At 42.0% G+C, this 71,908-nt stretch overlaps 2 protein-coding genes and 1 long non-coding RNA gene across 12 annotated transcripts in view; 1 reads left to right on the top strand and 2 right to left on the bottom strand.

Moving 5' to 3' along the window:
* Positions 1–9,573, bottom strand: part of ADCYAP1 (adenylate cyclase activating polypeptide 1) — a 15,134-nt gene extending 5,561 nt beyond the window's left edge. Inside the window, exons 1-6 of one of the 8 annotated variants that reach the window (XM_081919166.1) lie at positions 8,685–9,573; positions 8,336–8,443; positions 3,270–3,407; positions 2,502–2,597; positions 616–750; positions 1–32 (exon numbers count right to left, since the gene is read on the bottom strand). The exon at positions 1–32 is cut by the window's left edge and continues 83 nt beyond it. In XM_081919166.1, the coding sequence (XP_081775292.1) occupies positions 1–32; positions 616–750; positions 2,502–2,597; positions 3,270–3,407; positions 8,336–8,436 (502 nt within the window). In that variant the 5' untranslated portion in view covers positions 8,437–8,443; positions 8,685–9,573. Of the gene's footprint in view, positions 751–2,501; positions 2,598–3,269; positions 3,408–3,693; positions 4,036–5,270; positions 5,371–8,335; positions 8,444–8,684 lie in introns of those variants that run through there. The other 7 variants (XM_081919165.1, XM_081919168.1, XM_081919164.1 and 4 more) reach the window with 7 other exon arrangements.
* Positions 9,574–39,244: 29,671 nt separating this feature from the next.
* Positions 39,245–71,668, top strand: YES1 (YES proto-oncogene 1, Src family tyrosine kinase). 3 transcript variants are annotated; one of them, XM_081918103.1, is made up of 13 exons: positions 39,245–39,905; positions 51,115–51,387; positions 54,070–54,153; positions 56,051–56,150; positions 59,966–60,064; positions 62,592–62,695; positions 62,795–62,944; positions 63,128–63,283; positions 63,674–63,853; positions 65,533–65,609; positions 65,959–66,112; positions 66,671–66,802; positions 67,843–71,668. In XM_081918103.1, exons 2-13 carry the CDS (start codon positions 51,123–51,125, stop codon positions 68,049–68,051), a joined length of 1,710 nt encoding a protein of 569 aa, XP_081774229.1. In that variant the 5' UTR covers positions 39,245–39,905; positions 51,115–51,122; the 3' UTR covers positions 68,052–71,668. The 3 variants fall into 3 exon arrangements, with proteins under 3 accessions (XP_081774229.1, XP_081774227.1, XP_081774228.1); XM_081918101.1 differs by lacking the exon at positions 54,070–54,153 and having other exon boundaries at positions 39,250–39,905; XM_081918102.1 differs by lacking the exons at positions 39,245–39,905; positions 51,115–51,387 and having other exon boundaries at positions 53,898–54,153.
* Positions 45,995–48,616, bottom strand: LOC309374422. Its single transcript, XR_014170579.1, has 2 exons — positions 48,153–48,616; positions 45,995–46,184 (listed from the first exon to the last, which is right to left on the bottom strand). It is a non-coding gene; the product is annotated as an uncharacterized lncRNA (long non-coding RNA).
* Positions 71,669–71,908: the final 240 nt, after the last annotated feature.

Genomic DNA, 71,908 nt, shown 5'->3' with positions numbered 1-71,908 from the left:
GTAGCAAATGGAGAATAGTAATTTCTTCAACCCTGTCATGGATAAAAATACTCTCCTTTTAATTTCCATTACAAAAATAGGAGCAATATTCAAAACAATGATTGTCTTCTCCATTTTTTTCTCTTCTTTTTTTAAATATAAAAACATAAAACAGCTCAGGCGAATGTCCTCGGTCTCTTGTGCGAATGCTAACCACTGTAGCATCAGTTGGTCCTCTCTAATTCCCTAGTCTATCGAGCTAGCTCTAGCAGGTCTATAGATTCTAGTCTTAACATTTAGTTAGTTAGTTTAAGGATTGGTCCACAAAGTAGATCTGTGCGTTTTCTCTAGTGCTTATTTTTAAATATTATTTTGGTACAAAAGAAAAACAATATTATTATCAAAATATTCATTTAATGGCTTTACTTCATACATAAATACATGTTTGGATAACACAGGAGCGGTGATTGACCAGTCAGTTTGGAAATGACTTTTTAGGGACGGGGGCGGGTTGGGGGGGGGTCCTCTCTCGGATTTTTTTTTCCCCGGGGCTTTTGTATACACAGGAGCGATTGGGAAACTCATCGCTACAAATAGGCTACTCGGCGTCCTTTGTTTCTAACTCTTTGTTTATACCTTTTCCCCAGGACTGCTGCCAAGTATTTCTTGACAGCCATTTGTTTTCGGTAGCGGCTGTAGCTGTCTGTGAATATGCCGTCCGAGTGCCTTTTGGAAAGCGGTTCCGAGTCATCCTCCAGGCCGCTCGCTCCGCTGCAAGGAGTAGGGGAAAGAGAGCAGGAGAGAAAAAGAAGAAGGCAAAGCGAAACGTGGTTGCAAAATCGGAAACCGCGAACCCTGCCGCAGGAGCTACGTCTTTCGGAAGCAGAAAAGGGAAAGGGGTCGGGAAATTGCGCCCAGAAAGGCCACCTTAACGCCCAGAAGGCTGGTCAGTTTCACTGCCAATGGGCGTTTGCTGGGTGGACTGAGTGTAGACTCTTATTGCGCACCATCTTGTTCATAAACAAGAGGAAGCAGTCACTTTCTATTCTTCTTTATCTTCCATTGTATTGCTGTCTGCTGTGTGTGTGTGTGTGTGTGTTGGGGGGGGGTGTCCCAGCTTTCCCTTTTCTTTCCTACCCAGGCTTGCTCCACAGGCCAATGCCCCCCATGCCAAACAATAAGCCCCTCGCGATCTGCCCCGATTAATCTTCATCCTTTTAACAATTCGAAGCTTTCTGTGTGTGTTTTCCCCTTTATAGCATCCTCATTATCACCATCCTTTTTATCACAGAGTTATCCAAAAACATTTGGTCTAGGGAAGGATCTGGCGGTGGAGTGTGCAGGGACGGGGGTTTTGTTTTGTTTTGTTCCTTGAAAGATGGGGGTTGCTCCTTTCAAGCAGCGCGAGCAACACGTAGAGCAGGGGCCGGAGTAATAAAGGGCAGGTTCTTTCCCCGGCGCCAAGAAACAAAGGCTTTCTCTAACCACGCCGCGGAAGTTGAAGTGTGATCATAATACAAGTCGACAGTCCGGAGACAATCTCTTCCTGGCATGAATTATTCATCCTGAAATGGTGTAATCCATTTCCCCCTGGGCTTTATTAAAATGTTGCCTTCTGCCGATACACGCGCGGGCTGGCATCCGGCTAGGAGGGTTGATTTCAAAGCAGAGGTCGGGGACGGGGAGGGAGAAGGAGGGAGGGGCTGCTTTGTTTTTATTTCCCATTTTATTTCTTTTCCGCACGTTCTGTGGTCAGTCTGCGCCTGGATCTATGGAAATGACGCCCTCTTCCTCCCAAAGGAGCCTCGAGTATTTATTTAATCATCCCCAGCGGGTTGAAGGGGGGTCGGTCAGACTCCGCAGAGGAGCGAACTGTGCAACTGACAAGGTCTTTATCAGCTGAGCTTGTCGCCGCACCTTTTCATCCTGTCAGGCTGAATGGGGCGGGGAGGGAGGCCGGTTGTGTCACATTCGAGGGAGCGCGGAGGATTAGCAACCCTATTTAACAATATAGCCCAGTCCTCTGAAGGTTGTAAACCGGGAAAGCCCACCTCTCCGGGAGTTCAGCCCAGTTCTGTTTAATAATATTCTTCTCTAGACGACATTCCACCCGTGGTTTGATCAACAGCCCAACTTAACGGCGATGACCCGCTTGGCACCCACATTCCCTAAACGCGCTGACTTAGAGACAGACTTGAAATTCCCTTATTCTGAATAGGATTCCTCGCAAGAAAAGGGAAAGGTTGACAGCTATGCTTGTTGGTCTTCCACGCACCCTGGGACAGTTTGATCCAGAACCTGTGCATCGAACTGTGATCCAGGTTTGCATGCATTTCTATCGTTTGTGCAGAGATGACAGATCCGCTGAGCTCTACAAAATAACATGCCCAGTGCCATTTAATCCATTCTAACCCCATGGGATGGTCCATTAAGATTTGTTCCTTAGATTCTGCCCGCCCCCCCCTTGCACACCCACACTCCCTCCCCACCCCACCCCACCCAAACAAGGAAGACCGTCTTACCCCACCCGCTTGGCCATCAGAGAATGAAGGTACTTCCTCGCCGATAACTGGCCCAAGACTTTCCTGTAGGCTTTATTAAAGATCCCATCCGCATGCCTAGAAAGAAGAAACGAAGGGAGGAGGGAAGCGGTGGAGAGAGGGAGGGAGGAGGAGGAGGGAGACACAGAGATCAAAATAAAACAGGCAACAAGCCACGACCAGCAAGCTGATGGAGGAACCTAGTACTGTACTACCCAGAGCTCGTCCTGCAGGGAAACCTTAGCAAGAGGGGGGGATCTGGGGGTCGGCCTCTGCTTGGGTACCCCAGGGACCTCGGGCCCCGCCTGCCTGGGCTGTGGAGTCTCGAGCGCGCGCGCTCCCCCCCTCTCCCCCCCCCCCAGCTGGCAGCTGTCGGGGCAACTCCGGTCATTTTCTAGGACGGGGCGCGCGGCGCGCTGCTCAGAAACTGGCTTTTTTTTCCCGGAGAGAGGTAAGTCGGATTGCTCGCCTCCTTCTTCCCCACCCCGTCTGTTCTCGGTCTGACGCGGAAAGCTTGCAGAGGACGATCCTCGGCTTGAGAGGGGTGCTTCTCCTCCTCACCCTCTTCCAAAGACAAAGCGGAGGAAGGCTGGGAAACCACCTCTCTTCCCACCCCACCCCCACTGGCCCGCCACACCCACCGCGCGGTCCATTGCGCAGCTGCTCCGGCGCAAGGGGCGCGTCCAGTCCAGGTCAGGATGCCCAGGATGGCAGCCTGCACTGAACTCTATCTATCTATGGCTTAATCACCTCTTTTCCGGTGGGTAATACAAGGTGTACACGTCGTCCAGCATGGAGGAAGGGTCGGCTATCCCGAGGGGCTCGCTGTCGAAGGCGTAGTCGGGCAGGGTGTTGCCGTCTTCGTCGTACGCTTCATCTTCCAGCCTGCTGTAGAGGGAGACAGGCGCCGCGCCTTGAGTGCGGGATCGCGGCGGGAGCGGGGTGGGTGGGCACGTCGAGGGGGCGGCGGTGGGAGGAGGGGGAGGCAGCACTGGCTGGGACCATGAGGCACCCTCACCCCCACTCAGAAGCACCCATGGCGCCCGAGGCTCGCTCTCCCCCCCCCCCACTTCGCTTCCCCTACGCTTGGTCTGCCCCCTTAGCCGCGAGGAAGAAGACTGCCAGCCAGCTAAGGGAGCCCCCCCCCCAAAAAAAGGGAAAGAAAGAGCCCCACAGGCTGCCAAAACGAGAGGAGGGAGGAGGCAGACATCTCTGCAGCAATTCCTCCTACTCTCCAGCCGCCTGTTTTGTCCTTCTATTACACCTTCAATTCAGGGGTCCAAGTCCAGTTCTCCGTTCCCAGGTAGCGTTCAAAGGACTTCGCCCATCTTTTCTCATTCAAGCCAAAGGCTTTTCGCGCTCCCAGTTGACCCAGTGGGACAAAGGGGGAGGGAATTTTGAACTCAAGACCTTCTCCACCCCGGAATCCTTTCTGCCTTTCTGCAAATCGGTTTCGTTTCGATTTTATTTCGGTGTCTCGGACAGTTCAGAGGCAGTGGAAGTGGAGTGGATCAGAGCATGCATGGAGACTGGGAGATTGGGTTGAAATCCTCGCTTGGCCATGTCACTTGTTGGGAGGAGACCTTGGGCACGTAGGGACGAATTAAACATTACATTGATAGGGTTCATGCCAGTGATGGGAACCTGTGGATGTTAGCGGACTGTATCAACCCCAGTTAAGCTGGATGTTGAGACAACAACCGGAGAGTCTCCTGGGTTAGGCCATCTGTTTCCCAGTTAAGCTCAATGGGCGACCTCGGACCCACCACTTTCTCGTAGCCTTGTCTTCCTCACAGGGTTGTTGTGAAATGAGAATCTATGTATGTAGGCATGAACTACATCACTCGTGACTTTGCCACAGCTATAGGGTAGAAGAGGGATTTCCCTTTAAAGAAACCAGTGTTCCGATATTTATCTATTTCTTTTCTTATTTTAATACATATTAATTTAAGACAATTCGTTTGATGAATTAATGCTTCTCTCCCTCGTTAACATAAAGTTCCTTCCTATTAGCCTGAGATCCCTTGTACCCTTAATCCAGGCCTGTGGGCAACGCAGAATCTAACCAGGGAACGGTGTAAAAACGATTGGGAGATGAAATGATCTTTATACACCCAACACACGCCATTCACACGCAGTGTCTGGGAAGCAGGCCAGAATCAGCGTGTGAAAAATAAGCAATAGGGTTTTTATTATGGCTATATTTTTAATGCCCAGATATTTTCTTCACATATTTGAAAGGGCTCTGGTACAACACACTTTTACAATGCATAAGATTTAACCCCTCGCATCTCCTGGTAGGACTGGAAAAGCCTCTGTCTGAAACCCAGTATCGACCAGTTCTCCTCAACCTTGGGTCCCAGATCTTTCTGGATTACAACACCCGTCATTCCTGACCATTGGCTAAACTGGCCGGGGCATGATGGGAGTTGTATATGGAGCTCCAAGACTGAAGAACATTGGAAATCCTAAACTGACTGCAATGCTGTGGCTCGGTTTAAGGCAGCTTCCTGTGGGCTGGCTTTTCTTCCCACCTTCTCCCAAGTCCTCAGGGTGTCCCTACTCCTGAGAAGTAGGAGGAGACCCCCTGGGGAGGAGACGTCTCTAAAAACGCAGGAATGGAGCGGCTCTGGACTCGGGGCATGACTTTGCGTTTCTCCCCTTCCTTACTTCCTCTGCGCAAGCAGACACACGCTCTCCACTCTCTTTTCTGCGCCTTACAACGGTTCCCCACCCCTCCCCGCTTCCCACCCAGCCTGATCTCCGTCGTGGTCTCCCTGCTGCCGGATTTAGGTCACTGCGCGTCTCTCCGGCAGCTATTTTCGTCTGCGGAGCTCTGGCAGGAGCTATCAATAATGGATGCTCCTCAAGTGTTTCGCGGCTGCTAATTCAGGCGCTTGAATGGAGCCAAGAGCCGCCCCCGCTACATCCACTGGGGGGGGAGGGTCCCCCTCCCCGGGACTGACAGCTGCTCCCACACCCCGCCACCCAGCCCCACCAACTCCCAGGTCTCGGTTGGCAAAGAGGGCTGAAAGACCTGGGGGAACCTTGGACAACAATCTTCCAAGAGGGTGGGAGAGGCTGGTTCGTCTCAGGACAACCTCAGAGCCTGGGCAGGAGCGTCCCGGCGCGTTGGGCACTCTGTCGCCAGGACTGAGCCGCTTTCATTCTCAGTGCCTCCTCCCCGGGGGCAGGGAAAGCCTCGTGCTTCCCCAAGATTGGTGGCAGATCACAAGAATCCGCCCCTCCTCCTCCCAATTCTTCTGATCTAGAAACCAATAGGGGTCAGTAGCGTTCTTGGCTTCTGTCCCTCTTAAAGAGGAGGTGGGAAAGGAACGCAGGGGGAAAGCACCCTGTTGGTCTGGGCGCAGCAGCCTTCCCGGACTCAGCACCCTGACGGAAGTCCTCAGCACCGCTCCGCAAGCGGTCTCCGCTGGGCCACCTGCGAGGGATTTTCGACAAAGCGCAATATTTGTCTTGCTGGCTCAAAAATCCCATCTTGCTCTGCCTTCTGTCCTCTAGAGTGGTTTGCCCTAAGCGTTTGGGAAGTTCACAAGCAGCCGTTCGTTACAGATCGGCTGCTCCTGATCAAGGAGGATCCACTTTTAATAAGAGGAAATTTGGAACAAAGGGGTATAAAGTCGATACAACCAACTTAGGTTATGCGGAAGGAGCCTTGTGCCGTATTAAAGGTTATAGACTCCTGGTCGACTCAGGCTCCCTTTTGGGTAATTTTGGGAGCAACAAGGCAGCCAATCTCTACTACTCTATCTCTACTACCAACCGTCTGTCGATACTGCTAATGATAACAGGGAAATGCTCCCGGGTGGTGTTACAGGCTTGTCCTGCCATCCTAAAAGTAAAGTTGCTATCATCAATCCATAGTCTATACTCTACTATAAATCACTGTGGAGCTTATTGCCAAAGAAACGTGCTCAGGTTCCTGGTATGAGACAGTTGACTGAGGGATGCAGTTTAAACAGCCTAGATTAAAAAAACACATTTCATTGGAATTTAACTTCCTGGGGCATGCATTTGGGTTTGCAACCTTAAGGTACAGGCCTGCTCGTTAGATTCAGTATGGTTATTCCAGAAGCAAACCTTTTGGTAAGAATCCCAATTGAATGGCATTTGGTGGAGCGATCTTAGCAGTCCATCCACATTTTCCTTTCAATAAAAGTTATACTTGCGGGAAATCAATTTAGTAAGGCTCAATCCTACAGTGTTTCCATTTAGAAGACCCGCACCATCGAAGCTTCAAAAACTTACAGAGAAATCTGAAGATCGAAATGACAAACTGCGCCAGCCAATAGAATTTCACGGATGGGGCCAACCCTACACACTTCACGCGTATACATTAATGGTAGCTTCAGTCTGGGCCACGGCGATTCACTTTAACCTGCCTTCCCTAGATGCGCACCTTCCTTCTAAGCACGGCTGCTTAAGCAGCAGGCGCCATTGAAATTAGCGGGGCCTCCGCCAGGTACATGCTGCATTAGTCCTACCGAGTTCAACGATTCCAAGTACTGTAGGATGTGATCGTATCAATGCATCATGTGTGGATTGAGTCGCCCATTTTACATACCGTAACACTTCTGCTGTAATATATTACTCACTAGATGTAATTTCCTACCTGTGATCCGTACTGCTAGAAACGTAGCAGACACCGCAGAGTCCTTAGCTATAACCCAAAGCCTTTCTCTAATAATTTGCCTACAGGTTCAGTACCTGCCAGGCAAACGCAGCAGGTAATAGGCAGCCAAATTCGGGATTAGAAGTCTACATGTATACAGGTATACCTATGTCCTAGATAGAAACATACTTTCGTTGTGAGCCCAGGGATGCTCCTATGCACACAATCTAAAATCATAAAAGGGTTTGTTCCAGAATATATGTGCATAGAATTGGGCTACAGGTACATTTATTTCGGAGTCAACGTTTTAGATATCAGAATGGCTGGTCTATCGTAATCTGCCTGTATTTCTCAATGTTTGGCACTCTGATTATCTGGAAAGAAACTCCACATATCTCACAACTGTTGCAGATAAACACACATAAGCTTCACACACCCACACCCTGCTTCTAAACGCATAACTTGGAGTTAATAGCCCAAGGAAGATTTAGGATAGCAGCCTGGCATGTTAATGAGTGGCTTTATATTTCGGTTTATGCTTCAAACCCAACCCCATGGATTGGTGGTATAGAATTCATACCACAGAACAGAAAGCGAATGGGAACCCCAAGATAAGCATTGCTTATATTGGAGAAAGCGGAGGAGGGTGAAATGAAATTGTATACATTCCGGAGACGAATATATTGTAGGATATCCCGATTTCCTACGAGCATTTAATTAAGTAATTTTCAGGCGCGCGCACTAGCACGCACGCGCACTCTCTTTCACACACACAGAGAGAGAGAGACACACCAAACGCAACTTGCACAGTTGCTCGGTAGTCAATTTCACTGCTGCGCTAAGGACAGCAGCCTGTGTTTCTAACCTGGAGGGTTTCTTAGAGCATCAGTTATCAATGTCTCTAAGCAAGTGACCTAACCCGGACTTGGAACCTTGAGCTGTGTGGGTTCCCCAAGGTTAGAGAACGCGGGAATTCTTGGGGAGTTTTCCTTCTTGGCAAGGAAAGGGCCAATTTGTCTCTAGCTGGAGGCTAGAAGGCTGAATCTGAGCTGGACAGCTCCCAGCGAAGCGTCTGGACCCGGTTAGCAGTGGCGAGAGAAGGGTGGGGGAAAGAAATCCCATGCAGTATAATAAGCCAAGCCCTGGCTCCCAGTCGGGTGGGGAGAGCCGGGCATTCACTCACCTCAGCGCGGGGTATTGGAGTCCAGCAGCAGGCGAGCAGTAGACGCTGCAGTGCATGATTATCCCATAGACCAGCAGGGCGAGAAGCGCTTTGTTACACATTGCCACTCTAGGAGGGTGGGAAAGAGAAACCGCGGTCACAAGGGGCTCCTAGGGGGCTCCCTGTCCCCTTCCCCAGCTTTGTCCAGTAAAGAATCAGCTCTTGTCACCTTGAAGCTATCAGATGCTGAGGAACCCGCCTGTGGGACTTTTCACCAACCCAGGCACAACCTCTCCCACCCGCCCCCCTCCTCCCCTCCCGGCACTGCCATGCCCCTCTCCCCCGCCCCGATTCCGCTCATTCGCCTTACCATTCAACTCTGGAAACCAGGCGCAAGACAGGATCTGAATCAAGGAGGATTTCTCCCTTGTTGTTGTTGTTGTTGTTGTTGTTGTTCTCCTCCTTCTCTCGCTCTCTTCCTTCCAGGAAGTTTTGGTGGGGATAGTTAATCCTCCTGAAGCATCGCCTCTCTCTCGGTTTCCCTCTGTGTGTCTCTTGCTTTCTTCCTCTGATGGGCAAAGAGGGAAACCGCAGAAAGGGAGGGGGCGTGGGACAGACAAGCAGATCGACTTGTTAGCTGCCTAGCTTGGGGGGGGGGGTTGCTCAGCTCAAATTTTTTAAAAGTTGCAGGTGTAAAGTGGAGTCTGCCAGGCAGGCAAGAGACAAGGGGAGAGAGAGAGGGTGAGGCGAAGAAGAAGGGGAAATCCTTGCAGGAAGGAAGAGGGAAACAGAAAGGGAGAAAGTGGGAACTGGCTGCGTTATAGCAAATGCTACAGAGCGGTTCTTTCCCCCTTCCCTGAACAGCTCCTGGCTTCAGCGTCGATTTGTCTCCTTTTGCTTCACTACCTCTTCCTTTCTTCTCCTTTCTCCCCCCTTCTGTGCCTTCCAAGCTGACCAGCTTTGGCTGCCGGATGCTGACAGCCCCGGCTCCCACCTTAGCTACCAGATCTTTTGCACCCTCTTTGCTTTCTGCTCCCAGCTCTCTGTTGTAAACAGGGGGTCTCTCCCTCTCTTTCTCTCAATCTCTCTGCCTTGTTGCCTTGCCGGGTGTCTGGCTTGTTTTGTTTCTCTGTTGATGTGGCGTTCGGATTTTTATTTGCCAATGACTTTTTTTTATTGTTGTTGTTGCAGTCACGTAATAATCGGTATCAGAAAAGACGTCACCACCCCAATTCCTCAAGGAACAGAACAATCCCAACTTCAAGATGATGCGAGCAGGAGTCATAAGCTTCTCATAAGCACTTTAACTTACACGTCCCCCCCCCCCGCCCCTGCCCAACCAAAACTCTCACTGAGGTGGCTAATTTTCAAATTTCACATTTCCCCTATATTTCAGAGACGGGTCATTCGATTGCATGTCTCTTGCAGAAAGTCTGTCCTTCACGTATACTTTTTTCTCCTCTTCCTAAACGCCTTGCTTGGAAATAATCCCCACTGATTTCAATGGAAATTGCTTCCAAGTAAATGGACACCGGTCATTTTTCAAACAGAAGACTTGCTATTTGTTTACGAAGCCAAGAAATCTTGGGCATGTGCTTCTTTAACCAGTGCAATTAAATATTTCAATCTCTGTTTTTGTTGCCGTCGTCATTACATTACTATTAATTTCCCCTCCAAAGCTGTTTGAAGTCTTAGAGGATTCTCTATAATTTTCTAATTAGAGATGGCAATTGACAGTCGGGTGGATTGATTACCCGCTGGGCGAACAGTTGCTTTCCCACCGGAGCTGTCCAAACACTGTGGTGCTGAATGGCTTTGGCAACTGCACAAAGAACTTGGAAGAATGTTGCCCCCAAGATTGCTCCATATTTACAGAGCTCCCATGCTGGCAGGGCAAAATTAGAAATGTCATCGTTTTATTCATACGGTGATGGTGGCTTGTTGTCATACCATATTCACTGTGATTTATTTGCCCATTTTGAAAGTGTAATGAACATACGCATATTTATTCTCTGAATGTGGAAAGGGGTTGTATGCTTTTTTTAAAAAAAAATTGTGGACAGATCTCGGTTTTAGACGCCACCTGAGAATTTCAACAACAAATAACACAAACGCCCAGGCAATGAGACGCAAGGAAATGATTAGAAATTGATAATTCTGGGAAAGTTATGTTTGTATCTTCTTCCTCCCATCTCCCCCTTTCCCCCCTGTAAACCCAAGCAGCTTGGACTTGGCAGGGAAGCACACGCAGGCGGGGAGGGTTTCCATTAAAACTTCATATGCAAGGGAATTCTTAAGGGAATCCCTCCTTGGGAATTCACAATCCATAAGCATTACTTTCCTGAAAATGATGTAGAGGAAGAGGGGCAATGGGGAAAAGATCACGTCTGGTCTCCGTTTCAAGTAATTTGGTATTACTGGCTTCTTGTTTCCTTCTTGAAGGTAGAAGTCCAGATCCATTTCAGAAAATTGTCTCAAGAAATGCAGACTGATGGAGCCACTGCCGTGCATCTTAATTATTAAGCTGATGAGCAAAAAAAGCAGGAAGAAGCGGAACCACAATGATTTTTTTTAACTTCCTGATTCAGTTATTTGGCTTGAACATGCACGCAGGAGCGTTTTGAAACATCGAGTTCTCAAAACTCAAAAATGTTTATATAATTTAACAGAAAATAAGCTCCACTGCTTTCAGCAGCTGAAGGACACACAATGTTTACGATAGTTTTAATCAGATTTTGTCGATTAATTTTAATTGTGTTTTAGCTTTTTATATACAGGTAGAAATATTAGACTTTCTCCTTGAGCATGTAGCAAGAAAATAATATTTATTGGGTAAATAATGTTTGTTTTTCTGATAGGAATCAGTTGCCATCGAGGAACACTATTCGCTTGTGCTTTTTTAACTATATAATTCGTGTGAGCCGATACAAATAAAGTTTATTTTCTCCCTTCTTCAAATAACTAATTTATGGACTTACAAAAAAATCATTGAAACCTTCTGATGCGTTTCACTACAGAAAACCTGTTGCAAGCAGCGTTCGCCACCTTGTGGAAAGTTTAAAAGGTGCGTGACTCAAACTCGCGTTCAGAGCTATCTTCTGTACAGGGACTTGGGAATGAAGTATCACAAGACGAAAGCTTCACAGCCCTGCATTTTACTCTACTTTTACTGTAGCTGAAGGCGTTGGGGAATCAAATCAGCCCATCTGAAATGCTTTCTCTCGTGTCTGGGTTTGTTGTTGTTTTCTAAATAGTTGCTTTCCCTCCATGACTAAAAGAGAAAGAAAAGCACAGAATTAAAAGCCTGTGATGGTTGGACAGTGTTCTCGAAGCTATCAGCATGAGTTTGACCAAACTGCGGGAGGCAGTGGAAGACAGGAGTGCCTGGCGTGCTCTGGTCCATGGGGTCTTGAAGAGTCGGACACGACTAAACGACTGTATGACTAAACAACAACAACAAAAGCCTGTGATATTAGGAGTCTATGATTCCAACATCTTGATCCCAAATCTATTACTTGGACACAAGTCTGAAAGCAGCACACTCATTGGTCTACTCAGTGGTAGACAAACACTCATGGTATATTTCTATGCTCCGAATAGTGTACAAGTGGAAAAAAGCAGAATGTCACTGGGAAAGGTAGGGCACTTTCCCTTAAATAACCTCTTTTCCAATCTTGCATTGTTAACTGCACTCCAGGCCCCCTGCTCACACAATGATTAATGTGCAAGGAACCCTCTGTCATGTATTCTGCAGGTCGTGCTGAATCTTTATAACACAGAGGTGCTGGGGCTCAACGATCCCCAGGGGCACATCCTCCTACCTAGAAGTGCTTTTTCATAATTCCAGATGTGCAGCGTCTGGTCTAGTAGCTCTCTAGTGTTTGTTGTCTATATTTCCTTCTTTCTGTTTTGACCAGTGGCGTTCAGGAGAAGAAATACAGTTTTTAAAATAAAATAAAAATCCTATAAAGAACTTTATTCTTGGAGATGACATGCAAATAAACTCAGGAACTAACAGATGGTTTCTAGCATAAGCTTTTGTGGACCAGAGTCCACTTTGCTGGATGCATGAAGTGTTATCCTCAGCTGCCAAATGTATATTTGTGCCAAGCGGCAATGAAATGCAAAAAAAAAATTATAGTCTATGGAAATGCTATGTGAAGTATCTGTTATGCAAAGTGACCATTCATGACAGCAGAAATTGGTGATAACACTATTATCCTTTGTGTCGTTATGCTAATTAACATGGTGGGGCAGGAAACTGTTGTCTACCCAAGGAAATAATTGACACATATCTCATCATGTGTTTATACATGTGCCTATTACCCTCAGACGTCCAGTGCACTTACACTACATGTATGAGGCATATGATGCAGAATAGACACTATGTGCAATCATCACAAGAAATGTCAAATACTGTATAGTATTTCCTACCCAGAAATAGTACCATCCCCACATAGGAAATTAGAAAGACGTTGGGTCTTGAGTATGTGTAAATCAATGTCAACCAGATTCTTGACCTGCATTATTCATAATTCATTTTATGAATCTTTTGCTGTTCTACTGACCAGAATAAAAAGTAACTCATGATTTAATCATTCAGAAGTGGCTAGGTGTTTCCAGACATGGCTACCCACCTCTATCCCCATCAATGGTGTTTAGACAGAGCTTTAGCCTGTAAGATTATTTTTTGTGTGTTCTCATTATTATTTACATTGTTCATATTTTATTTGTTTATATTTCATCTGTTCTTCATTATGTTTTGATTGGCTAATGCTTTTGAATTTGCTATTTTGCCTGTCATAGCTTTTATCTCTTGCTGTTAGCTGTCCATGAAAAGGTGGGATATAAATATCTTTAATGAAACAAATAAAATAAAGTATCCATAGTGATAGTTAGAAAAAAAGCAAAATGGGATAGTCGAGATCTGTATGAACTGTATTATACAAAAAATTCAATAGAATATAACAATGAATGGCAGAATAGGATGAAGGCCAAAATCCTAAATGCACTTACTTGGGAGTAAGCCAAAGTGAATACAATGGGACTTACTATTGAGTAAGCATGAACGGTGCTGTTAAGATGAAACATAAAGGCTTGTGCACAGCCAGTGAGAATTTAAAGTCTGGTAATTTTGTTACCTTGAAAAGCAGAAACACTTCTATCTGTTTCAAAATAGTTTGTCATGTATGGTGGAGTTCACAAAAGCAGGGAGCTTTATAAGTTTCACAAATCCAGAGCGTCCTTGGACACACAGAACTAGCTTCACAGTTTTTCGGATTCAGGCAAAAGACTTCAGCCTGACCTCACAATAAAAGTTTGTTTCCAGCTTAGGTGCCAATTAAAGCAGCGTCCATGCCTGGTATGATGCAAAATGCTCCATGTCTTCTACGCAGGTGCCTTTTAGGTAGGATGACTCAGATATACACATAAAGAATGACCCAAGTAGAGCCATTTTTGGTAAGCTATTTTTCTACTGCTGTGTCCACATATGGAATGAAATGAAAAAGCTCGTCCATCAGAACAGACACTCTTAATTTCTGTTTCAGCCTTGCATATCCACTGACCGTAACATGACGAATTATAATCTCTGTTTTATAAATGAGAGGTAACATGCTGAAAGACATGTGGGAGGGGGCATATCAAATCACCCCTCAAAAGGGGAAATGACACGGAGCGATGTACACATAGTGATTAGTGGTTCTGTAGCCTAATCTCATCCCTAGTCCCTTCCCTTCATTTTTCTCTTCTTTTCATGCATAGTATCTCATCCCATATCATGTAATCATTCCATTTCTCTCCATTCTTTCCTGCCTTAAAAGAACCATCCATGGTTTCCCTGCTACTTGGTATCCTCATAACAATCCTGTGAGCCAAGTTAGACTAGGAGACTGTGAATGACTCAAGGTCACCCAGCTGTCTTCATTTGAACTTGGGTCCCCCTTATCTTAGTCCAGAACTTGAACCATTACACCATACTGGCTTTTTACAACATTTCCTACTACCTGAGGCTGGAATCCAGTTCAAACTTACCTGAGAGGAAGTCCCATTGAACTCAGCGTGACTTACTTCTGAGTAGACATGCAGACGGCTGTGCTGGCCATTCTTCTCCAACTCACTGGCACCTCCAGTCTCAAGAATTCCCATGGCAACCACCACATATTCCTGTGGTCTGCATGTTGATCGATGCAAGCATATACAGGGGGCATTTTCCCATGAGGAGAGCAAACTGGGGAGTGGTGTTTTTTGCTTTTTTAATGTTAGCCAGTTTTCAGGTTCAGCACATGAGGAGCAAGTAGGCACACAAGTGACTGTTGCTAATCCCAAAAACAACACAAGAGTGTTTGTCTCATTGGGTTAAAAAGAAAGGTGAAAGACTTTTTTTTTAGCTTCTCTGATTTATATATATCCCCCAAAATGATCTTCCCATATAAGATTCTGTATAATGTCATGCAAACTAATGGGAATGTTATCTGTGCCAACAGAACATTGGATTTATAATTAAGTGACATTTTATGTGATTGTGGGGGTTTTGATGCACCTCTTTAAAAGAGATATTTGTATTTCTGAGGTATAACTTAGTGGAATACATAATGTCAAACATAAGCACAGAGAAGCAAATAGGCCAAATTCTTAATAATTAATCAAAAGGCCATTTCATCTCACCAGAGGAGAGAAGATAAGTGAATAAAAGACATCCCTGGTTTCTTGCTCCAAAATGCATTACGCATCATTAGCAGGATAACCATTTACTCTGTTTTTCTTGTGGTATCACTTAAAGAGATGTCGAATGGTCAAAGTGTCCTTGTTTTGACTGCAGAAATTTTTGTCGCACTGCATTGATTTTAGATGGGATTGATAAAAACCCCCGTAGTAAAATCCTTGACTTTTTGCTAAGGATTTTTTGTCAGATGGGTTTAACAGACTTCTAGAACGACTGGGTTGAGGTTAATGCAAAGCAGGGCTGCATTCAGTCTTGCTTGGTTTATTGTGGTGCTTTTTAAAACTATAATCCTCTTGGTTTAAAGGTGTGGTTTGAAATTATACAACAAGATGCAAGAACAAGATGCAAAATCAGGATCTTTTCATGTGTGTTAAGTGATCCTGACTATACAATATTGCTTAAGAACGTAAACGCATCTTTCGGGATCAGGTCCACCTGGTCCAACAAACTCTGCAAGAATACCAGCAATCAGCCAGACCACAAAAAGCTCTATGGTCCACCAATGAACCACAATTTACCTTCTGGTTTCCCCACTCACTACCACCACTCACTACTGGAATAAAGAAATAAAGGTATCTCCAGCTGGAGGTATGCAGAAGAACTGAGAAGTACACCTGAAAGATCCCCAAAATTAACATGATCTTAAGAGCACATGCACACACAAACACACACACATATATAACTGGATATTTGAAACTTACCTAGGAGATGCCACTCCAAAATATTATAGAAAACTGGGAAGGCAAAAATTCCATAGCCTCTCTATGCAATTTAAATTAGGACTAGAGTTTTCAGGACAAGGTTCATAACAGTAAGAACAGTGCCAAGGGGAAACTGTGTGATAGTCTCTCTTACAAGTTTTGAATAAAATTTTAGATAGATGCTTAAGATAAAACTACCTTGTTTTAAAGTCAGAAGAGGGATGTTTGAATCCACATATTGCCTCCTAGATTAAAGCTTCTTGTTTAAACCTATCCCTGTTGCTACAGAATCATTCCCATCTTATTTTGTGAGACTGTGTGAAAAACTGGATGTGAGGCAAACTTGATATTTATTTAAAACAAACCATTTTGAAAAATGTCAACCCTTGTCCCAGTCATTGATCAAGGAAACTTTGTCATTTTTTGTTTAAACTGGAGGTTGGGTTGAGCTCATAATTTTCCATATACTGCAATCCAGAAAAAGATGGCAGCTACATTCAGTCCAGTGCACAAATAGAAATTCAGAGCCAAACAAACTGTGGTCTTCATTTTGAGGAGGGGGCAGGGAGAACAGCCCTGTGAACATCTGTTTCCCAAAGTTCAAACATTCTCTCAAGGGGTCTGGTTCTAAACTGAGATGGAGGTTTCTGTTATTTGCTTCTTCCTATATTTTAGAACCGTATTAAGAATACCTTGGGAAATACTCAATTCATTCAAGCAGGCTACTAAACATGATGTTATAAGAGCCCTTGGCAATTTTCAGAGGAATTTCCTACTAGGTTAAATCGCCTATGTGGGAATAACCAAACATAATTTGATTGTTATATCCTGAACTACACTTTTTTTTTAACCATGTGAATATAAACCATGTGGGGGTTTTTTTACAGTGAAATGGTGCATTTCTGGGTTTTCAACCTAAGATACCAAAGATCATCATTCTATGAGACTATAAAATACTTCCTTCAAACAGATAAAGCCATCATAGAAAGCCTAGTGCTTTTGATAGCAGCTTTGCTAATATTTCAACCCTACATTACCCATAACAATAATTTGTGAGATGACTTTGATGAATACCCCATATTTCATGTCTGGGTAAGCCAATCAACTTCTACCAGCTCCCAATATTTCGTAAGGATGGGGGGACCAAACTATGGTGGCAGGACATTTGGATGAGTGGCAGAAGTGCCTTCAAGGATCCACATGTTTCAGTTTTTTTCAACAGATTCCACCAATAAGCAGCTCTTAAACATGAAGTTCTCATATAAACGCATGGAGTTACTTGTATGGACTGGGGTTAGCATCACCTTTGGATCCCACATTATAAAATGTTGCTAAAGACAAGCAGCTACCTAGTCTCTAAGAAAGCAGACAATGAAAGATGCCCTTCCCAAAAGATGTACTTTCTGTCACTATGAGTGAGAGGAAAAGTTATGAATGCAGAACAGCAGAAATTCCACACAACATTTTACAGCCATTGATACTTTTTTTTGTGGAACATGATTAATCTCATAGCATTGAGGTAAACAAAATATTATTGAAAACTGCATTACTCATCCATACAGGATGGAATAATTGAAAATAGTTCTCAGCTATATGTAAAGATGCCCTTCACCTGAATGTGGTTTTACTTCCTTCCTCTTTTCAGTGTTGATTCATGGCCGGGTTTGTCATTCCACTCAGCTGTGAACTTGTGTCCTACAAGTGCGTTGGGACGCAGGATTTGAGTGATTCAGTCCTGTAGATATATTTCTATCCTACTGAACAAAATCATTCATTTTCATTTAGGGTTCACGGTTGACACTCCAGAAAGCCATAATGTCATCTCACTGGAATGTTCTTCTGGTATTGTCATCATAAGGCAGTGTTTTCCAGAATGAGGATCTGCATGAGAGGTTTTAGAAAACATTCTTGGGACTAAAGGGTATAGCAACACAGTTTTCTCAAAAGGGCTGATGACAATGCACCAAGACAATGCCAAAAGCAAGCAGATTCCGGACATGACCACGGCACTGAGCAATACACAGTGATTCATATCACCCTTATTACAACAAGGGAAAGTGCACTGTGAAAATCAAAGGGCTGATAGAACATCTGCTTTGCTCTCTGGGATCTCAAGATAGGGCTGAGATGGACCCCTGTCTGTGTAGATAACATGGAGCAAGATCATGGGTAGGAAAACTGTGGTCTTTCAAATGTTATTGCACTACAACTCCCATCAACTCCAGTCAGCATGGGCAATGGTCAGGGTTATAGTGAGTTGTAGTCCAGCAAATCTGAAGGGCCCCAATCTAGATGGTCCAATGGTCTGACTTGGTATAAAACAGCTTTCTATGTCGCTATGCTTCCTAAAGCGATTTCCCATAGTCAGTACCCAGAAAAGGTTTCTATGTTTCTCATGGACACTAGAAAGTTGGCTGGTGAACTGAAGGATGGAGGGACATATTTTGTGGGATAACCAGTCTTATATAACCAACATGCTTAAGTCTAATTAACACATGAAGGGGTTAAGACCATAGAGTAAGCTGTCCTGCCAGGCTTAGCTAGGTCACTCCCCCTCACCTTGAGAGGAAGGTAATCGAGCCTATTGTTCTCTCTTAGTCTACCTTAGAAGCTCAGTGTGCAAAGAAGTCTGAGCTGGTTGTTCCAGCCTCTCTTGAGTTCCTATACCAATCATTTAGGAACTTTCACCACTGCAATTAAGCCAAGTTTTACTGCCTGTGTTTTCTGACTGATGTAGGAAAAGCACATGAACTTGACTTTTGAAGAGTTTGTAAGTAAACCAATTATTAACTTACTAAATGTGTGGTCTTCTTCTATGCTAGTGGAAAAGGGGAACTTTGGAAGGAACTTAGAAGGGCATATTTTAAAGGTCTAACAGTCTATATTTCCACACTTTGCTGCATATTTTGTGATTTTAAATCTCTGCTGGGGTTATCTCACCAATCTGGATCTTGGCATCCAGGAAATTCTCCATTATAAAATTCCCGTACAAAAACATCTTTTTCCTGGGCTACCAGGCTGAATGTGATGTGATGAGTTTCATATACAGAAACACAAATTTTCCTAAACCCTCAGTGTTATACAAAGCCTCATTTCAGTTTGTTTATTAAAGGCCTAGGGAAACTCAGTGGCTGGTGGAGAGAAAAAATGTTTTCTTGTTCTTTTACATAATTGCTCTCTGAAAGCCACTAAGAGGATCATTTTACACCACAATGTCTTTCAAACGGACATCAAGAAGTCTGACAGGGAATGTTTCAAATGTTTCAGAACTTTCAACGTCTGAAAAAACATTTCCTTGAACTTTTATTTATCATTTTATCCTTTCATTCTACGTCAGCATCAGTGGGAAGGTGAAAAGGTTAAGATAAGGTGCTTTCTGGAAAATAAATAGATTTCAGTTCCAAGAAATCAGCCATCATGTGATCCATGGAAGCCCTTGTCTGGTCTTCTAATAATGCAGGATCCATGTTCATGTCAGAAAGTGAAGTCTCAATTTGTTAAAGAGCAACTTTAATGAAGACCCATTCATGCTGAATTACACCAAATACATAAATGCAAATGGATACATTTTAATGCAAACATGTTTCCATGCGAAGCATACTTTGGCATGTTTTATTTAACTTACCATATTTTTATATATACATCTTTTAATATATGCACAAATGTTTATGTTGAAATGAAACTAAATTTAAATACAGTTGGTGCAGGCATCAGAGCTAAATTGTAGGCACCTGTCATTCGGAAACCAGAAACCAGACCTAAATTCAGACCCAGAGCCTATAAATACTTTAACTCTATAACTGCCTAGAGAAAGTTCCACCCTGAACAGGAATGGTATCCCTTACGAATGAGGAGAACAAATGGCCATTCTGAGCAAGTAAAATCACTCCTTGCCACCAGAAACCTTTACTACTGAGGGCAGGAGTAGGAAGCTCATAGCCCTGCAAGTGTTGTTGGACTCCAGTTCCCATCAGCCCCAGTTAGCATGGCCAATGGCCAGAGATAATGGGAGTTCTAGTCAAGCAACATCTGAAGGGCCATAGGTTCCCCAACCATGGCTTAGGCCCTCACTTTTCCAGTGAGGCAACTCTAGACTCAGACACCCTCCCCCACTCTCTCGCTGTTCTGTAGCTCTTACCTGTAACCCTAGTGTCTTATTACATAGAACATCTGAATAGTGATATAGATTACTGGTTCTGGCTCTAGGAGCTCCTGGAATTAAGAGGACATCAAGCACCATTTATTTCAACAGGCAAGGTATGGGGATTACATACCTTCCAGTGAAGCCAACAGATATTAACATTATTTTCAGCTGGGCTGGATCATCTTGGCAGACAATGGTAAGATCCCTATTCTCAAGATGACATGTCAGATGGAGCTGGTTTTATTTTTCAAAGCACCTCTAGCCAGCCTAATTACCTGAGCATCAAGTAGCAAGACTAAGCCAAAGGATGCAGCCATTGCAAACATTGCTCTATTAAAGAAAGTATGATCCTACCTGGATCAACTGGACTGCACACTATCATCACATCTGATTTATGTGTGCTCTACTTCAGTTCTTTGCTTACCTTTGCTGCTCCTGTTTTTTTAGTTCAAGCCCTTCCATCCCCTCCCCTCACCAAAAAGATGCATATTTTGTGGAGCTTTCTGCAGCAAGAGTAATGTGAAAGCCTGCAGCAGCTTCTTAACATGGCAAAATAGTCCATTGTATTGTGTTTGCATATAGCACCGATTGGTGACATTCATTGCCCTACACCAAGGTCCGTAAAAATATCATGCATGAAGCAACTCTGAAAAGCCAGCTCAGGCAAGGTCCTCTAGCCCTTTTCAATAGCTTTCTACAAAATCATTTGTAATCATCATTCTTACAAAGCACAGCCCACCAAGAAATTGACTTGAACAAGCCTCATGGGAACAAACAGGAAATGTGTGAGGCAGTTGCATCTACTTTATCAAGGCTGTCTCCAGGTTTGAGGGTACCTAGGGTAAAATTATCTCTACTGGGGCCCCACAGGGCTTAGCTGTGACAGCAGAACTTTGAGTTCCCCTACAAGTAGCACCAGGTGACTGAGTCAAGACGCCATCTTAATTTCCCACAATGCTTTAGAGTGATCCTACCTCAAGATTTAATATGGCAACTAGATCTATGTAGCTATCCAGTGCTGTTTAGTCTTCAGCAGTTTGGGATTGTCTTGCAATTCCTCCTAACTTTGGATTTGGCTACAGTGTGTTGAAAAAAATGCTATAGGGTCTTCTTTAGGCATTTAGTACTTTGCATAGGAAGCAACCAATTTTCACTTGGATCTAGGAGGCTACCAGTCAGTTGAATGAATGCATTGCATGCATGGATAAATGAATGAATGGTCCCATAAGGTCTTTCAGTTGTAACGGAATTTAAAAGTTAAGTAACCTTTAACACAGAACATTTTCCCCCAAGTACCAAAATTGTTATTCACCAAGCAGTGATGCCTCTTTCTTTTCTCTTTCCCCCCTCGCTAGGCAGACTGTGAAAGTAATTTGTGGCCTTTTACATCTTTAATGCAGGACAGGGCTTAGTCATTTCACAAGGAGATAGATGAGTTCAGTATGGGTCAGTACCTCCGGGGCAATTTGTTAATTAGGAATCCACACAGCTGTGTTCAGGTATAGCATTCTGGAAAATGCCGTGATGAATGGTGGATTCCAGCACAAAAGACTCTTGCTTTTGGATGCTAGTGTTGCAGCTGACATTCAAGAGTAGTGGTGTTGTGTAATATCCTAAACAGTTCCATTTCCCCTCTGCTCCCCACAATATGCTCAGACATCACCAAAAAGGTAGAAGGAAGATCTAAAATAAAAACATTTATCACTCTCCTCAACAAATTTGTTTAACTCTTGCCAAATATATAGGCTGACTTCAACATCTGAAGTTGCATCTACCTTGGAGATTATTCTCCCTGCCGTTTGAGTTTGCCTGTTGCCTGTTGAAGATACCAAGTAGCCTTTATTGAACTAGACAGAAGTACACAGAAAAGTATGCTATTTCCAGTTTTCAGACCCAGTACATAATGAAGCCTCAGAGGAATCCTGATAGACGTAAAGGTCACAGTTTTACTTTCTGTGTTAAATATTGTAGTTGCGTTGGAATTTCAAGACGTTCTCCTGTCTCCTTCCCTGCAAGTGTCATTTGGTAACAACAATATCCAAAATGCCTGCCATGTTAGTCTGTTGCAGGGAGAAAGGGAGTGGGGGATGACAATCAGCTTGTAGTGCCTTAAAGACTATTTTGGCATAAGAAGGAGGAGGAGGAGGAGGAGTTTGGATTTGATATCCCACTTTATCACTACCTGAAGGAGTCTTAAAGCAGCTAACATTCTCTTTTCCCTTCCTCCCCCACAACAAACACTCTGTGAGGTGAGTGGGGCTGAGAGACTTCAAAGAAGTGTGACTAGCCCAAGGTCACCCAACAGCTGCATGTGGAGGAGCGGAGACGCAAACCCGGTTCACCAGATTACGAGGCTACCACTCTTAACCACTACACCACACTGGCTCTCATGGAAGCTTTCATGGAATAGAGCACACGTCATCAGATGTATGAAGTGCTATTCTGAATATGGGTGTAGCCAAGAGGGGGCAGGGGGAGTTGCTCCCCAATCAGTAAAAAAATAAAAAATACAGATATGAGGTTCTGCTCCCACCTAACAAAAGCCTTTCCCCCCAACCAAAATCCTGAGTACGCCCATGATTCTAAATTAACAGTATGTGTACCGATGGCTGGGCAGGGATGGGGAATTGGTAGGGATTCTGACAGGTGTTCCTGTGCCCAGTTTACTGTGTGTGTACTGTGCTCTCCAAGAAAACAGATTTGCATAAAATGCCAGGTTTAATTGTTTCTCACATCCATTACATCAGCAGACACTCTCTGCCCAGTTCTAGTAAAGTTGCCCATCTCAATGCAGATTTCCTGGAATTGGAGGAGAGAAAGTTGGAGGAGATAGACTTGAGGTCTTTTAAGTTTAGCAAGATATCTCAGTCATGTTCAAGTTAGGGCAGATCTACACCAAACATTTAAAGCACATCCAACTCACATTCAAAGCACATGACTTCCCCAAACAATGCTGGGAAATATAGCTTGTTAAGGGTGCTGTGAATTGTAACATTGTTAGTGGGAACCACAGTTCCAAGGAACTGTTGTAAAATAGAAATGGGTGCATTCAGTAATGTTTTAACCTTTGGGAAGCAGTTTCCTTTTATTTATCTGTAACCATATGGGTATAGCCTAGCCCTAGCACAACCATTTAATGGGATTTTTTCCCCCTCCTTCTAGAAAGGTTGCTGAAAATTTGCCCATCTAACTTTTCTTCATGCATATGGAAGAAAAGATACCTAAAGGTTTTATAACCCAGAGGTCATAAAAGACTCTGGAAGTTGAAGCAACTTGGTATAGCACTGATGAGCAATGCTGAATCCATCACAGTCCTAAATAAAGTCTTTGGGGAGATGTAAAATTGCAGTGTTTTTGATACTGAACAGAAGTAGAATTCATCAGATGAAAAAAGTACTTTGTGCATTCATTCACTTCCAGTTGTAAATCACTCTCTCCTTTTTCACAATATCTATTTGTCTTCCTTTTTTCACAGCAATAAAAAGAAGTAATTTTTTTTTGCCCTGTTTTAATCACCATTTAATGAACTCATTCCGAGCATGGGAAAAGAAAGCCACAAGATTGGATAGTATGTCCAAAGCTCAATTGTTATTTATAGAACAAAGAACATATGACAAATATTCCCCACATTTGCTTCTCAGTCATTATCAAGGTTCCAGGAAAGAAAACGGCACTTCTGGTAAGTTTTCTTTGTGCAATACCTCTTCAGTGCTGTGATACAGCAGTTCATAAGAAGAATATATGGACTCCCAGAGCAGTACTGTACATGCATAACAGTAAGAACTTTATTTCATTTCTAGTTTAGTTTTACATACCATGACAAATAATGGTGGGAAGCTATTAGGTACGGGGGAGAATTTTGGTCCTAATTCATACTCCCAAAAACATTACACAAACCTTTTGAAATTTCCCCAATTTTGCAATGCAGTTTGCCAACCCAAAACTTCGCTTTTAAAAAAAAAGCATTTTGTTGCACACCACCCCAATCTCTGAGGAGAGATTCCAGGGATTTCAGATCCATCTTTCCTTTTGGGAATGAGGCCCAGTGGAGACTTTGGTGTCATTATGATATATGGTTTATTTATACATACACACAACCTGAGCCTACTATGGAGGGGTTCACAACAAGAAGGTCTTGTTTATCCCATAGCTGTATCCTTGGATTCAAGCAGAAAACAGCCATGCCCCCCCCCTCTGTCTTTCCAGCCTGTAGCATTTTACTCTAGGTCACATCACAGCCAACTCTGCCCTCAACACTCAGGCTTTGTCCTTCTAGCTATCTGAGAGCTAGAGGAGGGAAACCACCCATTTGCCATCAGTCATGATGCCCCCTCTCCTTTGCTCTCTTAATGGCCCATTGCCTTTCCAATGTTCTTTTTGCATTTTATTGTATTTTAATATTTATTTATTTATAATATTGTATTTTAGTGTTTTGTTGGAAGCCGCCCAGAGTGGCTAGGGAAACCCAGCCAGATAGGCAGGGTATATATTATTATTATTATTATTATTATTATTATTATTATTATTGGCTCATCACCTTTCATAAATGAAGTTAACAACAGCAACATAGATGAGAATCAACTGGCAGATCTCTTGGTGATTTGCAGGAGGTCATTAATGATTTCTGACTCCCAATTGTTTAACAACGGCAACAAAAAACAACTCTCCCCTAAATTAACCTGCTGAAATGAAGAAATCTGGCAGATGAGGGAAAGGATAACCAAGACTGAAGAAGAACCGTGAGCTCCAGTTCTGGTACTCAGAACAAAATCCTGAACTTGCTATTATTTGATTATATGTCTTTTGCTCCTAGACTTTGTGTGGTGGATCTGAGGATTTAGTAACAGAAATGGATTATATCTTGCTAGCCTGATGTCTGTTCACCCCTGCTCTAAAAAAGACAAGTCTGGCTTTTCAATAAGCAGCTCTTGTTCTGTTAGACAAATGCTGATATGCAGAGCAACTCCTAATATAAATTCTGTTTGCCTACTGCTCATAAACTTTAGCAAGGATGAAAGCAAGGGGCAGCACCTCTCCTACCACCGAACAGATTATTGGCTCTGTTGCCCCTAGTTACCTACAAGGCAATTGAAAAGGAACTCAATTTTACATAAGAAGCAGTGGGTGGTTCAAGCAGTACAGGCATATAGCAGATGCATAATATTCCCAATTCCCCAGCTGGGGAACTCCCTAGGGAACCCTCAGGGGAAGAAGTCTCAGAGCCAGAGGATTGGTAGTGGGATGGTGCTGAGTGGTCAGACGGAGAAGAGAGAGCAGACTGGGAGGAAGACATGTTGCAAGCTGAAGACATAATAGGGTTTAGGTGAGCAGGAAGAGGCTGGGGCAGAGAGCAGTCCAGAATCAGAGGCAGAAGCAGAAGCTGGAGAGGAGGGGGGGCCAAGAGGCAGAGATGAGGCGGGCTGCTGAAGAGGCCAGGGAGTCTTCCAGTTCTGCTGTGACCCCCCTCCCTCCAGTCTCCCAGAACATGATGAGGAACGAAGAGGGAGCACAGAGAGACAAGACAAAGGAGCTTCTGATTGCTGGGAAAGGACCTGGGGGAGGAGTCTTGGAGAGTGGTGGGAAGGCAGGAAACATCATTCCTCACAGCTGCCTCATTGGGGCAAGACCGACTAGGAAGAGTTGCTGTGCTCACTACGCCTGTGTGGTTTTGGTTTCTTTGACTAAAGAGTTAAATTCACTGGTGTCTTGTGAGTTATTGCTGTTCTGCCCAGACTGCCACTCCTGACAATACGTTGCCTGATTCACATATTGCTTCTTTTGTTTATTCCCTCCATATATCGGCCAATTTACCAATATATAAACCCACCTATGTACCTTTTCACCTAGATATTAGTGGGGATAATTTACTCACCTGTTCCTTTCAGACAACTCTGCAGTGCCTATTGATCCAGTAATTAGAATATTAAAGATTCATTAATATCACTTCTCTTCATCCAAGTGCATGAATCACACTGGCAGAGTTCTATGTCTAAAACTGCCAAACCGAAAATAACCTTTCCCATCAAAGACACATTTCATTGTTATTCCTTTCCAATTTAAGAATGATTCTGAGAAAAGGAAATGGGAAGTCAGACATCTTGTTTCCTGAAACTGAATAACTTAAGGCTAGGGTGTCTTTTTTTTCTTGTAAGAAGAATTGTACGGGGGAAGGTATTATTCCCAGGGGTAGCATAATACCAGCTCATTCCCTACCTTCCACAAGCTGTCTATGCAAATCTTCATCTCATTTTAGGTAATGACATGTGGGTAGAAGAGAATGGATTTCCTATGGGAAGGTTCTATATCAGATGTGGTATTTAGTTTATGAAAACAGCAAATAGATCTGTAGGGGGCAAACCTATCGAAACCTTATTTCATCTGACTGGAAATTAGTCCCTCAGCAGCCACTGCTGAAGGTGAAATGCCACTAACCAAGTGACTTTTCAGTATGTGCATAATACAAGATTGCTCCCACTCCGTCGAGTTCAGGTTCTGACATTTCTTCTATTCCACCCCCAATATTTATAAGCAAGCAGTACTAATGATGATCCTAACTTGTGAAGTTGCATTAAATCAGGAGTGGTGCATGCACAGTCTTTCACACGTACAAAAGTTAATATGTTCTATTCTGCCTAATTGGCAGTTTCCTTAATTCTGGGGTCCTTTCAATAGTGTGGTGACTTTGAGAAAGAGTAGCAGGAAGAAGAAAGGACTGACTGAAAATGGAGGTACTGTGTCAAGCACTTGCTGGAGTCCCAAAGTTGGTAAAGGAGCCATGGGCCCAACAGTGTCACCATTCCCATGGTGTACAGATTAGCTTGTTATTGTTGTTTAGTTGTGTCTGACTCTTCGTAACCCCATGGACCAGAGCACGCCAGGCACTTCTGTCTTCCACTGCCTCCCGCAGTTTGGTCAAAATCATGCTGGTAGCTTCGAGAACACTATCCAACCATCTCGTCCTCTGTTGTCCCCTTCTCCTTGTGCCCTCCATCTTTCCCAACATCAGGGTCTTTTCCAGGGAGTCTTCTCTTCTCATGAGGTGGCCAAAGTATTGGAGTCTCAGCTTCAGGATCTGTCCTTCCAGTGAGCACTCAGGGCTGATTTCCTTAAGAATGGATAGGTTTGATCTTCTTGCAGTCCATGGGACTCTCAAGAGTCTCCTCCAGCACCATAATTCAAAAGCAGAAGATCCAATGTTTTCTTTTACCCATCTTGTCCCTTCCAAGTTTCCTCTAGATGTTGTTGGACTACAGTTCCTATAATCCTTAAACATTGGCCTTGCTGGCTGGGACTGATGGGAGATGAAGTCCAACAACATGTGGGGAACCACTGGTTTCCCATCTTAGCCTTCAGCCCTTGCAGCTTCCACCAATCATGTCTGCCACCACTACCCTGTTCATGAATGGGATAACTTGAGCAAGACTGCCACTACCTAATCAGACTTGCTACCAGATACTACCCAACCCATGCCAGCAGCCGCCACAGCAGCTGGGACTCAGGAGCACCAGTGCTGGGTGGGCTAGTGACAAGGTGGGCTATGCTCAGCAGTTCAGAGGACATGCACAAGCCAGCAAGGGGTCCCTTCATTCCCACATGGTCTCCCTTTGGGTTAACCTTCTCAGGTGGGAACTTGGAAGAGAAGTCTTGGCCTGGTGAGGCTGAGCCCAGAACTTTCTTCTACATTCCTAGAATCTGGCACCGATTCTTGAGAGAGGCTGCTGCTGAAAGGAGGCAACTCGGCTCTTTTGAACGTTATGCACACGCCACTGCAAATGCGAACAAAACACACAAACCAGTTCCTCAACTGCTTCCCCTTACCCAGGATACATGTGGGCACTCAGAGGTGACACAAGAAGTTTTGCTGCCTGAGGCAAAGGACAAGACAGCATCTTCTCTCGTTGCTGAGAGGATTTCCAACACTGGTGATGGGTCAGAGTCCTCCACTGAACCTGAGGTTAGCAAGCTTACTTAGCCTGCACTAGACAAGCTGTGTGGCTGTCTTCCAACATTCATCACAGTTCCTCAGCACCTGCTGCCTCAAGCATTTGCCTCACCCTGTCTAGTATTAGGACCAGCCTTACCTGTGCAACACAAAGCTGTGCAAAATAAACTAATTTCCTAAATAATAAAATTAACCATGAGGTGGGAGAGAGAACTGGAGTCTACAAAAAAATTTGGCTTTTCCTTTCTTTGAACCCAGACTGAGACAGTCCAAAGAGGGGTCAGGTTAGCCAAAAGTTTTGATAGACTGGCAGTCTTTAACTCTACTTGTGGCAGGAGTTCATAGAGTTGATTCAGCATACAGGACTTAGTGTTCAGGTTCAAGTAGTGGGGCAACAGAGTGGAATGTTCCTTTGTTGTGGTGCCAGGAACTGACCCCAACAAAGGCACATGCACAAAAGTCACCATCCACACACTATTACACCTGCATTCTTTCCTTTTCCATGGAGAATACAGCTGCATAAGAAGATTCTTTCAAGGAAAAGAGGTTGGGTTTAGAAATGACCCCTTAGGCATTTATCATCTCTAGAACTGGAATCACTGATGAAACTATATGTAAAAGCATCTCTGTAACAAAGGGACAACCCTTCTGTCTGAGATAGCAATATAATGTCTGTACTCACTTTGTATAGGCCACTGCTTTAGTTGCTATGATACAAATGGCCACTGTTACAGCTAAATCCAAACCACAGGATCATTAAACAGGCAGGTTGTGGCTGTGTGCCCAATGCACCAGTCTACCTCTGCAAAACTCCTTCTCAGAAGGATGAATGCATCTCAGCTCACTTATTTCCAGGCTGCTGGAATCATATTCTGGTCTGATAGGCAACAAATTACACTTGCTCTCAGTGATTCATAATGAATCATGTCTGGGGCCCAGAAGGATTGAAATTATCACTCTGAACACAAGATGGCACTTGGAACCTATGTATTTTAACAAAACCTGGGATGCCATTTGGACAATTTTGGGGTGAAATTGCTATCCTTTAAAGAAAGATCTATAGCATCAAAATTCACCGCCACATGAATTCCTGAAAATGACAATTCTTGTATCTATTATCCCATAATTTTTTGAAGGAAGTAAATGCTCTCACTTGTTTATATCCACATCGAAGTCAGATGTCTATTAAAAGCATTGCCAGACGTATAAAGCAATCACTGGTTTGGTGTGGCAGAGGTCTATAAGCAGCCAGCAATACTGAGCAGCAATCAGATTTTTCACAAATAAATATTTTTTTAATTTAAAATTGAGTTGGGGGAGGGCAGGAAGGAGGGGGTTTCCAATGCCTTCCTGCTTGTTTCCAAGGAAACACATTCATTTCTGGATGCACTGGAGGGGGGTGGGGCTGGATGTATATGCACTGTTGAAAATAGGAGGGGTGGGTCTAAGGGTTGACACAGGGGCAGAGAGATGAAAAATCAAAATACGCAAATTTGCAATGTATGGTCCTTGAAACTCTGAACTGGAAAACCGGCATGATTTGTATACAAAGTGGTCATGTACAGAACCACAGAGGGCAACAGAGGACAAATAGAATAGGGGAAACATGAATTTTCAGTTGCGGTGTCTATGGTCCCTCATACACACAGCACAGATCACACTGCACACATACACTCCACATATTCACAGCCACACCTTCATCTCTCCCTCTGTCACACAAGCAGTCAACACACACACCTGTCTACCCCCCCCCCCCACACACACACACCATATATGCATCTCTCATTCTCTCTCGGACCACACACACAGACACACTTCCCCTTCCGCTCCACTCTCAGATACCAACCTGGCATGTGAAGGCCACCAAATTGCATAGCTGTTAACTTTTCCCTTTTTTTAAGGGAAATTCCCTTATTCCAAATAGGATTCCTCGCAAGAAAAGGGAAAAGTTGACAGCTATGCCAACTTGGCACGTACAGGAGCCAGTTTGGCAATCCCTGATGTAGACAATCACATTGTTACTATAAATATTTAGCCTCCATGTGTCTTTCCTCATAAACCGCAAAAAAAAACCTTCGACTTTGACTGTGCTCTGCTTAAAACAGCCCAAAGTCTGTTAAAACAGGCATTTTATAGAGTCCTACAAGAATAAACCAATAAATCATTTGCTGTGGACACTGGCCAATTACAGTAATACTAGGAATCTAGAAGTGGATGGATGCATAGGGAGAGGGTGCCAGCTGGCAAGCAAGAATGAAGCCTCTACAAACTATAAATTGACTTTTAAATAAAAGATTGAAGAATCAGGGGGAGAGAGAGAAAAAGATAGAGGCCAGTACATTTGTTTACAATTGGGAGAAATGTGGAATTTACTCCTTCCCCCTGTCTTTTGAGATAATAAACCACTTAGCTCCCACAGGATCCCAACTTAAGATCCTGTGTAATGCCCAGCACAATTGTTTTACTTCAGGCCCTTACTTGCCATTCTCTTTCAATTATACACAAAAGGTTAACTCAATATCCCAGAATGCCATTTGAGCTATTTGTGTAAAATCATTTGAAAAGGACTGTTCAAATGGTGTGTGGTGATTAGATTTTTCTACTCAGCATTGTCAAATTAATCGTTATAAACAAGTTAAAATGTGCATGCACGTGTGCACACACACACAGAGAGAGAGAGCGCACATATTCCAAAGTTTTATTCTTTTTTAATATCACCACAGTGTATGTATAGTCTCCTAAAAAAAGAGCAGGCTGTGTACACACCAGACATCTAAAGCACATTTAAACTGTGTTCTTCCCGCCCCAGCCAGTGTAATGTATGTATTATCAACTAAGTGCAGTATCTAGCACACTTACCCTTTAAGAGAAACAACTGGAGAGATGTCCTGGAGAGCGGACTTAAAACTGGCTGTAGAAGTTTGCCACTACTTTAGGCAGGCTCCCAGGCCTCTTTAGAAATAATGTTTGTTAACCATTAACTCAGCCTGTCGTGAGTTTCTGCATAAACAGTTGAAAAGAACATATGGTGTCAGAAGTTTTCTGGGACATGCTTTTCACACAGAGCAATACAATAAGTATGCCATCCATGGATTTTGAAACTAGAAGCACAGCAGAGAACCGGACTAGATGAAAAGAGTTGATGGATCTGCTGTTTTCAGGACCAGAAGCAGCTGAATCCCTTTTGGTCTGAAGCCCCAAAGCTGCTCATTTTCCAATATGTTTTATATATTTGACAAAGTATATATACTACTTGATTGTAGTAAAACCTCTAAGTGATTTGCAAAAATATCAATGCTATCAAGAAAAACAGTTTAAAACATTTTAAAATAATTAAAAATAATAGTAAAAAAAAAAGATTAAAGCACTACAGCATACCATATTTACTCAAGTCTAATGCGCCATCCAATCTAATGCGCACCTTAATTTTCACAACGTAATTTGGCCCAAAAAGGTGAGTATTAGATTTGAGTAAATACAGTATATGTATTTACAGTATATGCCTAAACAAAAATGTTTTAAACAGCTGCCAAAAAGAGGACAGCAGAGGCACCTAGAGAGCAGTGATGTATTGGGCAAAAGGGCAGGTACACCTGTGGTGCTTGGATCGCTAGTGGCAAGTTTACAGAAGCAGAAAAAACAGCCCCCAAAAGGATGTTTGAACCTTTTGAGGTAGACTGCAAAGCAAGGGGAAGGGGAAGCAAATCTGTTCAATCTATTTAGCCCTCTGTCACAAAAGACTCTGGACAGTTTGTCGTTCTCCTCTGCCTCCTTCCCTACTTTCAGTGGGTTTAACCGTCAACACTCCTGAAAGAAGTTCCTCCAGTCATGGCACCATCTGGTCCAGACGAGCTTGTTAGCCAACTGGGACAAGAGCACAAGTCAGCCATCATTAGGCATCAAAGACTCACCTATTATTCTGTCTGCATGCTTGCTCTGAGTCATATGCTCCCTTTCAGAAGTGATTAATGAGTCCTAACAGCTGCTGTAAAAGAATAATTATATATCTAATGCACAGGTCATTGAAAGGAAGGATAAGATGATCTTTGTATTTACTGTTCAAACATCTTTGGGTTCTCAGAAAAACCTTGGCTTTCTCATAAGATCATCCAAGAAGTATATGAGTGAAATATTTTTTACAGAAAAATATTTTGAGTCATTTTCTCTAATATTCTGAAGAACACCAGCATTTGTCCTAAGAAATGAGACCAGGAATTTAAGACCTTCAGATCAATACACATTTTTAGAGTTGTATGTCTGCAGGTTATACAGTGGTACCTTGGTTCTCAAACGCCTTGGTTCTCAAACACATTAGTTCCCAAATGCCGAAAACCCAGAAGTAAGTGTTCTGGTTTTTTAATGTTTTTCGGAAGCTGAACATCCAATGTGGTTGTCGGCTATTGTTTCCAGGGCGCCTGCACCAATCAGAAGCTGCACCTTGGTTTTTGAACATTTCAGAAGTCAGACAGACTTCTGGAGCGGATTAAGTTTAGTGCTTTTGTTTTTGCTATTTATTTTTTAGGCTTTGGGGTTAATTTGTTTTTGTGACTGTTTGGAACCCATTCCAGCTACTGATTGATTGATTGATTGATTGATTGTGTGACTGCGGAAATGGATAAAAGCCTCTCATCAAAACAATGACTATCTTCAGTGCAGGTAAGAAAAATAATAATAATAATAATAAATCATCTACAATATAGTCTTATTTATTTTATAATACAGTACATTGATTATTGCTTTCATTTTATAGATCAATGGTCTCATTAGATAGTAAAATTCATGTTGAATTGCTGTTTTAGAGGTTCAAAACAAAATAATAATAAAAAATCCTTCCAGTAGCACCTTAGAGACCAACTAAGTTTGTTATTGGTATGAGCTTTCATGTGCATGCACTCTTCTTCAGATAGAGGTTGTTTTTAAAATTCTGGAATGGATGAATCCATTTTGCATTACTTTCTATTGGAAAGCATGCCTTGGTTTTGGAATGCTTTGGTTTTGGAATGGACTTCCAGAATGGATTAAGTTTGAGAACCTAGGTACCACTGTATTTCTATATGCTAATGTAGGTAGGTACTGTCAGGGTGTGTTGGGGTTGCACGCCAGGTGGTCATATCTCCAGATCCAGATGGCGCCCAGTTGTTCTGGTGGGGGTGGGGAGAAGAGTCACATGGGGAAAGACAGGCAAATCTAAAACTGGCAACTGAAGATCAGATGGACCAGGAACAACAGCACTATCTAAGGCAGGTCACAGTCCATAAGCAGCAAGGCATGTTGCCAAGACTGGGGCTGCTTACAGACAAGTGGCTCTTCCACTGTAAGCTTACCGTGAAAATTTGAGCGGATTTCCCACAGTATCAGGAGCATCAGAGAGCACAATGAGCTGCTGTGCTTGGGCCATTTGAAACCGGGTGGTGCTGTGGGTTGAACCACAGAGCCTAGGACTTGCCGATCAGAAGGTCAGCGGTTCAAATCCCCATGATGGCCTAGCAGTTCAAAAGCACGTCAAAGTGCAAGTAGATAAATAGGTACCGCTCCGGCGGGAAGGTAAACGGCGTTTCCGTGTGTTGCTCTGGTTCGCCAGAAGTAGCTTAGTCATGTTGGCCACATGACCCGGAAGCTGTACGCCGGCTCCCTCGGCCAGTAAAGCGAGATGAGCGCCGCAACCACATAGTCGGCCATGACTGGTCCTAATGGTCAGGGGTCCATTTACCTTTTACTTATCCACTACTGTATAATCCTTATGGTGGACACCATTTCATCAGTTTTGTTTTTTTAATCAATCTTTTTGATATTGCTAGAATAATGGATCTAAAATGCTTTTCTAGTGCCTTTTTTTTTAGTGAAAAAGAAGTCTAGAGTGATGATACCTCAGTATTCATTCCTGCGTCCAACCCTCCAAACATCTTTTTCACTGTTACATCTTTTTCTTGAAAATATTTCAGTAACCCCCTCCACCAAAATAACCAAGTTCTTCTAGCAGTACTTGCTAATACAAAGAGACACTGAAGTAATTCTGAGAAAATCTATGTCCCCATGCTACATGACCAGGTTGGTTGTCCTGAGACTCAACATCACTAACCTGCTCATAGAAGCACATTGAAGTTGAAAGTGCCATTCCAATGTATTGCACTGAGGGGTATGTTTTGTATGAATTGACCTAATGTGGTAGTAACTATAGGAATCAAGGGAATGAGCTAATGTGGCTATGTTTCTGCCTTCCAAATGCATAAGCACCGACTCAAAAAACCTGAGCTATGATATGAGGCACTGGAACAAAACTGCCAGGTTTGATCAAGAAGAGCTTTGTACATGTGGAAATCCCTGAACAGGAAATGTAATTTATCCATTCAGAGTTCTACCTGCACATGTTTACACAAGTGTGTGTGTGTGTGTGTGTGTGTGTGTGTGTGTGTGTAGGGAGAGATAGTTACTATAGACAGAGTATGACCTCAGTACAAAACTGAAAAATATGTTTTCTACGTAGTACGGACTAACATCCAATAACTAGTGTGGGAACATTTCAGCACCCCATGACATCCTGTAGCTGACCTTAAGGTGACCATTTATGAACAAAGAAATCTCAGAGACAGGCTGCAATATGAAACTGCTAAATTATAATTCATAAAGAGGTTCAACGTTATCATGTATACCAGGCATGCCCTGCACCCCAAAAAATGGGGTAAATCACTGCCAGTTTTTAACTCTGTAAGTAGATCACAGTCTCTTGGGAGTTGGCAACCCCTGATGTATACTGAATCAGCATAAATTTCAGTTGTGCTACATGAGTTCATTGCCTTCCAATGCCAGGTTATTTGAATTACTAATATTTTGTATGAATGGCCACTGTTAATAACATAAAGGTAAAGGGACCCCTGACCATTAGGTCCAGTCGTGACCCACTCTGGGGTTGTGGCGCTCATCTCGCTCTATAGGCCGAGGGAGCAGGCGTACAGCTTCCGGGTCATGTGGCCAGCATGACGAAGCCGCTTCTGGTGAACCAGAGCAGCACACAGAAACGCCGTTTACCTTCCCGTCGGAGCGGTACCTATTTATCTACCTGCACTTTGACGTGCTTTCGAACTGCTAGGTTGGCAGGAGCAGGGACTGAGCAACGGGAGCTCACCCCGTCGCGGGGATTCGAACGGCCTGTCTTCTGACCGGCATGTCCTAGGCTCTGTGGTTTAACCCACAGCGCCACCTGTGTCCCTGTTAATAACATAATTAGCACTAATTTTCCTTCTCATCTTGCTGTGTAATTCATTGCTGCTGTCATATGTATCTATGCCTGCAACTCATGACAACACTTCAAACTTCTGATGAAGTGGATGGTAGTCCACAGTAATAAATTTGTTAATATTTAAGAGGCACAACACTGTTGTTTTTGCTGCAACAGAGTAACATGGCTACTCATCTGGAAATTAACAATTAGGTCATACTTGAGTTTAATTTCAGCTTCAGTTCAGCAGATGGTGCTATGCCCCTGCTAGTTTTAAGGACCACAAAATCTTTTAAAATGCCATTATAAATTATTTGCTTCTTAAATTTCTATCGTAAAGAATAGTCATTGTGATTTATTTTATTTTAAAAAATCATGTATTTTTAATAGATTATAAAAAGGCATTTTCTCTTTTGCTTGTTTAGCTTGCTATGTTCTAGACCAGACATAGGCAAATTCAGCCCTCCAGGTGTTTTGGGACAACAACTTCCATCATCCCTAGCTAACAGAACCAGTGGTCAGGGATGATGGGAGTTGTAGTCCCAAAACATCTGGAGGGCCGAGTTTGCCTATGCCTGTTCTAGACATACCCTAAATTAAAATGAGTTTGGGACTATACTAGTGAATGATGTCAAACCATGTGCATCCTTTAATATTGCAGCCCTATACATGTAAAACTCACAAGCAGTTCCACAGAGTTATGGGCCTTATTGCCCATAAGTACACTTAGGATTGCAACATCTTGTATCCACTCAAACACAAGTTCTAGTGAGTTCATTCCTTATGGAGTACAGGATTCCAAAATGTAAAAGCAGTCACTTTTAATTTAAAATATTTCTTATCTAATGAGAGACCTCACACAACAAATTACGTAGATTTAAATCGTATGCATGTTTATGTTTATTTTGTTAATTAAGAGATAAATCCTGTCATCTATTTAAAATTCAAGAGTAACCCAGTTTCCTTGTTCCAAATCATTGCACTGGTTATGCAAGTTTCTCACATGAATGGCAATTGTTCCCATCCATTAAATATTGGAAGCTCAGCATTAACTTGAAAGTGAAATGCCTGGCCAGAAATACAAACTATTTTTATTTAAAATTTTCATTCTTGTTTTTGTAAATCTTGTTTATGAAAAACTGTAAAATTCTACCTGTTTCATAGGACACATAATCTGACTAAAAAGCAATAGAACCACATGAATTTCAAGTGTTTTATTTAAACATTTAAAAGGTTTAAGAACACATTTCAAATGAAAAAAATATTGCAGACTGACAATGGATACAATCCTGCTGTAGCAAGCAAAGAATCAAAGTGTGAGCTACACAATGCCCTGGAGAGGTGAACAAGGAAGTGGTTATTTTAAGCAACCATAAGCAACACTCATGTGTCAACAAATGGAGACAGGATATAGAGAGATAAAGATTAGCGAACAGCAATACGGTTTGCTTTATATAATGTAATCCGGTTTGTCTGCTGTAACTGCTTCTGACACAAACATTTCTGAACAGCAAAGACCTAGAATTGTTAATACGATGTTTGCAAATGCTTTTCAGTAGTGAACAATTTGGGTCACTCAAAAAGTAGTCTATTTTGCTTTTCTTTTTTAAACAAGAGTTTTCCTAGAAACAAAATGAAAATGCAATCTTTACCAAGCCCACATGTAGGCTTTGTTTACCTCATGGAGCAAATAAACAGTCAACAGATGCTTAAGGAAAGTGTATTTATTAATCTGTTGTTTTTCATACAGATTACTAGAAGAGCAGCCATTAAATATGTATTATCTGTTTATTTATGAACCACCATTCATATACATGTCTCAGAGTAATTTACAGAAACTTCATAAAAACAGCTTAATATGAGCTAAAACAGCTAATGTTAGAAATGTAGAACTCTGATCCTAATAGCTCTCATTTTAAATAGAGCTCTAAAAAGTGACTATGGGCACATTTCAAATAAGTCAAACGATGATCACTGAGACTTCTTTATAAGTGAACTGTAGTTTGTTAAGGATGCTGGGATTTGTAGCTCTGTGAGAGGAAAGCTACAATTCCCAGGTTCCTTGGGTATGAAGTGTAAATGTGAACTGAATGTACTTTAAATGTTTGGTGTGGATCTGCCTAGTCACAAATGTGATCTTACACTAGTTTTGAGTTCATGTGCTGCAATCACAGTCTGAAACAGATACGTTTGAATAATGATTTAGCATCTAGGTGGTATACGCCAATGTGATTTGGTCTTTATTAATTAGAACTGCTTGCCTACAGCTGATAATAAGTTATATAATTTGCAGTTTTCACATTTACAGGCAATAGGTCAGCAATTACTAACATGCTTTCCCTCCCTTGTGTTTCCAAAATTCACAATCTACCATGGCACTTTCTGTTAACTACATATGCAAGAAGTGCACCTAGGTAGCAGTGCATATGAAAGCATGACTACGGACAGGCAAGTACTTAGAAAACCTTTTTAAAAAAGATTTGTTTTGTAAAATTCCTGGAGACCCAGTTCTCAAAGTCCCGAAGTCTCATGCAACTGTATGCAATTGGCTGTGCTAACTGTTGCTTGTTTCTGCATATCAATGTTAATTTTTCTCTTCTACTTCCAGGCTTGTCATGTAGTCACTTTCCTTTGCCTAATTTATTATACATCCTTAGTGTAACAAGAGGTATTTTGGTTGCTATGCAACTTTTCTAATTGCTAGAATGTGATGCCTAGTATGTCCTTGTTGATCAGTATTAAGCGTTTCCAATGATGAAAATAACTGTGTGCACTGGGGAAAAATTAGTCTATGACGGCTGATATAACAGCGGTACTAAACCTGCCTTTTTGTGCCTTCCTTTCCTATCATTTCCATTACAGTTAACAAGGGGAAGGTATTTATGGGCCTTTTACCAGGTGAAATGTTGACCAAAATACAATGTGTATGAGACAAGCAAACACTGTCGGTAGTTTTGTGTGTATTAAATAAAATGTTTCCAATGAAAATACAATGATTTCTAGTTGTGGTTACTTTATACACTCCTGGACAATTTCTTATATATTTTTGTCATTTTTTTTCCTTTTCGGTATTGTTACCTCAGATTTTATGTGAGCAATTTACATAAAACAATTTTATAGTTATATATAGTATAGCTTATATAATTTACAATATAATTTTAAGGGAAAGTTGATTTTACTGATAGCTGACATATATATAACCTCATACGATACCAAGAAGCAAGCATGCTTGTTCTGTTGTTTCTGCATTGCAAATAACTATACACAAGACACATAAAAGTATTAAGTTTGGTTTCTTAAGCTCTACTTTTAGTAAGAATATACTTTTAGTAAGAATAAAAATTCGTATTCATTATGAATGGACTAAATATGGACTAACGTTAAGCCTTCACATAGCTCAGCCTAAGTGAAAGTCAAGTACTGAATTTTAGAACTTGAGCACAGAACTTCAAGCAACTTTGGGAAATGCTTCATTCAGGACTTTAAAGACTAAGTGGCAACAGAAGCAGTATACTGACACACTGCAATAAGTTTCAAAATGCATTATCAGTTGCTTGTTTTAGTACTTGGCTTTGTTTCACAAACAGAATTCAACACACACATTTTATAAAACATTCGTTTTTAGTGATAGAGCATGATATTTTCCTGGACCATTGCTAAGCAGATCAACTCTTGCAAGCTTAAGACACTCTTGCAGGGCTCAAGAGCAATTATTATAAAAGCCTTCCAATGCATCCAGCACTAATTTGGACCCTTGCGCTGCCAGGTCAGACCTGGAGCATTTTCTAGGGTTGTTATACCAATGGTTCACTTAAAACGTTTTAATTTACTGTATAGTCTCCAAGGACTTTTAAAAATTCAGTTTAGCTGAAGCCACGACTCTGAACACAATATAACGACCACCCCAAGTCTTTTTAAGTGGAAGCTAATTCTGCTGACAGAAACAGCCCTCTGCCGCGTCGACTGCTTTTTGAGGAAGCAGCCCCGATTTATTTCCTGACGATGTGCAAACACGGATTGGCCACGGGACACCAGGCGCGTCGTGAGGATGGACGGCAGCGCTTAAAGTTTCCTATATTAACATTGCATTCACAACACCGTGGTCGTCATTATGGAATAAACTTGCGAAACAAGCCCTCCGCGATCCCTGCCCCACCCCAGGGCTGCTCTTCCCAGCAGGCTCCCGAGTCTCGCTCCCAAAGCTTCCCTTCCCGCCGCCTCTCTTCTCCCGGAGGCACCGCCAGCCCAGGATTCCCAGGGAGCGGCCTGGGCCTGGCGGCGCCAAGCCGAAGAGGCTCAGCGGGAGAGAGTCAGGGGGCGCTGTGGGAGAGCCCGCCGCCTTCCGTCGAGGGAGCCCGACTTTCCCCTCCTCAGCAACAGCTGCTGCCCCCTTCCTCCTCCCTCGCCGGGTCTCCGCCGGCCGCCATGTTAGGTCGGGATGGTGAACTCGGGCTTTGCTGAGGGGGACCCGGCGCCTCCTCCGCCTCCGCCTCCTCCCTGGTGCGCGTGGAAGGAGAGCGAGCGAGGGCCCTGGCTTCCCGGCTCCTCCCTCTCCCCACGGCCTGGGCTCGCGTGCCGCCGCCGCCTCGCCAAGCGGCCGCCAAGATATCTCTCTCAGCCCGGGGAACCCTAGGCCGGGGCTGATGCCGAGGGGCTGAAGGCTCCGGGCGGCACCTGCGCGGTGGGGGGCTCGTGTCGGGCGCCCCCTTCCTGCCTCCATCTCCCCCTCACGCGCTCCTGCTCCCCTTTACTCGACGGGCCGGAGGTGCCTCCTGCCCTGAGGCGGAAGCGAGGGCGCCCTCACGCCCTCAGTCCCAGAGGAGGACTCGGCGCTTTCTCCCGGAGCGGGCCCAGGAAAAAGCAGGTGAGCGTCCCGAGCGCTTCCGTCGCCTTCCCCGCGCTCTCCCTGGAGGCTGAGGCGCCTGCAGAGCGCTAGGCCCCGCGTGCTTCTCCTCACCCGTCCCCCCACCGACCCCTCCGGTCGGGAGTGCTCGGCTTCTTATGGTAGCGGGGGGGGGGCTCTTCCTTCTTTGCTCCCCACTTCCAGAGTTTTTAAGCAACTCCTTCCGCCCATATGGGTTCCCCCCTTTCGTTTAGGAGCGTTTGCGCCTGTCAATCACGCAACAGTGTGGGAATATTTCAAAAACGCTGCCTTTAAAAGTTTCATTTCCACGGGGTGGGGGGCGTTTGGATGTGTCCCCCCCCCTTTCTCCTTCCCCGCTCCCTCCCCTTCTCGTGTGTAGAGGTGGCAGCCTGGCAGGAGACGCGCCTTCTGCTTGTGTTTGCTCCGGAAAGCCAGATAACAACTGTTCCCAACAGAAGGGGTCCTCTTCGCCCTCGCTTGCTTTGATTGACGATCCCAACAAGTTTCCTGGTTAGGCTTTGTTTGTTTTGTTTGTTTTGGCAAGGGGAGGAGAGGAAATAGGAGAGGAAACTCAAGTACTGTACCAAGTTATGCTTTCCAACCTTCACAAGCGCCCTTTCCAGTCTTCTCAACTTTTAAACTCCTGGAATATGTCTCGAAGTGAGTTGATGAAGTCTCTCTTTGTAGTCCCCTCAAGCATATGCTGTATTGTTGCTAATAAAGTAAGCCGGGACCATTTGTTCTCTTGAGTGTCAACGTCGTTTAAAGGATTTAGCACAGTTCTTAGTTTTAAATGTACAGTAGTCTGTTTCTCAGCCCCAAAAACTGCAACTGTGTTGTTGTGGGTCAGAAGGAATTCAGAAACTAAAAGCTGATTCCTGATCTGCACTTTGGTCCCGATATATGTTTATTGTTTTCCAAACAATGATACCAGAGATCATGACTCTTAAGAATCATTAAGCATTTATTACAGAACAAAATACAACTGTGGTTTCCTTCAAGCATTTGGGGTTTTTATTTTCCCACTGGGGGGGGGGAAGTAACTTCCTTTACAAACTTTATGAGAATTCATGACATGAAGACATAATGAACTTGCTTAAGTTAACAAGGCAGTATACAAAATGTATAGGATAATGGCACATTTCAGTTAGTATATCTATGTATCCATAGGCTACATCATTTTGAAGTGTAATTAGTATTTACTTGAATTTACAATCAAAACAATTTATTAAATGTTAGGTCCTAAACAAAAATTTTTTTTCTTTGAAATGAATATGTTCACACTACATGTACTTACATGCACTGAGCATGTTTAAACCTTAAATTAATCATGAGCAGTTTCACTCTTAACAGTTAATATAATATTTACTGTGAGTCCACCCATCACATTTTGTGATACTATGTTATGTAATTTTTAAAGTATGCTGATTAGGGAGGGACTGTAATGATTTGTTGTCAGTACTTGGGGAATATTAAAGTTGCATTGTCAAATAAAAACCATTTCAAGTTCAGATATTAACTGAAGTGTCTTGGAGTAAAACAGTCTGAAACTGCTTTGCAGCAGATTAGCATTTTGCTTTAATTTTTGTTTTGAAAACCAGTGGAGTAAATGATATAGTTAAAAGTAGTTTTAAAGGAGGAAAGCACTTCTTTATGCAATAATAAAATAATCAGTATTGAAGGCCTTGTTCTCTAGTTAAGAACACATGCAACTTTTAGTGTTCCAAAGAAATTTCAGCATTGAAAGAAATTTTAATCAAACACGCATATAAGTTTATCAATGAATCACTTTGAGTTGTATCCAATGTTAGTCCTATTCAAAGTACGGTAGCTCCATTTATTTCAGTGGATCTTCTCTGACTTAGTTAGATATCACCCCTAGGCTGCAATTCTATACACATTTACCTGACAATATCAATGAACTCAGTAGCCTTTACATCTAAGAACAAGCATAGGATTATGCAGGCTGTATGTGTGTAAAATATTGGAAAGCAAGAAGCGTATGTTTTAGATACCATACACATACCATAGCAGGCATTTCTTCTCTTTTAAGATGATGAAATTTTTATAAGTAAATCTGTTTTGAAATTTTTTTAAAGCTGCTGTAAGGTTAGTCAGAGGCACATTTTTAGTTGACTAAAAAAATATTTCCTCAGTTAAGCAGTGCAACCACTGTACGTTTGACTGCAAAACAAAAACAAAAAAAGCCCAGCCCCCGAGGTGAAATGCATAATGCCAAGCAGATCTCGTCTGCTTAGCAGGGTCAAGTGTTAAGACAATATTTACTATAAAGGCAAAGCATAGTGTTGCAGATCAAATATAATCCATACAGTCTTCAAAGAGCAAGTGATTTCTGATAATGTTTCATGGTTTTCATATGTTAGTTTTTAATCAAACTGCTTGAAATATGTCACTTGCATTAATTGTTACAACAGTTGGGGTTTTTTCAAGGTCTTGCTGTACTATCTAAATTACAGTTTTACCCTAGTGAGTGAAAACCTGAGGTTTTGATTTTATAACCTAATCCTTTGCACAGATTTTTAATGGAACTTAGTCCCAAGTAAGTAGGTAAAGTGGGGGCGTAACCCATGGGCTGGATCATCTCTCCCCCCAAAAAAAAACTTGATTCCCAAAAACCCCCAACAAGGTCAACCCCACTACCAGTCTATAGGATTGCATTATCATGTAGCAGTTCAAAATCGCTTTGGGGGTCAAATATTGATGGTGGAGATGCAAAGTCAAGAGGATGTATACAGTACAACCTCCAGTTTTCCAAAAGCTGCGTAAGGTTGTCACCAACTAGCTATTTCCCCATTCTTCAGAAGATTGGAAAACTAGCATTATGTACAGCCTCCAGTGCAGTGCTAAGAGCTATGGTGTGGGTGAGTCTTGAAATGAATAAAGGATGTAAGAGATATTTTCTGAGCCTAAAGGCTTTTGTGGATCCCAGCTGTTGTAGTGTTGATAAGATTGCTAGGTGAAAGTTTCAAGTTACAAGATTGCTTTTAAGCTGTTGCAGTACTTACAATGAATATATTGAAAGACTTAAATGAAGATTTCTATATTTAAGCAATAACTCTTTATTATCTTATGAATGCATTAATATACCACCTTCTAAAAAGTCTTCTCACAAGGCTACTTGGAAAAAAATCTATAAAAAGCAATCACATATATCTTTTTAAAAAATATAATCATTCCTCCCTGAATGAAGATGTTTTCAGTGTGCATTGCGTTTCAAAAGTACAAAGAAAGAGGCTTGTTCTATTTCCCCAGGGAGGGATTTCCATAATTCTGGTATCACTAAAGAAAGGGCCTGTCTCTGGTACCCTTCAAATGTGTCTGATTTTAATGAATACCAAAGAGCTGGTCATGATGGGGCACTCTTAAATGTTTGATTCGTGCAACAGCAAAGGCAGTTCTGTAGATCTCTTTCCCCCAACCTAATGACTTCCAGATATTTTAGAAAACAACTATCATCAGACCGTCAGTCAGGGATGATTGGACCTGTAGTCCTAAATATATGAAGCACACCAGGTAGAGCAAGGCTGTTTTAGATAAACAGCCCCCAGGCTGTTTAAAGATTTAAAGATTTGGACCAGCACCTTAAATTTAACTTGGAAACAAATTGGAAAGTAAGCTAGTGTAACCAGTGCATAATAGGTGTTGTATTTATTTTACTTGAAAAATTATAATCCACGCTTTCATAAAATTTAACAAGTCAGCTTACAGCATATGATGTGCTATAAAATCTGTCTATAAATATCTATAAAACATAATTAAAAGCATCAATATGATCTGATTGTTGTGCTTCTACGTGCATGTTATGTTGACAGCCGCATTTGGAGTCAGCTGAATATTTCTGTGCAGTCTTTAAGGCATCTTCCTAGGGAGACTATTGGAGTAGTTCTGTCAAATTCAGTTCCCAGACCTTAGGTTCAAAACCTCTGTTGTATGCCTTGAAATCCCTACTGCTGGCAAGCAAGCAATGGAGAATGTTTTTTTGCCATAATGATGTGCTTTTTGGGGTTCTCAGATGCATTTAAGCTATCTACTTTGGGAAAGAAGATCAGGACTGTAGCTAGGGGGTGGTGAGGTGGGCCCCTACCAGGGGCGCAGGCGATGGGGGGAGGCACAAAATCGGCTAAAAAAATATGTCCATAAATATAAATATTGATTATTGCCTCATAAGAAATGGTTTTAAATAGAGGGTGAATTGAATGGGTGGAGGGGCCAGCGTTGGAGGAGAGGCAGAAAGAAGAGCTAATTTGTCTGTGGCTAGGGGGCACAATCTGGACAGTTCCGCCAGGGGCGCAAGATCACCTAGCTACGGCCCTGAAGAAGATTCACTTTCATCCAAGACCGTTCTTATATACTTATGTTTGGGATTTCTGATAAAAGCCAGCTAAGAAAAAGAGCTGAGAGAGCTGAGATCATTGTTTTCCTAGAAATAAGTTGGCTGCTTAGAAATTATTGGCAACACAAGTATATTAGTACAAGATTATTATAACAGTATACTATTATGGGATGGAACAACATTACACCACCTAACTAATTTTGCTTGAAAGGAATTCTATTTATGTCAGCGAAATATCAAGTAAATATTTTCAGGAATGTGATTATATCACCAAACATCCTCCATACCCACATGCTCTTCCTTCCACCTTAAATCAACAAGACAACTGTTGCATTATTGTATATGTCTTATGAAAATCTAGTTCTTGGGATACGTTGTTTAACCTATTGCACACGTTTAGCTGACAGAAATACTTTTAGATTACCACAATTCTTTGCTAAAAGGTTGTTGTCTTGGAAACACTGCCTCTGCTTTGTATTCATTGTCTCTGAGAATACAGATGATGATATTCTGGTACTGATGTTTCTGGAGGTATATAGACAACTAGCCTCCCTTGATGGTATTCCACTTGAAAACAACTGAACATAAAATGGTCAGGCATTCTAAATTATTTAAAAAATCTGCTTGATCTTGGGTAATAAAGCAAATACTTCACCCCCACCCCATCCCAGAATTGCTCCTAGAGATAGTTTTTTTTCCCTCTTCCTTCCTTTTGGTGCTCCTCTCTGTTCCAAGATAGGCCTGTCACTATCTCAAATGGGGATGACTTCTGTTAACTCAGGGGTAGGCAACCTAAGGTCCGTGGGCCGGATGCGGCCCAATTGCCTTCTCAGTCTGGCCCGCCGGCGGTCCGGGAACCAGCATGTTTTTACATGAGTAGAATGTGACCTTTTATTTAAAATGCATCTCTGGGTTATTTGTGGGGCATAGGAATTCGTCCATATATTTTTTTCAAAATATAGTTCACCCCCCCCCCTTGGTCTAGAGGGACGGTGGACCGGCCCACGGCTGAAAAAGGTTGCTGACCCCTGTTGTTAACTTATGGATTCTATGATAAGGAGGTGATCTTCAGATAGGCCACCTTCTATCCCAAGAACACATCCCAGTCAGGGGGCATTCCTTCTGCTCTGCATTTAAAAGCAATTGGCCTCATAGTATATGTGATGGAGGATACACTTATATCAAGCCCATTTTCCTCCCCCTGTAGGAAGCCATTGCTTTCCTTTCTCCCAGCACTGGAAACTGAAGGTCTGTTTGTACCTGTGTACTCTGTCTGCTGCCAGTATTTGACAATGTCATGAAGGTAGCTCTGGGTTAAGATGGTTTGGAGGACTGCACAAGGGAAGTGGGGTTCAAAAGTGTAGGGCATTTGTACACCTAGAGGTTCCTTTGTTGGTGGAGATTAATCTTGTCCTCCGCTCCCCAACCAGTCTGGGGAACCAGCATATTTGCAGTTGGGTCACCCACTTTCCTAATATATAGAATAAAATAGTGTGTATTCACAAGTAAAATTCTTTGGCTGTATTTCTTGGTGCAGATTTGAATACATTTCTATATAATGTGGAGAACTTTAAAAAATGCATGGGACTGATGAAAAAATAATTGATATCCTTTCCAAAAAAGAAGAAAAGACAAGGCAAATGTCTTAATACATGCCCAGAAAGCCAATAGAGTTCTGTAGTTCTTATCTTTAACATTTAGGTTCACCATAGAACAAATGGTCAGATCATGCAGATTGTCAGAACAAAAGTTTACTTATTGTATTGCTACATAGTGTTATGGGATATAGTTGGAGAATGGAGAAGCTGCAATAACCACAAAAACCTCAGACAAGTATCTGGTTTTCTGTTCTTGTTCTTGTAGTATGTGACAGAGGAAATTAGGTAACATTATTCTTCCTGTCATGACTTTGTTTCTGTTGCTCCCTAGAGGTGAAAATGCTTTGCTGAGATTTTGTTATGATGTTACTATATTATTTGTTGCTGCGTGCTTCAAAAGCCATATGCAGTTTAGTAAACTGTTAACAAATAAATGAGCACATTTCGAATGCTTCATACAACTTTTGCAATTAAATATAAAAATCTGTCAAGCTGATGGAAGTTAGCTCTTGAGAACAAAACATCTGGTATGTAAAATGATGTCCTCTGAATCAATGAACAAATTATTCCTTGTCCAGAATTAATAATTCCTTAACATCCTTTATCTGTCACTTCTGCTGCAGCAATGAGCTTACTCTTTTATAGACTTACTAGGCAATCCTATTGACCTGCAATGTCAGACACCTACTTTGGCCAGCATAGGTAGCCTTGATGCAACTTAATCAGGATCATAAATTTACACAGTAAAAAGTTGAAAGGGCAAAGAAAAATAGCACAAAAGTAGAATGCAGAAGCTATAACAGTTGAGGCCCCATTGGTGAGAGTCAGTATTACTCAGACAATCATGGTGCATCATGCCATTGACACCTGTCAGTTAGGCATAGATGAAACCGATCTGTACACAGTATAGAAGCACATGACATTTTCCATCTCCACCTCACACAAGTAAAGCATAGCCTGATACACGGGCACCCAAAAGCAATCTACACTGTGATGGAAACAACAAGATCCCTGCAACTCTGAAGCACCAGAAATCATTGCACATGGGAGATTTCAGTATTTTTATGCCTCTTGCATTAAAAGTAACAACTCCTTCGAATGTACAACATAAAGTGGAGGAAAGATGGCAGTATCTCACAGTACCCATGGCTCTATACCTACTGAAGGGGAGAAGGAGCCTTCTGCCTTCATGGGAAGGGAAGAACTAGGACTGGCAATAAGGGCAGCTATACCTGCACCCTCCCAGGAGTATGTCCATAATCTAGGGCATAATACTGGGAAACAGGAAATGTAAATTCAAGCCCCACCTTGGTGAATGACAGGAACAAGGCCCAGCTGACCATTTGCATTCCTCGCCAACAAAGCATGAGCCATCCCTGAGTCTGCATTATGTACATCTCTCTTGGGAGTATGTTGCTAAGCTGTGATTCCTAATTGACCACCCCTCTTGGAACAGTATGTTCAGCGTGAGGAAACTTGTTTGCTGCTCAAAGTTCCTCAGTTCCAATCTTTGCACTTAGACTTCAATTTGTTTTTCAACAACAAATTGTTGCTTCAGTAATACCATCTCCATCACTTGGGGAAGACTCGTCACTTTCATTTGCTTGCTTGGTTTACATGGGCAGAGCCACCTCCTGAATGGCATATGCAGTTGTAACTGAAACATCATTAATCTCATAATAGTTATGCTGATACTGTTCTGAGACATAGGACCATGTAGGAGCAGCATTCATCCATCAAATGGTAGCACAAAAACTCCACGTTGAATGTTGTTGTTTAGTCGTTTAGTCGTGTCCGACTCTTCGTGACCCCATGGACCAGAGAACGCCAGGCACCTCTGTCCTCCACTGCCTCCCGCAGTTTGGTCAAACTCATCCACGTTGAATAATCTATGTTTATTATGGGGCTGTTGAGGTTTATTTGAAATTAAGTTAAAATCCTGGGTTTGGGCAACTCTGTATAATACTTCAGTCATGAAAGTTCATTGTTGGCCTTGAATTGGTTTGAGTTTGTATTCCCTTCTTTCTTTCATCTTCTCTAAGCTGAACTTCATTCCCTGGTCTATCATGTTGTTTATTATTAGATTTCTAGGCTTGTTGGACCTAAAGGCAGTGAACTAACTGACCAATGATACTATGGCAGGAGCTGAATGATGGCTGGAACAATAAGCTCTTTGAATTCAGAATAATACTTTGTTTATGGTGGAATGCCATTCTTGCAAATTTCAAAAAGAAAATCGTTCTAGATTGGGCATGGTACATACACATCAGCACCTGCTGAAGGGAAAAGACCTACCTTGCGCATTTCTTCTCGTTGTTAAGTGTGTTGCATGAGTGTCCACATTTTCTGTACATCAATTGATTTTCGTTTCTGCAAAACTAGCCATCTGATTTGCTTCATGTCAGCCATTTAACAAGTTTCTCACCAACCAGCAGCACCTAAGACTCAAATATTCCATTTCTTGGCTCTCATTCAAGCTTTTTATTACTCTGTGCACTTACTCAGAACATAATTTGAGAAGAAGAAGTTCAGCATCAGCAATACAGTATGATCGCAACACACACACACACACACATTTTATTTGCACAAAATTCAGTTGTATGCGCTTGGTCTGAGGGCAGCAGTGACCTTCCCCCTGATGTAGGAGGCAACTCGGAAACAAGTGGTGAAACAAAGGTAGATGGAGGAAGAAGAAATATCGGCTTCTGGAAAGGCCAACAGAAAGAGCTACAAGCAAAACAAAATAGCTAGAATGGAGCTACAGCTTCTGCCTGCCTGCCTTTCTCCTCCCTTTCACAGCTTTCTGCCTTCACTACTTTCCCCACTCATCTTGCAGTCTAGGGAACCAGTGGGGACAGGAAGGTCTTCCACACAGAACTTCAGACAGCTTTTTGCTATGTTTGATTTTGCGTATGAGTTGTGATTGGACTTTATACTTATTCACTCCAAATATCCTGATGACCTTTTCCAGTGGTTTCATATAAATGTTAAACAGTATTGGAAATGATTGAGTCTTGTGGAATTCCACAGCAAAAATACCACAGGGCAGAGCAACTGTCTCCCAACACCACATTCTGGAACTGATCAATCAGGTAGGAGTGGAACCAACAAAATGCAGTGCTTCCAATTCTTACCCCAGATGGTTGATAATCAGAAGGATAATATGGTCATTGAAAGCTGTTGAGAGAATGAGCAGCGTTGCAGCTCATCTGTCATACATCAGAGTAACCAGGGCATTTTAATTTCCAAAACCAGTTTAGAAGTCAGAGTGAAATGGGTTAATACGTTTCATCTATGACTTGTCTGGCATATGGAAGTAAACACCCAATCAGGCTCTTTGTCCAAGAAGAGAACGTTGGCCCTTAGTCAATAATTATACAGAATTTTGAGGTTTAGAGATATCTTTTTTAGGGGTCTCATAACTGCCTTTTTAAAGGAAATATATTTAATATACATGAGCATATTTTCAAATAAATCAAATACATATTTTGTGTTGTTGTATTTTAATGTGGTTTAAGTCAGAAGGCCACAGAACTTTCAGCCTCTCCTGGAAACATTCTTTATTTGTATGCTCTTCAGCTAGCTTCATTTATTGAGAGACCCAGTGTGATTTTTAGAAAATCTTGCTGCAGTTTCTTTGTAACTGAAGCACATTGTCAGTCTGCTCAGTCTTCTCCATGCCAGCCAACTGTCCCTTAATGAAGCAATTCAACTCAGTGAATAAGACTCATACTTTAAGGAGACAATTGGCTAGCAGAGAGAGTTCCAAACTGGTTTAACTTTGCACAAGTGTGAAAGAGTTTAGTAAAAAGACACTGTCAGTTAATGTTGGCATAAGTTCTTACTATATGAAAACACTAAATTGATAAGTACCCCATTTAATTAAATGTGAATATAATAATTTACAACACACTGTTTGTTAAATCGTTCTAAACAGTTTGAAAAAACATCATATATTTGTGATCTCAGTTGCCCACATGCAGATGTGGAAGGCTACATATGGGTGGCCTCCACATGGATCTCCTACCTTACTTGAACCCATTCTGATTTGCCAATTTTGCACACAAAAAGCTAAAATCCCAAACAAAGCTGAAGCGGTATCTAACCTGCAAGTAAAAAGTATGAATAATGTAATGCTTCATACACAAATCAATATATTTACTCATCAGCATTCATGTAACATCACATAGCTGATCATGTCTATATTTCAGAAACCTGGAAGAATAAGCAATAATAACATACCTTGTTAAAATTGCTTATCTGAGGTGGATCATTGTAAACTACTTACCATTTCTACAGAGGCAATGGAATTAAACACTTTGTGTAACTAAAGTAACAGAGCAATCCTATACTGATATTACATCAAAGAAGAGCTGCACCACTGCTACATTGGCAAAAAGCAGCCGTATTCTACAGGTGCTTAGCTGGAGTGGGAAGAAAAACACAAAAAATAAATAAAAACCATGTGAACCTAGCATATCCTAGAAACATGACCAAGGCTGTGCCAACAACAATGCCCAGGATTCACCTACTTCAGTTTATCTATCTTTTTCAAATTAATTAGCATTAACTTCATAGAACTTCACCAGTTCAATAGTACTGTTTATCAGTACTGAGGACTTCTTTCCTCAGCAGGTTTTGAACTCAGTTACCTCTGTAAAAATGGCAAGTAGAAGCAGCTTACACAACTGAGATGTTAAATTTAAAGATGTGAAATTACTAGCATGGATTTGTTTATTATTATTATTATTTAATGTTTAGAGAATATTGCAAGAGTGGTTATTAAAATAGTCCATTTTAAGTTGATGCCTTAAAATGCAATGTTGTGTTTTTTTGTATTCTTTTTATAACAGTTTTTAACTTAAAGGGCTGCTAAATATTGCAATGTGTGACCATGTACTTAAGAACATAAGAAGAGCCTGCTGGATCAGGCCAATGGCCTATCTAGACTATCATCCTGTTCTCATAGGGGTCAGCCAGTGCATTGGTGTGAGTCCAATAGCTTGAAAATAACTTATGTCAGAGATCGAAGGGTCTTTATTAGTGTAATAAGGCCATACAATTGCAACCAGGCTCAAAATTATGAACTCTGCTGTCAACAAATTCACCAGGAAGGCCATTCAGTTTCAGATTTTAGATGTCGAAACCTCAGACACTTAGATCTCCAATTTGTTCTAAATACTTATCTAATGACTTAAGAAAGAATAACTTATTTAAATATTGACATATCAAAGTGATGCTATCTTTCTCTCTACAGAAAAGACCATGGGGTGTATTAAAAGTAAGGAAGATAAAAGTCCTACAATGAAATATAGGACTGAGAATGCTCCAGAACCCATTACTTCCCATGCCAGCCATTATGGAACAGATCCAACCCAAGCAAACCAGTCACCTGCAATAAAGGGATCATCAGTTAATTTTAACAGCCATTCCGTGACTCCTTTTGGTGGGCCATCTGGGATGACACCGTTTGGAGGAGCATCTTCCTCATTTTCATCTGTGCCATGTCCATATCCTAGCGGTTTAACAGGTGAGCATCATTTCAAAACTAACTCCAGATTCCAGCAGAGTCCCTTAGGAGTGAATTAACTAAACCAAAAGCTGCATGTGATTTGGTCTATACTGTGTCTACCCATTCATTTTCTAATCTCTGCCATGGTCTCTGGTCAAAAAGGTATTGTATTTTTTGGAAATTATAAAGCAATGTAGGAGAAAGCTTAAACTAACTCTAACCAGTGAAATCACCTGTACTTTACACAGGTGTAGCCTAGTGCTCTAACAGATGGGCATTACTTCAAAAATAAATTTGACTTAACTATGAGTTTGTACTTAAAATATAATGATGGCAGGAGGAAAATGTTAATGGAAAGCATGCCTTGGAAGTAAAAACATGACTTGGAGACAGTAGAGCTGGAATAGGGAATCAGTGGATCTGCAGGTGTTGTATGACTACACTCAAATCATTGGAAATAAAACATCTTATGTTACCTTTTAAATGAAAATGTCATATATTGATTTACTCTCTCTGCAGAATTCAGAATTGTTTGGTGGTGCTTTGGCATGGGCTAGAGTTGAGTGGTTGAGACCTGCACAGCTTTTAGAGTCTTAGGGAAAGACAGGGACTTGAATTGAATGAAGAAATCATATGGAAACCCTTCTGTTTTTAAGATTGTGCACAGATAATAACTTTCCAGTAACTTGGAGACAGTAGAGCTGAGATAGGGACCACCTTGAGCATGAGCTGCTTTGGCTCAGAAATGAAACCTTGTATCACCTTGGAAAATCCAATACTTCATATGGCCCCATTCATTGTAACAAAAATATCAACAAATGGCTGCATTTTTAACTATTTGACAGCAGTGGATGGAACTTGCAGGCATAATAGCACTTTCTAAGTGGATGAAGCCCACCAAATTTTAGAGAGAGGCTTTGGGGCTTTTGCACTAGGTGCAATTAAACTTTGCAAATTTATTTAAGAGGATGCATATACTTTTTATTTCTTTACAGAAGTGGATGGAATTTTATGTTGGTTTGACCTCCTCCCCCCCCCACCCCCAATTTCAGACAGATAGGTGCAGGGCAGGTTGTGCAAGGAATGTCTTTAAAGGCGGAAAAGAACAGACTTGCATATCACTCCTGTGGCTTTTCTGAAGAATTTCTCTGAAAATGGCATTGTCAAAAGATGCCAAAATAATATGTAGAGTTTCATAAGGATAGGCACGGGTGAGCTGTGTACAAGGGGATGGGCAGTTATTAAAGTGTTTGGTGGAAAGGAACTAACTTATCCTTCTGTGTTTTTTTGGGGGGGTCAGTATGTAGAAAACAGGATGCGGGTGGCGCTGTGGGTTAAACCACAGAGCCTAGGACTTGCCGATCAGAAGGTCGGCGGTTCGAATCCCCGCAACGGGGTGAGCTGCCGTTGCTTGGTCCCTGCTCCTGCCAACCTAGCAGTTCGGAAACACGTCAAAGTGCAAGTAGATAAATAGGCACCACTCTGGCAGGAATTTAAACGGCATTTCCATGCGCTGCTCTGGTTCGCCAGAATCTGCTTAGTCATGCTGGCCACATTACCTGGAAGCTGCACACCGGCTCCCTTGGCCAATAAAGCGAGATGAGCGTCGCAACCCCAGAGTCGACCACGAATGGACCTAATGGTCAGGGGTCCCTTTACCTTTACCTTTATGTAGAAAAAAACATGGAGCATAGAAGGAGAGGTGTGGGGAAATATGATAGATGAAGAACAGTTTGTGGCTTTTCTTTTTGATTTCTGCTTAGTTGACACTTCTCTCCCTCGCAGAAGCACCATGATTGGAAGTAAAAAAGAAGAGCCCTGGGGAAGCTATTTTCCAGTTAGTCAGTCACCAAACTGCACCCTCTACTCTCCCTTCCCCCTGTCCTTTTTGGAGATCTTGAGGAAATGTTATGATTTTAAGGAGGCAGTTCTAAGTTCTCTGGGACCTCTGAAGCTTCAAAGCAGCCATGAGGCTTCACTGACTTTGTTTAGGATGCCTCAGAGGACACCTGCTTCACCTTAAACAGCACTGAACCTGTCCCTGGCAGCCCAATTTGGCTTGAGATATGTCTGAACCAAACCCTGCTGAAGATTTAGGGCATGTGTTTGTTTGTGTGCTAAATGAGCATCCATGGGATAGTCACTTGGGGAAAAAGGTGACAACTTTGAAATGGCTCTTTTGACTGGTGGTACATCCATTCCTTATGCTATCAATTAATTATATGGACCACTTCATTTTTAGAAATGGGGAAACTTCTACAAAAATATAGAAGAAAATTTCCAACGTCACATCACTGCTTCTACGCTATCCAGAAAACAGAAGTGTATAGATATTTTATATATATTTCTAGACATGCTGATTACTAGAAAAATATGAAAATTAGACCTTTTTGCACATAACAATCACATTTACCTCATAATGAGGCCAACATTCCAGTACAGAGCAACCGAAGCCACACATGGAATGGAACGTCTGGAGACTAGAGTTCCGCTTTCTCTTCAAATTTGGATTTATGGGTACTTCCAGTATGCATATTTGCTTGCAGAATTCATGCTTCATTCATTCATTATTTTGCAAATATTTGTCATGTTCCAACCCTTTTTTAAAAGAAATATTCAAATTGAATAGCCCCCAAAGGGTTTTCTATAAAAAAAAAATCTGCTGAAATTTCCCCACCCTCACACATAATGTTTCGACAGTTATGTTAGTTTTGCTGGATCAAGGGGATAATATGGTTGCAGTAACAGGAAATCACTCTACAACAATGATCATCTGTACTCAGTGTAAGTCTTTAGGAGGAAACGCATACGTGTGTACAATGAATTTCCTTAGACCACTGAGGGGTAAAAAAAAAGTTCTCTCTTAAACTAAATTGAGATTGAGTATTTACAGTGATACCTTGGTTCCTGAATGGCTTAGTTGTCGAACAGATCGGCTCCCAAATGCAGCAAACCCAGAAGTAAATATTCCAGTTTGTGAACGTTTTTTGAAAGCCGAATATCCGATGCAGCTTCTGCGGCTTCCGATTGAGTGCAGGAAGCTCCTGCAGCCAATTGGAAGCTGTGCCTTGGTTTTTGAACAGTTTCGGGAGTCAAACAGGCTCCCGGAATGGATTAAGTTCGAGAACCAAGGTACCACTGTACTTTGAGGGCTCTGTGAAAACTGCAACCATAAAGATTAAAAAATCTAAGAAGTTTATCCATAGTGCGTGCTGTACTTCAGGAATTTTCTTAAAGAAACCCAGCAAAATTGAAGAGGTGGCTTGTTTTTAGTGAAGGGGTGTATGTGGGCAGAGTTTGCAGCCTGTATTTTCTGTTGAACTGATACTTGCTTCTTCTTGAAATGTGATCTATACAAAATGCCAGTTTGAGGCCTTTCCTGAAATGAACTGTGGTAGAGTCTTAAAATAAAGCATACTGCAGTAAATGTATCTGCAGTATTAAAATATGTGCATTTGAAAGCATTGTGCCAAAGCAGTGAATTCAATGAGAGAATATATAGCTACCATCTGTAGAAAAATCAATTAAATTGTTCTTTAAACTCCATTATAGTGATCACAGCACTCTTTTGTTCTTGTCATCTTTTATTGAAAGTTGCAATTCACACTGGAAGTTTAGTTCTGGCATCTTGTGTACTCTGGAAAAATATGGCCTCTGTGTGTGCTGAGCTTAGCTGTCTATGGGGAGAAAGGAAAACATGGGGCTGAATAATGGGAAACAGATACATCTGCTGATTGGAGTTGCTGAGTGAGAAAGGGTGCCATCATTTGTGTCACTTGCATTCCTTATTCTTCAAACTTATTTGCTTCTTTCCAATTGGCAGTTGGAGTAAGAAACAGTCATTGAAACACATCTCTCTCACACACACGTGTATATGGAGTTCCTGCAAAGCTCAACTGTGCTATTTTGTTTTTTCTTCTTCCTGAAGTGTTTGAAGAACAATTGAGGGTCTGAATACACATGGTAAACATACAGCTGGAACCCTTGCCCAGTCATTTATTGTAGAGTCGTATTTGTTGAGTTTTTAAACATGCAATGTAGTCAGCCTGTATTAGAACCATAATGTGAAATTCAGCTCTTGAGTATTAAAGCAGTAGGAGCTAACCAGAATTCTTAAAACAAATAAATTGAAATTGGGCAATGTTCCCATTGGAAAACACCTACAGACATTGCATTAGATCCAGATCAAGAAAATTGCTTTTAGTTTCCATTGCAATCAGTGGAACTTACCGTATTGGCCTGAATATAAGCCTCACTTTTTTTTTTTCCAAATTCCGACTGTGAAAAGTTAAAGTGTGGCTTAAATTTGTGACCTTACTAAAAATTGGCTTTTATGATATCGCTACTGAAACAGACATAGGGTAAAACGGAATGGGTGTGAGTGCCTGTGGAATTTTAAGGGAGCGGCTTATATTCGGGTATTGTCTTTTTTTTTCTCGCCCCCCCCATTGACTTTAAAGGTGCTGCTGATATTCAGGTGTGGCTTATATTTGAGTCAATATGGTATATCATGACTAACATTTCACATGGATTTTAGTAGGACCCAGGTGCAACGAAGCTCTTCTGAATGCAGCCCATTCTTCCCATTCAAATTACCTTTAAGATGAAATTGAAATAACACTTTTATATGCCTCCTTTTTAGCAAAAAAAACCTGATTTTCATATTTTTGCTTTTCCTAAGGTGGTGTTACTATTTTTGTGGCCTTATATGACTATGAAGCCAGAACTACAGATGACCTTTCATTCAAGAAGGGTGAACGGTTCCAGATAATCAATAACACGTAAGTATTTTCATCTTCCTGTAGACCTGACTGCACATGTTAGGCTTGTGTAGCTGTCCGCTGACAGGATGGCTACTGCAGTGTTTCCCAACCTTTTTTGGGCAAAGGCACACTTGTTTAATGAAAAAAATCTCGAGGCACACCACCATTAGAAAATGTTTAAAAAATTAACTGTGTGCCTATATTGACTATATATAAAGTAACTCTCTTTAATAGGCATCAAATAAACACAAAGAAAGTACAGTGGTACCCCGCAAGACGAACGCCTCGCGAGACGAAAAACTCGCAAAACGAAAGGTTTTTTCGTTTTCGAGTTGTCTCGCAAGACGAATTTCCCTATGGGCTTGCTTCGCAAAACGAAGCTTGCCCCGGGGACAGCGGGTCTTCTCTTTTGAAGCAAGGGGCGGCGGGGAGATCGCTTCTCCCCACCGCCCCTTGCTTCAAAAGAGGTCCGGGGGCAGCTCTTCCCGCTGCCCCCGGACCTCTTTTGAAGCAAGCGGCTGCGGGGAGATCGCGTCTCTTCGCAGCCGCTTGCTTCAAAAGAGATCCCGGACCTCTTTTGAAGCAAGCGGCTGCGGGGAGATCGCGTCTCTCCGCAGCCGCTTGCTTCAAAAGAGATCCCGGACCTCTTTTGAAGCAAGCGGCTGCGGGGAGATCGCGTCTCTCCGCAGCCGCTTGCTTCAAAAGAGATCCCGGACCTCTTTTGAAGCAAGCGGCTGCGGGGAGATCGCGTCTCTCCGCAGCCGCTTGCTTCAAAAGAGATCCCGGACCTCTTTTGAAGCAAGCGGCTGCGGGGAGATCGCGTCTCTTCGCAGCCGCTTGCTTCAAAAGAGATCCCGGACCTCTTTTGAAGCAAGCGGCTGCGGGAGATCGCGTCTCTTCGCAGCCACTTGCTTCAAAAGAGATCCCGGACCTCTTTTGAAGCAAGCGGCTGCGGGGAGATCGCGTCTCTACGCAGCCGCTTGCTTCAAAAGAGATCCCGGACCTCTTTTGAAGCAAGCGGCTGCGGGGAGATCGCTTCTCTCCGCAGCCGCTTGCTTCAAAAGAGATCCCGGACCTCTTTTGAAGCAAGCGGCTGCGGGGAGATCGCTTCTCTCCGCAGCCGCTTGCTTCAAAAGAGATCCCGGACACCTGCCCCAGCCGCTGGGCTTCGTAGCACTGCTGCGAAGCCGGGCGGGGGGCGGGAACACCTGCCCCAGCCACCCCGCTTCGGAACGCTGCTCCGAAGCGGGGTGGGGGGGCGGGAACACCTGCCCCAGCCGCCGGGCTTCGTAGCGCTGCTGCGAAGCCGGGCGGGGGGGCGGGAACACCTGCCCCAGCCACCCCGCTTCGGAACGCTGCTCCGAAGCGGGGTGGGGGGGCGGGAACACCTGCCCCAGCCGCCGGGCTTCGTAGCGCTGCTGCGAAGCCGGGCGGGGGGGCGGGAACACCTGCTCCAGCCACCCCGCTTCGGAACGCTGCTCCGAAGCGGGGTGGGGGGGCGGGAACACCTGCCCCAGCCGCCGGGCTTCGTAGCGCTGCTGCGAAGCCGGGCGGGGGGCGGGAACACCTGCCCCAGCCACCCCGCTTCGGAACGCTGCTCCGAAGCGGGGTGGGGGGGCGGGAACACCTGCCCCAGCCGCCGGGCTTCGTAGCGCTGCTGCGAAGCCGGGCGGGGGGGGCGGGAACACCTGCCCCAGCCACCCCGCTTCGGAACGCTGCTCCGAAGCGGGGTGGGGGGGCGGGAACACCTGCCCCAGCCGCCGGGCTTCGTAGCGCTGCTGCGAAGCCCGCGCCCCCCAGCCTTCAGAAGAGGTCCGGGGACAGACTGTCCCCGGACCTGGTCTGAAGGCGGTTTCCCTAGGAACGCATTAATTGATTTTCAATGCATTCCTATGGGAAACCGTGCATCGCAAGACGAAAAAACCGCAAGACGAAGAGACTTGCGGAACGAATTAATTTCGTCTTGCGAGGCACCACTGTATTTTATAATTACTTTATTATGAAATAGGACGCACCTACTTTTTTGGGGGGGGGGAAATAAAGGAAAAAATTTTTTCCTTTATTTCCCCCCCCCCCCCAAAACCAGGTCGGGGAACAGTGGGATGGCGGTGCTGCGCCTCCCTGCTGTCCCCGAGCTTGTGGGGCTGGCCCATGTCTGCCTGGCGCGAGGGGCGCTCTGCTTCAGGGCGCCCCGCACGTCGGGCGGCAGGCTACAGTCCGCAGCATGGGGAACCCTCTGTTTCAGGGCGCCCCACGCGCCCCCGGGTGCGCAAGGCTTGCCAACACGAGCGCGGAGTGCTCGGCGCTGCCAGCTGCCGCCTGCAAGCCTTGCGCTCCTGGGGGGAGATCCCCCGGGTGCGCAAGGCTGGCCAACACCAGCGCGGAGCACGGGGCGTCCTCCAAAGGGCGCCCCGTGCTCCGTGCTGCCAGCTGCCGCCCGCAAGCCTTGCGCTCCTGGGGGGAGATCCCCCGGGTGCGCAAGGCTTGCCGACACCAGCGCGGAGCACGGGGCGTCCTCCAAAGGGCGCCCCGTGCTCCGTGCTGCCGGCTGCCGCCCGCAAGCCTTGCGCTCCCGCCGCCCGACTCGCCCGCCTCCCTCCCACGGCACACCAGGCAACGTCTCGCGGCACACTAGTGTGCCGCGGAACGCCGGTTGGGAAACACTGGGCTACTGACTGGGATAGCTCAGTTGGTAGAGCATGAGACTCTTAATCTCAGGGTTGTTGTTTTGAGCCCCCATTGGGCAAAAGATTCCTGCATTGCAGGCAGTTAGACTAGTCCTATGGTTCTGTGGTCAATGGTAGCAGCCACTTTTATGCAGACCATGCATGCAGGAGGGGTTGGATGCAAAAGGAAACTGGATTGCACCCATTGTTCATTTTAGGGGTCAGGATTATCTCCAAAACAATACCACCATCTTGTTAGCTGCACCGCCGTCAGAAGTGTGGAGAGTGGCAGCCTGGAAGAGGGCATTTTTCTGCGGCAGCCCCTAGATTGTGCAACTCCCTTCATTGCATAGTTTATGCCATTTGCAGAAGTGCTGCACTTCTTTACTCTGTGCCCTTTAACAGTTAAGGTTTCTTATTTTGTGGGACCCAAGTCTTGCTGAATTCATATTGTTCTAACCCATTTGGAATAGTTTTATGTGCTTTATAATTGTAACAGTTGTATTTGCTTTTTATAATTGTATAATCTTATCTTTGTAACTCATCCTGTGACCTTATAGTGAAGAGTGGGTAAGAAATAAAAAAATAAAGGGCAGGTAGTAGATCTAATTATATACACACACACACACTATCTATCTATCTATCATCTAATATGCATATATCATGAAAGTTTTTGCCAAATTGGAACTTGCAGTAAGATACTTCCAAGTCTTCTGAGATTCCAAGTCTCCTCTAATAATGAAACTGCTTTTTGACATTCAGAAGATGATCATATTTTATTCCCTACTTGAAGAGTTATTTTTAAAAGTCACTTTCCATTATTTTCCAGAGTTGAGAGGACATTCTGTCTCCTCCAGGGCTTCCTAACCTTGGGAAACCAGAGCCTTTCAGGATCCATTTTCTAGATTCATCCTTTCCAATTATTGGTCAAAGGTTTACTAGAGGCAAGGTAGAAATTGACCTTTCTACTGCATACAGTTGCCCCTAAACAGGGGGGAAATTACTTGTTTCTAGTGCAACCTAGTTGAGATTCCATTTTCCTAAATTTCAATACGGCCATATTAGCTTAGCCAGGACTGAAGATCAGTTTATATATGCATGTCATTTCACTTTGCAAAGTGACTTATTGTTCATGTATATTCAGTGTAATACCTTTTTTTCCCCCAGGGAAGGAGACTGGTGGGAAGCACGATCAATTGCAACAGGAAAGAGTGGCTACATTCCTAGCAATTATGTAGCTCCTGCAGACTCCATTCAAGCAGAAGAGTAAGGCATTGTTGTGTCCTTGGTCAGTCATTTCACCCATAACCTTTCAACAGAATTATAGGCAGAAGATTTATAGGCAGACGAAAGATTGTCCCATTCCAAGTGCCTTGAGGGACTAAATGAAACCTATCTCTTCATAAACATTGTTTATATTTTAGCTTATATTTACATAACATACACCAGAGTTTTAGGAACGGTATTTGCATGTGTAGCTGCTGATGCAATTATTGGCCCATCACAGCCCGCAGATATTGGGTAAGGGAGAAGCTAAATTATTAATAGATACCATTTACAACAGCTTTGGGGCCAGATTCAACTACTCTCTCATGCTCACCCGCTAGGCATGAGATGGCTCCAAGGTTTTGATTATTTGTGATTTTCATATGTACATGCAACCCTTGGAACTGAAGTCCCACATAATATGAAGGATTATTGCACATGTTTAATCTAATGCTGATAGAAGAATACTCTACAATGCTTGTGTTGTTTAACAGATTTTTATATTTACCAATATTTTTTACATTCTATCCTAGTTACTAAGGGCAACAGGGTCATGGAACACAGCTAGATGGCTACACTTCCATTGGGAAAGTGCTGGAGTACTACTTGTAGATTATGAAAGTAACCTTCCATTAACTTGCTGTGGGTGGAATTGAATAATAGTGGTTGATGACTCATGCATTAGCAAGTCCTTTGACATAGATACTCCAAGAATTTATTTATCATGCAGTGTTTGTTGCTATGAACCATACTTTGTTATCTAAATCTTGGGTGAAAGCAGTTCTTTCTCTCTCTGTATTGCTGCATTTTTAAGTGCTTTTAAAAAAAGGCTCTGCATACTAGACAACCAGTTTTTGTCTTGCCACCAATCCACTCTCTTAAGTCCTCTGGCATGCATAGTGATCTTAGGAATAGGTGAAATTGCATCTTATGATGGCGCTGAAGTTATCCTCACCCAGGTTTTGATGCAAACTTAAGGAACCTGTTAAACACCACAGCAGCTGAGAACTCCCAAATTCTTATCTGGCTCAGGTCACGATCAAATTTGGAGAAGAATTAATGGCTTCCCCCTTAACGCAATTCCATTTACCATTTGCAAGGAGGCAGCAGGAGCACTGAGCATTTATAGGGCAAGGGAGAAAATTAAGCAGAAAGGCTTTGTTCCTTCTCTCCTTCTGTTTTCCTGACATGACAGTAAGCCTGGGGAAATATGAGACAGGTAAAGTCTCCTGTGGGGTACTGCAGTTGCAACAACCTTTGGGAGAACTAAATTGCACATGGCCACTCTGCCTTTGTACCCAGCGCATTGTTAATGAAAGAAGGAGAAAAGAGATACCCCTCTCTTCTTCTCCCTCTCTACAACTTCCACTGCTGCTACCAGATTTCTGGCTAAATGTAGGGAAGAGGAGTTGTGCTGAGTGTGGTGGACTAATAGGACCGTCAAAGGCAGGCACAAATTTTTTTTATTGGACGTTTTGTTTGACTTGGAAAAATATTTTCAGTTTTTTTGGTTTTTTCCCCAGGAGAACTTGGATAATATCTAAATTAATCTGGGGACAATTTTAGAAAGCTTTCCCATCTACAGTCTTATCTCATTTCCACCTGGGCTATGGGGAAAGCTAGAACTAGCAGAAGACTCCTTTTGCATACCTCAGTATGAATGAGCGCCCGCCCTGTGGAACACCCTCCCTTCAGATGTGAAGGAAATAAGCAGCTATCTTCTCTTTAAAAGACATCTGAAGGCAGCCCTGTTTAGGGAAGTTTTTAATATTTAATTTTGTATTGTTTTTAACACTCAATTGGAAGCCGCCCAGAGTGGCTGGTGAAACTCAGCCATATGGGCGGGGTATAAATAAATTATTATTATTATTATTATTATTATTATTATTATTATTATTATTATGAGAAGGAACCATGTCTATAGTTTATTTTTTAATCTATAAATATTCAGTTGCATAAGTTTAATTTTGTTGCTTGCTTAATGTTTGTTTCTATGCTAGTCAGGAGTGTTTAAGTTATGATAGGAGACAAAATGATATGTCACACATAACATGTGTTTTCCAAATTAATAAATAGTTATAAATATTGCCTCGCTTTAAAATACTGTTTGATATGCTTGACATTTAAAAAATACCACAAAACTACAATGAAACAATGAATGTTAAATGAAAAAATGTAGGGGAACAACAAAATTACATTGAAGCTACAATCTAAAGACTGCCTCAGCAAAACCAGTGATTGCATTAGTCCAGTGGAATTTTTAATTAATTTAATTGAGCAGTTAACCCCCCTTGTCATTCCACAACTGTGGGTCACAAAAGAGGAAGGAAACCATACTTCCTGTTCAAATAGAAAATATTGCAGGTTTATAGTAGGATCAGTGTGGAAAGCCATATTCTTATCACTTGAGATGCAATGCAATTGACTTTTTTTTTTGGTAAAATGTTATCTTTACACTGCAGTATTATCCAGACTGTTGCAAGAGAATCCTTATTTGACCATATATTTTTTCCTTTGAATTATCTAGATGGTATTTTGGTAAGATGGGCAGGAAAGATGCAGAGAGATTACTTTTAAATCCTGGGAACCAACGTGGTATTTTCTTAGTCCGTGAGAGTGAAACCACAAAAGGTATATCATTAATTTTGTTATTTCATAGGGCAAACAACTATTGTTGTTTATAAATACATTGACAAAAGCAAAACTTTACTTTTTTACCTTTTTTTCAAGGTGCTTATTCCCTTTCTATACGTGACTGGGATGAGGTTAGAGGTGACAATGTGAAACACTACAAAATTAGAAAACTTGATAATGGTGGATATTACATAACAACTAGAGCACAATTTGAATCTTTGCAAAAGCTGGTCAAGCACTATACAGGTAAGTCTTAAATCTTCCAGCTTCATATATAGCTGCAGAAATGAAAATATATAGAATCAGATCTTAATATTTTTAAAAGATGTATAAAGAGCACTTTTGGTCTAATGAGAGAATTTATGGAAAGGACTTTTTGTTGTTGAAAAATGTGACTATCTGGGATTTTTTTCTTCTTCTAATTACCAGATCATGCTGATGGCCTGTGTCATAAATTAACAACTGTGTGCCCAACTGTGAAACCTCAGACACAAGGTTTAGCAAAAGATGCCTGGGAAATTCCTAGAGAGTCTTTGCGGCTAGAGGTTAAGCTGGGTCAAGGATGCTTTGGCGAAGTATGGATGGGTAAGCATTGCACAGGGAAGGGTCATAGTTAATTGGTGCATCATAGGCCCTACATGCAGAAGAAACAAGGTTCAGTCTGGCTCCTCCCATTTGCAAAGGATCCCTGGAAGGAGAGCTAAGAAGACTTCTGCCTTAAGGCCCTAGAGAGCAACTGCCAATCAATGTAGACAACCCTGGACAAGGTGGACCATTGATCTGATTCAGATTAACACTGCTCATCGGTTCATGAAGCATGAATAAAGGGATTTTAATATGATTCTCTCTATAGTTTTCAAGGTAAAAAAAAGAGAAAGGAGTTAGAGGTAACTGATTAGTGTAATGCCATTTATTTATTAGATTCTGAAAATCTCTGTCTGCTGTAACTGACAGTATAATGCACTGCTTCCATAGGAACATGGAATGGAACTACAAAAGTAGCAATCAAAACACTAAAACCTGGTACAATGATGCCAGAAGCTTTCCTACAAGAAGCTCAAATAATGAAGAAATTAAGGCATGATAAACTTGTTCCACTTTATGCTGTTGTTTCTGAGGAGCCAATCTACATAGTCACTGAATTCATGACAAAAGGTACTTGTTTCTTCTTAGATGGATACAAAAGAGATTGAAATGGAAATATTTTGTAAATTCTGTTGTTTGGTTTGCTGGGTCTCCCTTACAAATAATTTGCTGGTCTTTAAAGGACTGACATATTCTCTTTTTTCTTTCTTACATTGTCACAGTTTTAACCGCTTAGCTGTTTGGTGTTCCATTAGGAAAAAATTGGCATCAATATTTTGCTTCAATATAAAAAACATAAAGATTCATGTAAAACTATTTCAGATAAGACTTTCTAAAACAGGGTCTGCTTTGTATGTAATGCTAAACAATAGTTCAGTGTTACATGCACAAGTCTCAGGTTCCCGCATCCCCCCTGTCCTTTCTTATCTGGTTGTGACCACCATGAGTCAATTGGAAGCATTTGCTTCCTTTTTCAACTAACCACTGTTTGTCATCATGTCTTAACAGTCTTAATACTTCCAATATCCCCCTTGTAGCTATGCAGAAGGAAAAGTGAGGGAGAAGACACAAGTACAAAGCTCATGAACATAACATTAAACTGTGGTTTAGTGCTTTGTGCAAACTCAGCCTATATGTCAGATACAGTCTGACTTCATAGAGTCTTTTGCATCTGAAACAAAAGGATAGTTCTTGTACTGCAGACATGCTGATCTGTTTCCAATTTAGCACTTGGTGCATCAGCTGAAATGAGGCCAAGACACTCTTCAGTCTCCTCCACATGGCCCAGAAGAGGATTTTGACAATATTTAGTTATATTTTCACAGAATCCCAGCTTGTTGTTGCATATGAACTAGTTTAAAAAGCTAGTTTCATAATGCAGAGTTTAAAGTTTTAAAAAGTTATAAACCACAATCTTTGATTTTTAAACAACCATGTGCTAGTGACATAGAAGAAAAAGACTGGGCGCATGAATCTCATTCCAGCTTCTCCATGTAGTGCTCAACCATGACTTAGCTTAGTGTTGTGTGCGAACACAACCATTGTCAATTAATGTTGCCTTCTGTATGTGAATGCACATGAGTGGATGAAAACTTATGCACTCAGGTGCATAGCAGTAGTAGATGAAATTTGAACTGGCTTCAGTTCCATTATTTTCCTAGCTGCTTGCTGTAAATGTAGAAACTTCTGTTGTACAGATTCTGGTAATCCAGTCTCTTTGCAAGAGGGAGAGCTCTACTCAAATGCTGCCTGTGACTAATAGATAAATCAATACTACATTTGCATCCATTTCCACAGGTCACTTGTTTGTTTGTGCATATGTGATGTAAAATTGATACCTCACAAAGTTATGGAGGTGGTTTCTTTTTGGGGAGTCTCATGTTCAACCAATAAATTTTAAATGGCTCTAAATTAACAGTATTGAGCCTCTCATCCAGATAAACCCAAGGAATTAGCAGCAGTAGCAGCAGCACTGCAGTCCCTTCTATCGATTTCCTTCGTTTTGATTCTGTCAGAGTTAGGTTTGTGCAATATGCTTGAGACAACCCTATTTTCAACTGAGTCCCTTGCAAAATTATGTGAAATCATTGTGTTTTGGACACTATTGTGTTTTGCAAAGAATATTATCTATGCTAACAGATTCCATAGCTGAGAAAACAGCCTAGAACTATTCCCTGTAAATTACTTTAATAATGTCTCGTATAAGTTTCCAGCTGCACCTAAATAAATGCACTAATGTCTTTCTGCAGGTAGCTTGCTAGACTTTCTTAAGGAAGGAGAAGGGAAATATTTAAAGCTTCCGCAGTTGGTGGATATGGCTGCTCAGGTACTTGTTTAAATCAAGAGAGGTCATTTTGCTAGATTATTATCTTGTTACAACATGGTAGTATTGGGTAACATGTAGAAAAGGTTGAACAGTCTGCTTTAACTAGTGTATAGCTTTTTCCAGTTTATGAAGAACTTTAAATTCTGTTGCAAAATAATAATTACTACAAGTTTGAATAGAATATATGCATAGTTAAGTCAAAAAATCTTAAATCTAAAAATGGTAAAGATCTAGTGTTATGTTTGTAAAATGTAACTTAGGCAGCTAAACAAGAGCAAACATGTTTATTAGTATATGTTAAGTATTTGGGAGGCTATGCACTGTTTTGTTAAAATACAGTTTTTTAAAGATTGCAGATGGCATGGCCTACATTGAAAGAATGAACTACATCCATAGAGACCTTCGGGCAGCTAACATCCTTGTAGGAGACAACCTGGTGTGCAAGATTGCAGACTTTGGCTTAGCAAGGTTAATAGAGGACAATGAGTACACCGCCAGACAAGGTATATCTGTTATTTTGTTATATTCCTTATTAACCAACAGAATTAATTTGAGAGATTTAAAATCTAGAACCACATCTGGGTTCATGATCAGCAGGGCCTAAGCATAACTGTTTAGGGCCCAATACACACTTGTAACATGGGCTTCTCTCACACACATATTACAGTTGCATACCATTCTTGCAGTCTCATGAACCATGAAATAAAAATTTCTATTTCAATTCTGAAATTGCATTTTCTATATTTCTGAAATTACACCATGTCCTACACTGGGGCTTTTTTATAATACCTGAACCCTATCATTGCTTTATTTATCTAACATTAGATCTAGCTTGAAGTTCAGAAACGTTATTATTTTGCAATTTGGGGGGTTGGTCCTAACAAAGGTGTTACCCCATCAGTGTTTGATCCCGCCTTCCCACGAACCTGCAAACATTTTATAAGGTTATTTAAATGTTTATACTTCTGGCCTTTTTCATTGTAAAATTATGAATTCTCTCCCCAGAGTCAATCTTGCAAGTTCACACCAAAACTACTTTTTATACTTCTATCCACTTTTAGGGGCCAAATTCCCAATTAAGTGGACAGCACCTGAGGCTGCATTATATGGTCGGTTTACAATTAAATCTGATGTCTGGTCATTTGGAATTTTGTTGACAGAGCTTGTAACAAAGGGTCGTGTGCCATATCCAGGTAAAAAAAAAAAAAGAATAAGAATATTGTTGTTTGCTTATATGGTATATTGAATATGTGAGCCAACTCACTGTTCTATTTCTTGCTGTGTGTTTTTTGCTTAAAAATTCATTCAGTGGAAGATAGCCTGTTTTATTCACAAGTATTCAAAACTGGTTTGTCTCCAGCATTGTTTTCACATGTGAACACTAAACTAAAAGTACTGAAGATTAATTTGTTAGTTTAGTTAGGTGGTTTATGAAAGGACTGGAGCCTATAAATTATACTATTATTGATTTTGATCACCACCTCAGAAAATCAATTCTCTAAACAGTATACATACCAATATGTGAAACAAGATTACACCACCACAATAATACAATAAATTCAATGCTAAAGCTGTCCCAGCATGAAATAAAACAAATGTCCATCACAGTAAACAGAACATTTCACAAATAAAAGAGCTAAAACCAACCTATCAGCAAAGACTAATATGAAAATGATATCAATAGGCCTGGGGGTATATAAAAGTTGTTGCAAAGAGAGAGAAGGTGCCTCAGGTTTCTGGGGAAGAACCTGGGTGAGGAGAGCCGTGGAAAGGTGAAGACCCTCAGTCCTCGCAATTGCCTCATTAGGGCAAGACCTACCAGGGAAAGTTGCTCTGATCACTAGGCCTGAGCTGTTCTGGTTTCTTTGGAGTTAACTTCACTTACACTGGTTGGTTTTTTTGCTGACCTGCCCCTGACTCCAGCTCCTGACATTAACTATAGACAAAACTGCAAACTGTAGTTAACAAGACAGTGTCTATTCGTTTCAGATCTTGGTTTGTCACCCCCTAAACAAACCAAGACTTATGACTGACTTCAGGTTTGAAAACTCAGACAATCGTAGCTTAGTGACATAAACCATGGGTTTGCATTACATCTGAACCCAGCCAATATCTTGTTTCAGATACACAAGTTATTCATAGATTCTCAAAAGGCCAGAAAATCACTGGCCACTCCTTAAAAGCTCTTCCATGTTCTTGACTATAAACTTCAATCCATATTGTATAATTTTAGGCATGGTAAACCGGGAAGTTTTGGAACAAGTGGAACGTGGCTATAGAATGCCTTGTCCTCAAGGATGCCCAGAATCTCTCCATGAGTTAATGAAACTGTGTTGGAAGAAAGATCCTGATGAAAGACCAACATTTGAGTATATTCAATCTTTCTTAGAAGACTATTTTACTGCAACAGAACCACAGTACCAGCCTGGAGATAATTTATAAGTCTTTGGCCTACATTCATTGCACAAATCTGCCAAATATAAAATACTTCCAAAAAAAATCCTTGCTGATTGGAAGGACTCAGAGGAAAGCAAATTGCCATTTGCATGCTCTTGATGGCTAGCAAACTGGAATTCCATAATACAATTGCACAAAACCACTTTTTAAAGTGTTATACCCAAATGTACCAATGATGTGATATTTTCCTTCCTTATTCTGTCAGGGTCCACAAGAAGCATACTTTAAAATTGGTGGTAAAATGAACATTACCATTACAGTTTATAAGAGTGGCACAGCTAATCTGTTTCTTTTTCTCTTGTCTTATCTGTACTGCAAAGGGAACACCAGCAATTAGATAAACTTCTGAATGGAAATGTTCTGAGAATAAGAAAGGAGGTGTACGGGACCAAACAATTCAGTTCCAATTTTATAAAATGCCCTGTGTCCAAAAACTGAGATAGGACTACAGTTGTGATCTTGAGACCCGACCCATTTTACATTGATTTAATTAGGATAGGAAAGTATTCTTTTAAAAACCAGACAATTTATGATAAACTTGATTAAATTGTAGACCTCAGTAGTGGAAGTGAAGAGCATTAATGCACTGCAGAGATACTTTTATGTTAATGTAACTGGAAATTAGTATATGCAAGTTGATCTCCCCCACCCCACCCCCGTTCCTGCTTTACTTTAATTATAAATGATAAAGGTAACCACAAGTTGAATTAATGCAATCAGGGGGAAAGAGAAAGTCTCATCATTCTTTCAAGAGGTAGCCTTTCAGAGAGAAATGCCCCGTGAAACATGCCTCAATCTTGTGAGATTCTTTCAGGTGAGAGAGAGAAAGAGAGAGAGAGGGAGGGAGGGAGAGGTGGTTAGTAGCTCCAAATGCTTCCTATAAAACATTGCTAGTTCAGGGATTCACAAAATTGCACTTCTGCTTTTCTTAAGAAGATACTCTTATGTATCATTTACAAAGTATTTATGGAAAAAAGTGTGAAAAGTTGAGGAGCCCAATATATTTAGTATTAGATTATTGACAGCAAATTATTGATGGTTAGTTGGCCCAGCTGTTGCATACTATATTCAAGCTCCAAGCCAACAGAGCATGCATACAGAGCAGGGTTTGCACATGGACGGGCTGTTTAGAAAAGCCAGACACCCACCAATAAGTGGCTGTGTGTGGAAGGGGGAGTGGTTGGTAGGATTTACCATACCCGCCCCCCCGGGCTTTGCCTATTCACCCCACTAGATTCAGCTAGGGGCAAGCGTGGAGAAGCCTTCTTCCAACTGCATATTGTCCTTAGTTGTATTTGGAAGTAATAGTAGTTAACATAACCTCTGACATATCAAGCAATAATGTGCCGTTGGCATTGTTAGAATTTGCCAATTTTACTTTAAAAAAAATTCTGCACAACAAACTTTTTCTGTGAAAATTATGATCAACATCATTGTCATATCAGACAAATCGTATGGATTTAGTTCATAATGGTTACATTTGTTGCATCGGGAGTTTTGAATTCTGCTCCTACAATATTTTTTGTAAAACGGTGCAATTATGTTGCATTTTCCCTTATCATTTATGCACCCCTAACTATGAAATTTTCTAAGGGTTTTATGTAGAAAATAAATTATGGGATTCTGATTTTTCCTGTATGTTAGAATGGGTAATGCAATTACATTTATGTAATAATGCAACACATCAGTAAATTATTCTGATATTGATTGGATGTTAATTAACAAATGGAACAATTCATTGTAACAACATTTGTATAGTGAGGAAATAAAAAAAACACTTAACTTTATGAGCCAGTTCATGAAAAACGATTATGTATTTTAAAAAGAATGCCCTCAGTATCTACAACTTTCCTTGTGATAAGTCTTTTACCTCAAATCTTTGATGTAATTAAGCTGTTTTGGCAAATAAGAACTTGACACTGACATACTTTTTTATTAAAAGTAATACAATACACTACAAAAATTAATTATTTTTATAAAGTATGTTTTTAATTTTTTTAACAGGATTGATTTTAAATTAAATTCACCCAAATTATAGCAGCTTATCTTTTTTTAAAAAAAGAAAAGAAAAATCCTGATAGGTTCCTGGGCTGCTTTCTTAAGCCAGTATGACATAGGGGTTAGAGTGCCAAGGAGAGCAGGTTGCAAATCCCCACTTGGGATTCATGCTCACTGGGGGTCCTTAGGCCAGGCACTGCCTCTCAGCCTAACCTACCTCACAGGGTTGTTGTGGGGATGGGAGAGAGCTATGTGTGCCACCTTGGGCCGAAAAGGTCAGCCTAGAAATGCAATCAATCAATCAATAAATAATTTGAACATCACTTTAGAACTCTAGAGGGTTATAAGAATCACTATTCTGTTTCATTTTGCATTCTTCTAAACATTTTTTTCAGCAGTCCATATAGACTATATCTTGCAGGTGTCAGGGCTTACTTAATTTCTCCCCCCTAGAATATTAATTACTTTTCATGAATTATTTTGTCGGTCCTGTTTCCGTATCAGTGAGCAAGTGAACCCTTCTAAGATATGCTCTGAACTGTTTCCCCTTACCAATTAACGATAAGAAAACACTAACGACTACTTTGCTCCATGTGGATAAGGCGTCTTGTGATATTATGAATGTTTTGTTATTAATTTGTATACTTCGCATCGGTTCTTGGGCTACAGTCCCAGGACTGCAGCAGTATTTGTGGATCTTCCCTGCTCCAGTACTTTGCCAAATAGATCAGAGACTGAACTGTACCATGAATTGAATAGTATCACTTCTATGTGTGTGTGTGGATCTCAGGATTCTCTCCCCTCCACTTCCTTCCACATGTGTGAGCTGCATTGGTAGATGTTGGGGAGTTTGCACCCCACAGCAGCCTCTTGCATGAGTGGTGTGTGTGTGTGTGTGTGTGTGTGTGTGTGTGTGTGTGTGTGTGGTTGTGGTTTGCTCCTCAGTGGACTGGGAGTGGTAAACATAATTAACTAAAAAAATTATGCAGAAACACAGCTGAAAAGAATGGATGCCACCATTTCCTTGTGTTGCTCCTGTTCATTTCAAAGGGATCCGTGCTGGGAAAGTTCCCAACAGATTGTGCTGTTGGTTATAATTTCTCAGACACTACTTCCATGCCATCTCAGCTCGTTTTTAATGCAAACGACACAAAAGCTTAGTTTTGTGCATTGTTTCCCATGTCTTCTTCCACAACCTCATTCTTCATTCAATATTGTACAGCCAATCCCACATCTCCAGTGTACAGAAGTGCCGCTGTATATTATGACTGTAGAAATCCTAGTATACTGTTTTCTAAACAAAACAAAACGACGATGCAAACTTTTTACATGTTTTCAACTACTACATTTATTGTATTTTCAGCACTTGCGCTACTGTACTCAATCATTTAAGAATGATTTTGATATTTTAATGGAAACAGTTATGTAACATTTCTGATCAAAACTGTATTGCAAACCTTGCCCATCTGTTTTGTTGAAGCTACATTGTGTGGTAACTTTTCATTTTTAAATTTTGGTTTGGTTTTCCTATCATGCTGTGTACACAAGCTTAAATATTTTTAATATTTTATTACTTTTGCATAATTAAACTTCCTAAAGTATAATCATTGTGTAGTGGATACTGTTTACAAAAACAAACAAACCATGGTTTAACATCTGTGCGAATCTAAGCATAACCCATTATTCCTCTATTCAGCAGTGGTGCTTATATATATTACAGTCTATTTGTTAAATGTCATATTTTGCTAGATGTATGTCAATTCGTAACCACAGCCCTTTCCTCAAAAATGTCTGATATAAAAGTTCAAAAAATAATAGCTGTGACATTGACAGTTTGTATTTTC

The sequence above is a fragment of the Podarcis melisellensis genome (genome assembly GCF_964234715.1).
Source record: "Podarcis melisellensis genome assembly, chromosome: 7".
Lineage (NCBI taxonomy): Eukaryota > Metazoa > Chordata > Lepidosauria > Squamata > Lacertidae > Podarcis > Podarcis melisellensis.
Note: the sequence above shows the minus strand (reverse complement) of the source record. Positions and strands in the feature narration are given on the sequence as shown.

What these genes read in the sequence shown, in the direction of transcription:
- YES1 (XM_081918103.1), top strand. Translation starts at nt 51,123, where the DNA reads ATGGGGTGTATTAAAAGTAAGGAAGATAAAAGTCCTACAATGAAATAT. An exon ending in ATATCCTAGCGGTTTAACAG is followed by an intron (nt 51,388 to 54,069) that starts GTGAGCATCATT and finishes ATGTTTCGACAG; the next exon opens with TTATGTTAGTTTTGCTGGAT. An exon ending in CTTTGGCGAAGTATGGATGG is followed by an intron (nt 63,284 to 63,673) that starts GTAAGCATTGCA and finishes CTGCTTCCATAG; the next exon opens with GAACATGGAATGGAACTACA.